The 72,089-nt window shown below is 32.2% G+C and overlaps 2 pseudogenes; one reads left to right on the top strand and one right to left on the bottom strand.

The window, feature by feature from the left end:
• Positions 1 to 9,450: 9,450 nt before the first annotated feature.
• Positions 9,451 to 10,186, bottom strand: LOC143411790 (ribosomal protein uL30-like pseudogene; annotated as a pseudogene).
• Positions 10,187 to 19,466: 9,280 nt separating this feature from the next.
• Positions 19,467 to 55,036, top strand: LOC143411397 (dihydrofolate reductase pseudogene; annotated as a pseudogene).
• Positions 55,037 to 72,089: the final 17,053 nt, after the last annotated feature.

Below are 72,089 nucleotides of genomic sequence, written 5' to 3'. Positions count from 1 at the left end.
ATATGGGTGGTGAGATCTAGCAAAGTATATCTTAACATGCCTTCTAGGCAATTTGGAGATTCAGGAAAGTTGGAGAATGAATGATCTTGACTCTTTGAGGAAGAATAGGAATTGATTAAATAAGAGACAGGAATGAAATGTTTTCAGGCATTTCACTTCAGGTATAGAGGGTAGGGGCCATGGGAGAGACACTTTGCTCAAAGCACCAGAAGAAAAGGGAAGACACATTGAAGGTAAAAGGGAGTGAAATAAGGTTAGGTATATGGTCAGGGACTCAAGTGCATAGAATTATACTTTATTGAAAAAAGAACTCAATTGTGCATTTAGTCTGTCATTTTGTATAAAGTCACTGTTGTGGCTCAGGTATGAGGTGTCCACCAAAAACTTATGTGTGAGATAGCAAGGAAGTGTACAGGTGAGATGATTCATCTCTGAGAGCCTTAACCTAACTAGTGCATTAACCCACTCAAATGGATTGATTGGGTGGTAACTCTGGGAAGGTAATTATGATGTTCTGCCTTACCTTAGGCCCTAAGCAACAGAGTTAGCCATCTTTGGACTAAATCCTCTAAAACTATAAGCCCCAAATAAGCTTTTTCTCCTCTAAAATCCTTCTTGTCAGATCTTTTGGTCTCAATAACTAAAAAACTGACTAAAACAGTCACAAATCTTTATTTCTTACAATATCAATAAAAACAAGGCACTTATTAAGAGATTTACATGTCATTCTCATTGTGGCACCAAGAAATGGTTGTTTTTCTCCTCTCTGTAGTTAAACTCTGGTATGTTCCTTCCTGACTTTCTATGTTGCTGATAAAAATGAATAAATTAATAGATAGGAGCTAAAAATCATTATTTTCAATTGTATTGTGTCACTGACTTTAAGGAAAATATATGAAGAGTAATAAACAAGAAAATAAAACAATTATTTCTATACTTAACTATATTTTATAGTATTAGGCACTTTAAATTTCAAAAGGCACTTTTGTATACATTATTGAATTAATTTCTATGTTCTTTATATAAACTATTTTGTAGCTATTGATTTAAAAAACCCAATCCAAGATTTCATACAAAGTTACATCTATACTAGAGTGTAAGCGCTACAAAAATCCATGTTTCTTTGCTATCTTCCATACTGATAACTCTGAAGTACTTGATGATTGCATGAATCATAGTAGGTATGCAATTAGTAGGTATGTAGTAAATGTATCTGTAGAATAAATATTTTAAAAATTGACTCACTATAGCTTTATCAATTGTCAATATTTATAAACTTTATATTTCCAAACATTTCTTTGTTCATATAATTTTTAAATCTTTAATTAGGCTACCTGAACATATGTGTAGAATGATTTATCATATATATAGTCTTTATTAAAATAGAAATAAGATACATGTCTATGTTTTCCATTTCTTTGCAACTGACCCTCATACAAGTTTTAGCTGGTAAAGGTAAAATAACACTCAATTTTCCCCTTAATAGCTACTGTATATATAAATCTAGTTTGTTTTGGGAAGTCATGCAGAGTGAAAGAATCATCTGTCTTATGCATAAAAATCAGGCAGTGAGTAGTCATTGTGACAATACATAGAAGAAGCTATTTGTTCATCCTTTCAGCCATGACAAAAGAGAAGGATTAAAAAGAGAAGAGTGAAGATGCACATTTTTCCATTATATGTTTTTATATAGCCCTGAAAAAGCTTGTTACAGCTAGAAGTTTTTTAAATGTAATTTTTCCAATATACTTCCCTTATATTAAAATGTATGACTGCCTTGCCAATCTTCTACATATTTATAACCAACTTACATTGCATTGACAAAATGCAGGTAAACAATAAAGTACAATAATACATTGGATGAAACCAGTCAACAGAAGTAATTTTCTAAGCTTGTACCATATTAGGTATATTTCTACACAGTTTATCTCTGGTTTTTGTCCTAAAATAAAATTTATACATTCCACTGGAAAGGAAAATATATAGCCAATATATAAAACAAATATACAGGGAAATTAGATAATTGTAAGACAAATTTATATTTGAAAATATCTTTCATAAATGCTAACAACCAAACCAACTTAACTCCTCACATTATGTAGACTTCACAAACACACACACACACAAAGATCTCTATATGAGACTCAAATATTTTTGTCATAGAATAAGTCTTGTGGGTGTGGATGTGTAAAAAAGAAATATGTATTGTTTGAGCTCTATTGTTAACATTATGATCATAAATGTGTGTGGAAAAGCAGATAGTTTCCATAAAAAGTAAATATGTGTTATGTGACCTATGCACCTCTACTTATCAGATTCTGATTAGCTCTTTAACAGTAGAAATACTTAAGTGTAATGTTTAAGTGTGGTTCGAAAGCACATTTATCTGAGTTCTATCCTGAACTTTTTCATGTCCCCAGTTGATTTGGAGAAGACAAATAACTTCTTTCAATTTTGAATGGATATTCTGAGTAGCAAATGAGATCTGACAGGATGCACTTTGTTCAGATTCTATGTTTAATCTATTTGTGTCATCTGAAAAATCTGTAAGGCATAACATAGTCTTATTTCATTTCTTTAGAAATAAAAATAAAGATTTTATTGTTTCTTTTGTCTTCTTATAAAGTAATTAAAATCATTGAATTATTTTTGATAATGTGTGGACATTTTATCCAAAGATAAAAATAAATATATGGGTCTCATATTGTGTTAGTGTAGAAAAAAAAAAAAAAAAAAAAAAAATATATATATATATATATATATATATATATATATATATATATATTATGTGTAGTCATAATCTATGATCTATTAACCAAGATAAATATGTAACCACAGTATTTTATTAAAAACAGCTTAAATATAGGTAACTGATTTATTTTTGTTTTTTTAACTTGATTCCTTTATCTTTTCCTGTTTTTCTAATCTCTAAAATCCCATATATTTTAATTATTTTTTTTAAAAAACAGATTCTTTATACTTTCCTAATTTTACAGTCCTGATCTTTGTAAGACTGTGACCATTGTTGTGCAAAATAAGAATATAAATTCTGCAAAAATATTTGCTACCATGATTCAAAAATTTACTCAAATGTTGGTTTTAAATATTTTTCTTACTATTCTTATTTATCTTCTCATTCTGCTATAATTCACAAATTATTTTTCACATTTGTATCTTTTTAATTATGCACTTATTTGTTCTCCAAAATTCTATTTTCTCATTTATATTCTTTTGTTTCCATTCACCTTGGAGCTCTGATTAATGGTGTGATCCTTGATAATTTGCTCTGTGACTCTGCACTTCTCTTTTTTGCTGCAGGATTTTGTGATGCTCTGTGTTTCTAACAGAAATGTCATTGCTTGAATGATTTTTAAAACATAAATTTCTGAGGATACAAAGTAAAAGTATTTATCAGAGGTAGAAATGTGTTTCTGTTGATCTTTATAATATTCTCTAAGAATAGAATAATTTTCTAAAGTTTATTGATTGGGTTCAAGTGAGATCAGCAAATAAGTTGTAAAACATGAATTTCATATTTTGTAATCTTTGAAATAAATGCACTGACCAATTTCAAGATTTAAAAGAAAAGAATCAGAAATGATGCTGCATTTGTTTAGCAATCTGCAGAATGTGTTAGATAAACCAATCAATACCTAATTACTAGTCTACAGCCTTCTGTATTTTAATGCTCAGGCTTTCACAGAGATAAACCACCTGCTGTGTGACCTGATGTATTTGTTCTGACAGCACTTTTAAGGGACTGCTCAAAACCTGGCAATAACTACATTATTCCAAGAGAAATAATTTTCCAAGAGACTTATTTCCACACATGTCCAAATAAATATAGAAAGCCAAAGAAGTGCATGAGCAAATAAATGTACACAGCTGAAAATCTCCTGTTCTATACAAAATAAGTGAAATACAATATTTAAAGCATGCCTTTCCTAACACAATTAAGCGACATAGCCCAAGGACATTAGTTACAATATTTTCTTTCTGTGACCAAACTTGAGCTGGTCAGTGTATTGAAAGACAATTCTATTACAATTGCTTAAATTTCAGTGCTCTCTGTGTACACAGCAGTCCAACATCTCAGTAGTTCTCACAAATGTTTCCCTGAAATATTATTTTTAAAAAATAAAAAATTCAGATAACTTATTTTATGTTAGTCACGCATTGTCCTCCATCCATCATGCACATCATTCATCCTAACCCCATGCCAATTTCCAAGTAGAATTTGTGTAGTCATAATCTATGATCTTTATGGTCTATTAAGCAAGACAAATATGTATCCACAGTATTTTATTAAAAATAGCATTGTCTTTTCCTTGAAATAAAAAAAAAAAAAAAAAAAAAACAGAGAGAGAATGTTTCAGCCAAAGAGGTCTTCAGAGGAAGAAAGAGAAGAATGCGTCACAGGAATATTTTCTTCTCTTAGAGTTGTTTAAAAACTTTTAAATTATTGTTTTGTTAATGCAATGAAGATGTATTATGTGAATACATTTGAAATCAGAATATACTCTATTCTAGATCTTGTATCCAAATCTTGAGACCTATACTAGTTTCTCTGAAAATCTAGATGCATTCTGAATAGTGGATGCTACACTGATGTTTAGTATTATTTTCTTTTTAACACAACATTTGTTATGGATTTGATTTTAAAGTAAATGTTAATTGAAATATTATATCTTCATAATATTATCTATTATTTCTTTTTCCTGCCTCTTCAGCCATTTTATTTATCTGTTCTTTACTTCTGGGGAGAAGTTTATATTCCTTATCATGGACTGTAATTTTCACAGTTTTTGTCATTAATTACTTTAAATATGGAATTTAATTCCATTATATCACCTTGAATTTCAGCAAACAATGCTTTGATTTTTAAATTCACAAGACTTTATTTTTAAGTATATCAATGTTAGCCTACTTTTGTACTTGTAGCACCCTCTCCTATCTCAGAAAGTTCACATAGTCTATTAATGTGAATGATCCCTGAAATTTCATCCTGCTTACTAGAATCAAACTGTTGAATTTTAATTTTTCTCTGAGTTACCTATTGTGATATAGAAATGTTTCATAACAGCATATTGCTTCCTTGTTTCATTTTACTTATATTTTAAGAGAGACTGAACCTAACCCAGTATTTAAATACTTACAGATGATGAAGTATGTTATGTCTTTGTTGCTGTTAGACTTTATTTCTCAGAAAGTAAACTGAAGTGGAGATAGAATTCTTCAGCTTCCACTTCTGGATGACTTCAAGACCTGAAGACTTGGTCTTATGTCATTCTGGAGGAGAGAAATAACTTTTTCAGCTACCAGCTTTGATTTTATTTTGAAAATTACATGAAATATTCGTAGGTATTTTACTGGAACAGAAATTACAAAAGTATGCCAGTTTGATAACAAATATGCCAAGGTGAACACTCCCTCTGAATTCTTTCTATCACCGTAAGTATTTGCATATATTTATAGGCAATAGAGTGCTTGTCTGTACAAAGTTGTGATAACCTTGAACTTACATGCCTCTATCTGTAATCTGCTTTCCAAGAGTCCAGCTGTAGTTCTATAGTTTCAGTATTTAGAAGAGAGACTCTGGTTGTATTAGGAAAATGTGTCTGAACACTATGACCAATATTTTAATTATACATGTGGAAATATATTTGTAGCATGTGTGTATGGGAGGTGTGCATGATAGAATAACCCAAACTTCTTTAATACAACATTCAACTTTATAATTTTTATATTACAAATATATGACTTATATATACATAGTTGTACATATGTATGTTATATATGTTGATGTGCATTTATTTGCATTCATAAGTGATATAATAATATCTGTACTATACAAATATACAAATAATCTGTATCATGTATATATGTACATTTTTGCACATTTCTGTGTGTGTGTATGTGTGTGAGTATATACATAAATATACACATTTATGCCCTGACAGAATGACACAGTGCATATTTTTGTATGTTTGTTTTGTGTTTTTATATATATTTAGCTTGTTGTAAGATGTATATATACATAAATATTGTGTTTTGTTATTATTGGTGATACACCAAATAAAATTTTCTCTCACCAAAAATCAAAATATATTTCTTTTTCTGGAGGAGATCTATTCCTCCGAATTATGAAAATGTTGTGTACTTCATGTTGGTTAAACATAAGAATCAAAGTTTCTTTAAATTATAGACTGTTTGTACATTCTTCCAGTTTCATGATCTGGTAATCACAATGAAAGATGTTCCTAAATATGCAGGTCTTACGCATATGCTGTATTACTCCACTTTTGCCTTCAGCTTGTCACCTTAACATTAAGCCAAGGTCATATTTTTAATGTGTTTTTATGCCAAAACCCCCACTTCTAAAAAAAGTTCTGTGTTAGAACCAAGTACTTACAACATAGAACACAGTTATGAAAGTGATACAAAACAACAGAAGTTTATTCCTGACTGTCATGACAATTCATTGTATGTTCTACAGACAGTCTTACACCTGTAATTTAGGTAGTAATTCTCCCCAAGCCTCAGGCTTCACTCTTTCAGATCTGCCATTTCTCTCTCTCCTTTCTTACTTTTTTTTTGTTTATTATTTATTTATTTTTGTTTTGTTTTGTTTTGTTTTTGTTGTTGTTGTTTGCCTCTACAGATGGGAAAAACGAATGGGAATATTTGTGAGTCATTTGTCTGGGAGAGACTGAAAGGAACATCTGTTACTCTGGCACACATTCCCATTGGCTGGAACTTAGTGAGGTGGCCGAGACTCCTAGCAAGGGAATCTTCAAAGTGTGGTCCAAGTGCATTGCAGGAAAGGAGAAAAACATAGATGGTGATAAATATAAGTGCTCTGAGATAAGAGGCCAAAGTACCACATTCTCTGTAAATTCTCTTACATGATAGCTCTTGAAAGGAGAGAATATCTTAAGGTGTCATGAGCATTATAGTGACTTAAAGTCTTTAATCATGATTGACAAGGTCTTATAAAACTTATATATTGTAAATCATTAAAAATTAAAAATTTTGTTTTTATCCTGTGTTTCAGGCTATATGAACATTTCATTGCTAGTTCTGTTTGTACATTTAGCTGAGTATCTAACCTTTCTCCTCAGTTTATTTTCATGTTTTGGCCCTTTCGTAAACAACATTATAAAATATCATTGCTTAGAGAGAAAAGTCTCAGTGAAGAGAGACCATAAAGAAGTTATTCACATCCTGTGTATATAATACACACAACTTGATTTGCATAAAATTATGTTAAATATAACTGAAAAATAATATATTATTATTACACGATACTGAAAATTATTATTTCAGAGTTATGCAAATGAAAATGCCTCAAGTAAGCCAAGCCTTTATAACAAAAACTCTTAAAATGCCACTGGTTCACTCAGAGTCCTACATATATGTAAGCTAACAGAGTTAAGCCTGAAAGTATTCATTCTTCCATTGTAAAGCAACCAACAGAACTCACCAATCCCAAGATCAATCCCTAATTGTTCTCTTCTTTTTTGTGTGATAATTGTTTATGTAGGATTATAAATTTAAAACTAGTATTTTAATTTTTTTAATAATCATGTGTGTCAAACAGAATGTTAGCTTCATTTTTGCAGTGCTGGGAACTGAACCCAGAGCCTGATGCATATTAGGTAAGCATTCTACCACTAAGCAACAGCCCAGCCTCATTCCCTTATTTAGTAAGAGACCTGAGGTATAAACCCAAGGTTTCCCTTCCTACAACTGTTTTTCAATGACTTTGTGATACATCATTTTTAAATAATCTGATTTCACCATGCTCTCCAATATAAAAGTAAAACATTTATAACATCTGTTTCTGACAGGTTAAACTCTGGAACCAAATCTACTTAGTTACCTCATCACCTGGCATATTTTAAGGCATTCTTATACCTCTAATTCAATTTTCACAGCTGTGTTTGAGGGTTTCCAGAGCCAAAACTGCAGCAGAGCTGATCCCAAAGGACCAAGAAACATAACAATTAAGTATTTTTTATCCAGGTTCTAACAATGTCTCACCAACTGCTTAGATGGTAAGCTGAAGCAACTGAGAGGGAATAGAGGGAAGTACCATTTTAGGGGTAGACACTGACAAAAACAAATAGTATCCACTTTTTTCAGGATTATCATCCTCAGAAGCCTTGTTTTTGATCTACCTCATTACCATAAAGATAAAGTACAATACTTCTGAAGTCCAGAATATAATTTAAAAAAAATTTCAACTGAGTTGCCTCCCTGGGTCCTAAAAAAGTCAAATAGTGCTAATTCCATTCATGCCAAAATAAGAAAATGGCTCCCTTCTTCATAATGTGGATTTTAAGGAGAAGGCTGATCAGGGAAATCTGGAAATTTTTTTCCTGAATTCCAGAGGGAGAAATGCTAAGCAATGCTCAGCAATGCAGTTACAGATGGTGCAGAAAATGAATCCATCACTATATTTTCTTTCTTGCACTCAGGATTTAACCCAAAGCTGCTTTCCTACTGAGCTACATACCAATATAGGCTTTTTTTTTTTTTTGAAATTTTGAGACAGGGTATTGCTAAATTGCTGAGGCTAGCCTTGAATATGCCATCCTCCTGCCTCAGCCTCTTGAGCTGTTGAGATTACAGACATGTGTCACCACACCTGGCCTGTCACTATGTTCTTAATAGAAGTACAGCTGGCCAGGTAAACTTTTGGTCTTCTACAGGGCATGGAACCAAAGACTAGTAGGATCATGGCCTGGTGACCAAATGCTGATAAGAATAAGACTTCCTCAGAGAATATGTATAGGTCCTAAAAGAGAAGGGTCTATGGGCACCCTGAAATTTCAAGCAAAATTTTAAGTATATTTCTGTGTTCAGGGAGAAGGGGTCTTCCTTTTTCAAATTCTGAGCTAGTAAAACGAACTTGAATCTGTTTCAGGATAGGATAGAGAAGCCCTCAGATACACGTAAAGCCAAAGCAAGTCTGAGAGTTCACAAAACTGTCACTCAAAAGGTGGAACACACACTCACAACAGACAAATGACAAATTGATTTTTGTGCTTTTCTTCCTAAGTATTTCAAGTCTTTTTAAAACAAGGCTGTCAGGAACTCTAGATTCAAGTATTCTCCTGGACTTGGTCCATTTCTTAGGGATATTATATATATGTGTATGTTATTCATTCACCAACATTAAACCTCAGGATAGAAGATGTGACAAAGCAGCACTCTTTCCTCCATGTTGATTTCAGAGGCAGAGGTGGTCAGTGTGGAAAACAATAGAATTTTCCTTGGAACTGGGCTGTCATGGGAGGTGCCTGCCATGATCTTAACCTACCATCTCTTCCCCAATCCCTTTCTTCCAGTTTCTTAAGGCAAAAAATTATCTCTGAAGATACTTGGTAACAATTCCATCAAACAAATACACATGCTTCCAACACACTGCTTTCAGATACTCTAGGTTCAGTTTAGCTGGCAGATGAGCTGATTGATACATTCACCTGGATAGCCAGGTGAGCTCATTTCCTTGAGGAAGCCCACTCTATTTTTGGTAGCATGACCGGCCACAGAGAAGTGGGAAGCGCACAAGAACCTAGTGATCTCCTGGAAATATTTTCCCTGGAAGGCAATTTCAAGAATGAGATCTTCCAGGCAAATGACAACAAACCTCCCCAGGTGTTCCTCAATCACTGTGTTGTCTGTCAGGGGAATGTCTTATTCTTGACCTTTGCTTGTCCGCATTTCAAGACAAGTTACTGGACCAACTTCAGATTTAAAAATCCCCAGGTCACATAAGATTCTACTATTCATAGCATTTTAGGCTTTGAGGGGAGATTTTTAACAAAAACACCACTAAATATTTTGTTCAGAGGAAGTCTTGCAATGGTCCAGTAAACTCACCCCATCAGTCTTTTGGATGCATACAACAAAGGCCAAGGAATGTTTATCAGGCATTTCCAGAGCACACAGTTTCACTTCTAGTCATCTGGGGCACACTTTGTTATGTTTCTGCTGCCAGGAATCATGTAGAAATGATTTCAGTCGCTTGTATCTGTACTCTTTCCCTTTACTCTCCTTTTTCGCCCAAAGTGCCTAGTTGGCCTATGTAGCTTTGAGAGCCTGATAAGCAGCCTTCTTTTTTTTTCAGGAGATTTGCTGGAAACAAATGGATCTTTTTTCTTTGCTCTTCCTTTGCCATCTGTGATTACTGACCTGTGCACTTCCACCAGGTGGGGAAGAGAGGACCAACTCTATGTTTACTTGATCATAGAAACCTCTGTTCTCCCTAATTGTCTTTTTCTGATTCATTGAAGTTTCAGAACATTTAGGGGAACATATATATGAGAACATTCTCTCTATAGATAAATTATGTACCATAATTTTCATACATAATTATCATTTAAGGGATCTTTCATCTATTTTTTGATTTGTTATTTATTTTTCTCACAAATAAAATAGAAAGCAGAAAGAAACAGGAAAGCTAGAGTTGAGAGGAGGAGTAATAAGTGGAAGTTTTAAGAGGTTTAATGGTCATCGCTACCCAGAGAAATCTTGATCCCAAACTATCAATCAGAACATCATTTTGACCACTACGAATAAAGTGCTATTTGAAATTGCTCCTATACTGTAGTCTACCAATTTGGAATTTTATTTTCTCCAGTCTCAGACTGCCTACTGTAGGCAAAAATGCCTTTCTGCAATAGGATCTCAAATCAGAAGTTGTTCAATTTCTTTACTGTGTTGTCTCTTTCATCTAAGATTTAGCAATGAAGCATGTCCTTCACATCACATCATCCTAACTTTGTGGTAGGACAATCCTAATGTTATGGTTCAAATATAAGCTTTAACTAAAAGTTCCTGTTAATACAAAAATATTCAGAGGTGAAAAACATTACATTATGAGAGTTATAACCTAGTCAGTCCATCCCAGTTTGAATGGACTGACTTGGTGGTGACTACACAGAGGTGGGGCATGTCTAGAGGAGACATGTCACTGGGGAAGGGTGTTCTTCCTGAGCTCTTTTCACCCATCTTTCTCTGCTTCTTGACCCCACCATCCATTAGTTATACCTTGAAAAAGAAAAAATATTCAATGCAAGAATTGTAAGAATGATATTTCATCATGTTCAGTAGTACTGTTAAAATTAAAGGGAAAGTGTTTAAATTCAGACATGAACATTAAGAGAAAGGGATGTTGGGATTCATCTGAATGCTTTTTACCACCATCCATCTTCTGGCTCCCAACGATTCACTTCTTTCTGAAATGCAAAATACCTTTTCCCAAATTCACTAAAAATGTCGGCTCATAAAATCACCATCAATAATTCCATTTAAGGTTGAGTTGTAGCTCAGTGGTAGACCACTTGCATAGCATGCATGAGGCCACATATAAATGAATTAAATAAAGCTTCATCAAGAACTAAACAAAAATTTTTTAACAAGTCCCATCTAAAGTTAAATTTCATCTTCTCATCTCATCTTTTCAACACCATGATCTTGTCAAATTCATCATCACAGGTACAAGGTACAGATAAGATTTTAGTAAATAAATTTTAATTCAGTTCATGGGCCACAGATTCTATCTTTGGACCTGAGAAATTAAGAAATAAGATATATTTGCCTAATACATGTCACATACAATGGTGAGATAGCTATGGGATAATAGCTGTATGTATTCTAGTTTAAAATGGATTAAAAACTTGAGAAGCCAAGTAATAACTGTCTTTTAAGTATATTTTTTAAATAATTTATTAATTATATGTGAAATATTTTGGCATGTTCTATTGAATAGTAAAAAATTTTTATCAGCATCAATTCTGGATAAAACTCAAATGTGAGACATAGACATTACTAGCATTTTTTCTGAACATTTTTCTTTTCTTATTTTTTGGGGGGAGGGGTACTGGGGATTGAACTCAGGGGCACTTGTCCACTGAGCCACATCCCCAGCCCTATTTTGTATTTTATTTGAAGACAGGGTCTCACAGAGTTGCTTAGGGCTTCACTTTTGCAGGCCTCTTCCTGCCTCAGTCTCTCAAGCCTCTGGGATTACAGGCATGGGCCACTGTGCCTGGCCTGAACATTTTTCTTTCTCCTGAACTTTTTTATTCCATTTTCTTCTTATTATTAATGTTTGTTGTTTTTGAAGAGGTTTTTGTTGTTGTTGTTTATATTTTTGGAGGATGCTTTGCAAATAAAATTAAGTTTCTAATAGATATAAGGCTATTTGACGTTTTGTTTCTTTTTATAATAGTTTTGGAAATTTATGTCTAAAATATTTGTCAATTTTTGTCATGTCAAGATCTATTTTTGTAAATAAGTCATATTATTTGCTTTTCATGTTGAGTCATTGCTCAGCAATCTGAACTTTCTTTGATTATGCATAGTTTTAAATTGTGTTTCTTTCTTATTTTTCTTCATTGTTCTATATATAACTATATTACTTTTATATTTTCAAAGAAACACTTATTTCTTTGATTTGTATCTGTTGTTTTTACCAGTAGATGTGTAAAATAAATTATTATAGCCTCAAAGTACTGAACTTTGGTGTGATTTGGTATCAGTTTGACTACACTATTTTTATGACTATGGCATGTTATATGCATTTCAAATTATGCAGTGAAAAACTCAGTATTTTGCAAGTAGAGCAGAGTAATATCACCTTGATTTTACTCCTCTAACTCCCTGTGTAGGAAAAGTATAATCTGACTTTGGAGTTGATCAATACTATAAATTTTAAAAACCTAATTTGCAATAAACATATATAGTACTTATATATGAGTTTTTGAGTTTCAAGTCATGCTTGATTTTCTTCTCTTTTTGGCTTCTGGCTTTTATTATTTGCATATAATTTTATTCAAATATGCAAACCCTTGCATGTATATTTCAATGAGATGATTTCAGGTGTTAACCAATTTCATAAAAATTATGTTTTTCATGAACTTTTATTATTATAATTGCTAATTGCTTTTATTTTTGTAGTGCTAACAATAAAGTCATGGTAGTTCACTAAACCATGTTTACATGTTCACAGACAATATCTGGATATGTAATGCCTTTCATTAAGAACATATTAGTTACTCCTGAATATAGTGCTTTATTTTTTTTAAACAAATGGATTTTTTGTTTGATTTTGACACCTAAATGAAAACATATTAGTAATTTATTATTTCTGCCTATATGTTTTTCCTCCAAAGCCTGTATTTGTACAACTCTAGGGGAAATGAACTCACTGAAAATTAAAAAATAACTTGCAAAAATTCTAAAGTAATATTAGAAAATTATTTATTTCAATTACATTTTATATAATGGATTTTTATTGTATTTTCTTGCCTTTTAATTATGTATTGTAACTCTATTTAGGTAGTTACTTTCTAGTATTGCCATTAATACCATTTTTCTCTTTCCAAAGCTAGCATTTGAAAGAAAAAAATTATAAAAAATAAAACAGAATATGGCTGTGTTATTGGGAAAGGAAATAATAAATGTTTAGTCCTAATTATAAAAGATGAATCATCTTGCATTACCTTAAAGTTAACAATGTGCATAAAAATTATATACTAGAGGAAGATATTTGTGATACGTTTTTCATGAATTATTATTATTAATATTATTATTAATGCAATATGTAAGCTCTGAAATTTTTAATTTTCTCTGTATTTTTATATTATGCTAGTTTTCTAAAGAATCAGCTTTCTTGGAAAAAATTAATTATTTGGTTTTCTAAAACTGCTAGCCTTGTTATTTCACAATCACATAACAATGCAGGATCACTTCCTGTTTCCTAATATAGAAATAAGTGGAAAACAGTTCTATTACTTTGAACACTTCTGGGACTAATTTAAGGGCACCCAGGTGCATGAATTTTACTCTTTTTTTCTGTTTAATAATAAATTCATTCTCAATTTGTTTCTTACTATTTTATGGCACTTTTAGATTATACTCATGAATTTTGGAATATAGCTACATAACTCTCGTAATACATTAAAATATTTATGTCTTTGTACAAGACATATCTCTTTCAAACTTCAAAACAACCTGAATTATGTTAGGTTCCCTTTAAAATGTGATGAAATACTTTGAATTGAAACAACAAAATTGCCATATACTTAATATTTTTAGATTACTTTTGATTTACCAAATAGTTGAAGATTATATTATAAAGCCCTAATGTTTATCTAAACACAGACTCCACTGTTATATGTGAGAGCCATGGATAAGTGAATAAAAACTGTATGTCTTCCCATAATTTCTGTTTCATTTTGATGCAAAACACAAATACACACACACACAAACACACACACACACACAAATGCATAAATTTTCCTTTCTTTTCATAACTTGGCACAAATATCACACTCCAAACTTAACTACTGATTCTTCAATGTCAAAATATAGAGATATAAGATTCTAAATCTGTGTTGAGCAGTGTGTCATAATCATCCTATTAAATTGATGTAATGAATTTGAGACAAATTCTTTTATCTATCTAGGTTAAATTCAAGATTTTATACAAAGTTGGAAATAAAAATTTTCCAATTATTATTGAAAGATCAGTTATTATTTGAGATCAGAATTGGGTATCCATTCTTAGTTTCAGGGTTTTTTGGCAGTGGAACATATTTTCAATTAAATCTATGAACTAACAATTTCAATTTTTAATAGCACAATTCACAGGAGTATCCATGAACTCCAAAGCAGACAACCTGTCTCTAACATTAGTAAGATACTATGTAGTATCAAATAACCATTGTAAAATTAATAAAATACTGCTAGAATCAAGAAAATAACTCATATCAAGTATCAAGAAGACATAATCCTAGGGACCCAAATGATGAGGTATATAAAACATAGGGGTTTAATTTCATTTTTCGCATATGGATTTCCAGTTTTCCCAGCAACATTTGTTGAAGAGGCTATCTTTTATCCAATGTATGTTTTTGGTGCCTTTGTCTAATATAACTGTAATTATGTGTATTAATAATAATAATGGGTTATTCTCTATGTCCTCTATTCTGTACCATTGGTCTACCAGTCTATTTTGGTGCCATTACCATGCTGTTTTTGCTATTATTGCTCTGTAGTATAGTTTAAGATCTGGTATAGTGATGCCACCTGCTTCACTCTTCTTGCTAAGGATTGCTTTAGCTCTTCTGGGTCTTTTATTTTTCCAGATGAATTTCAGATGCTTTTTCTATTTTTATGAGGAATGTCATTGGAATTTTGATTGGAATTGCATTAAATCTGTATAGTGTCTTTGGTAGTATGGTCATTTTGATAATATTAATTCTGTCTATCCAAGAAGAAGGGAGATCTTTCCATTTTCTAAGATCTTCTTTAATTTCTTTCTTTAGCATTCTGTAGTTTTCCTTTTAGAGGTCTTTCACCTGTTTTGTTAGGTTGATTCCCAAGGGTTTTTTTGTTTTGTTTTGTTTTGTTTTGTTTTTGGCTATTGAGAATCCTTCAGAGGATTTTTCACTGACATATAGAAATGCCTTTGATTTATGGGTGTTGATTTTGTATTATGCCACTTTGCTGAATTTATTTACTAGTTATAGAAGTTTTCTGGTGGAACTTTTTGGGTCTTCTAGGTATAGAATCATATCATTGGCAAATAGTGCCAATTTTAGTTCTTCTTTTCCTATTTGTATCCCTTTAATTTCTTTCATCTCTCTAATTTTTCTGGCCAGTGTTTCAAGAACTTATATTAAGTGTAAATGGTGAAAGAGGGCATCCCTGTTTTGTTCCAGTTTTTGGAGGGAATGCTTTCAATTTTTCTCCATTTAGAATGATGTTGTCCTGGGGTTTAGTATAGATAGCTTTTACAATGTTGAGATAAGTTCTTGTTATCCCTAATTTTTCTAGTTTTTTGAACATGAAGGGGTGTTGCACTTTTGAATGTTTTTTCTGCATCTATTGAGATGATCATATGATTCTTATCTTTAAGTCTATCGATGTGATGAATTACATTTATTAATTTCCATATTTTGAAACAACCTTGCATTCCTGGGATGAATCCCACTTGATCATGGTGCACGATCTTTTTGATTTGATTTGTTTGCCAGAATTGTATTGAAATTTTTTGCATCTATGTGTATTAGAGATATTGGTCTGTAGTTTTCTTTCTTTGATGTGTTTTTGCTTGGTTTTGGAATCAGGGTAATATTGGCCTCATAAAATTAGTTCAGAAATGCTGTCTCTTTTTCTATTTTCTGAAATAAATTGAAGAGTATTGGTATTAGTTTTTCTTTAAAGGTCTTGTAGAACTTGGCTGTGTATCCATCCAGTCCTGAGCTTGGTATCTTCAATTTCATTGCTTGAAATTGATCTGTTAAAATTGTGTATATCATCCTGATTCAATTTGGGCAGATCAAATAACTCTAGAAAATTTTAATGCCTTTGATATTTTCTATTTTGTTGTAGTGTAAGTTTTCAAATAATTTCTAATTATTTTCTGTACTTCTGTAGTTTCTATTGTGATATTTCCTTTTTCATATTGTATGTTAGTAATTTGAACTTTCTCTTTTCTTCTCTTTTTAGGATGGTTAAGGGTCAGTTAAGAGTATGTCAATTTTGTTTATTTTTTCAAAGAACCAACTTTTTGTATTGTCATTTTTAAAATGTTTCTTTCCTTTGTTTCAATTTCATTGATTTCAGCTCTGATTTTAATTATTTCCTGTCTTCTATTGCTTTTGGTGTCGATTTGTTGATCTTTTTCTAGGTTTTTGAGATGTAACGTTAAGTCATTTATTTGTTGACTTCTTCTTTTAAGGAATGAAATTTATGCAATGAACTTTCCTCTTAGTACTGCCTTCATACTTTCTAATATTATTTCATATCTATTCGATATGTTGTGTTCATGTTCTCATATACCTCTAAAATTTTTTAATCTCCTACTTGATGTCTTCTGCAACCCATTGTTCATTCAGTAGCATATTATTTAGTCACCAGGTGTCGAAGTAGCTTTATTTTTTATTTTATTCTTGATTTCTAATTTCATTCCATTATGATATGATAGAGTGCAGAATAGTATATCTACTATCTTATAATTGCTAAGAGTTGCTTTGTGGCATAATATATGGTCATTTAGGAGAAGGATCCATGAAATGGAAGTATATTTGTTCATTGAAGGATGAAATATTCTGTATATGTCTGTTAAGTCTAACTTATTGATTTTATTATTTAAGCTATAGGTGTTTTTGTTGTTATTGTTGTTGTTCAGCTTTTGTTTGGATGACTATCCAGTGATGAAAGAGGTATGCTAAAGTCACCCAGAATTATTGTGTTGTGGTCTATTTGACTCTTGAACTTGAGAAGGATTTGTTTGATGAACATAGATGCTCCATTGTTTGGGGCATATAAATTTATTATTGTTATGTCTTGCTGATGAAATTTTCCCTTAAGCAGTAAGAAATATCCTTCTTTATGCCTTTTTATTAACTTTGGCTTGAAGTCTACTTTATTTGATATGAGGATGGAACCCCCTGCTGCTTCCACCATCCATGTGAGTGGTATGATTTTTTCCAACCTTTCACCTTCAGTCTGAAGATGTCTTTTCTTATGAGATGAATCTGTTTGGTGCAGCATATGTTGTTGTTGTTGTTTTTTAGTCTAATACAATCTGCCACTCTATGTCTTCTGATTGGTGAGTTTAGGCCATTAACATTCAGGGTTATAACTGAGAAATGCTTTGTATTTCTAGTCATTTTGGTTTTGTTTGGTTAGTGTTTTTTGTTTGTTTGTTTGTTTTTGTATTTAACTTGACTTGGTTTTTCCTTTGATTAGTTTGTTCTTTAATGTAATACCTCCTTTGCTGATTTTCATTGTTGTTTTTCAATTCATGGAATATTTTGCCAAATATTTTCTTTAATACAGGCTTTCTAGTTGTAAACTCTTTTAACTTTTGTTTATCATGGAAGTTTTTTTAAATTTTATCATCAAATCTAAAGCTTAGTTTGGCTAGATATAAGATTCTTGTTTGGTATTCATTTTCTTTCAGAGCTTGATATATGTTGTTCCAGGATCTTCTAGCTTTTAGGATCTGGGTTGAAAATATGTAGTTATCCTAATTGGTTTCCCCTATATGTAATCTGAGTCCTTTCTCTCACAGCTTTAATATTCTCTACTTATTCTGAATGTTAGGCATTTTCATTATAATGTGACTTGGTGTGGATCTGTTTTGATTTTGTACATTTGGTGTCCTGTATGCCTCTTGAATTTGGTTTTCCAATTTATTTTTTATTCTTGAAAAATTTTCTAATATTATTTCATTGAGTAGATTGTTCATTACTTTGGTTTATCACTCTATTGCTTCCTCTATCCCAATAACTCTTAAATTATGTCTTTTTATGTTATCCCATATTTCTTGAATGTTCTGTTCATGGTTTCTTACTATTTTCACTGTGTTGTCTACATTCTTTTCAAAATTATATATTTTGTCTTCATTGAGGTTCTGTCTTCCAAGTGGTGTAATTTGTTGGCGATGCTTTCAATTAAGCTTTTTATTTGGTTTATATTTATTTGATTTCTTTCATTTTAAGGATTTCTGTTTTTGTTTGTTTTTTATACCTCTATTTCCTTATTGAAGTAATCTTTTACTTCCTTTATTTGTTTATGTAGATCCTTGTCAAAATAATCCTTTGCTGTCTATATTTGTTCTCTTATATCATCCTTTAATTCATAGAACATTTTAATCATGTACATCATGAACTTTTTCTCTATAATTTCTTCTGGTGTGCTTGCCATGGATTCTAATAATGTGGTATCTTGATATGTTTGGGTCACTTTCCTCTCTTGTCTTTTCATTTTGCATACATGTCTTCCCTTCTAGCACTGTGGATCCAAGGGGTTAACTTTTTACCCTATAGACTTATAGTGCCCCTGTAGGGATCCAATGCCTCTCCTTTGAGGTGAAGAACAATGTTAACAGGTCCCCATATAAACAGTACACACCCTAAAAGCAAATGTTTGCTATTAAGATGTTTATAGAAATGGTGAATTTGATTATTATCTACAGTATACTCAATAGGTTTATAAAAGGGTTGACAATTTCTGATAATGGGCAATAAACCAAAGAACCGGGGGTGAGGGGAAGGATTATATGCTGAGGAAGTAGGAGGTGAGGATATGGAGTTGTTATATTTTAGGAAGTTATATTTTAGGAGTTGTTATATTTTAGGAAGTATATATATATATATATATATATATATATATATATATATATATAACAGCTTTAATATACTATTTAGACGTTCTAGTCCTCAAAATCCTAATACTTGTAAAGCACTTGGTTTAGCATATGTTGGGGATGCGAGGGTGGGAGAACAAAGAGGGAGAGGATGTAAAAAATCTTGAAGGAAGAAACAGGATTGTTTTGTTTTGAAATCTGTGTCTTTCCTGCTTTCCTTCTCATCAAATAGGTGGGGGGTCCTCTCTTGTTAGCTGGTACCTCCACCCTCAGGGTAGTGAAGTTAATCAGGATGTCACTGTGCCAGGTAGTGGCTGCTGGGGAGAGGAGGAAGTTAGAAACTGGATACCTAACCAGCCATAGTTCCAAACTGGGTATTGCCCCCCTACTGAAGATGGTGATGAAGGTGGTCCAAGATGAAGATACCTGCTTTAGGTGGTGAGCTGTTGGGTCATGTAGGGGGAGCCAAGTAGTGATGGCATTGGAGAATGAGTTCAGAGATAAGGTTGTGCAGTGTGTGACTATTGGCTGACTTCAGAGCCTGTATGAAGTTCCCAGGTGCAGGCACTCTACTGTGCATAGAGGACTATGTCCACAGTGCATAGTCCCAAGATGGCAGTGGCCGGGGTAGCCCCTTTTTGGTAGATGGGGATCCACACGGAGTAGTGGCTGGAGATCCTGTGTGTGGGAAGCAGCCTGATGTCTTGCGCAGGTGTGACGGGGATGATTTGTGCTCAGGTGTGTGGTGGAAAGTTCTGCTGATGGTGCCCACTCGAGTACCCAGTAGTCCTGCATGAGCAAATAGTTCGGAGACCTACTCTGATGCTGAGGCCTGGAACCCTGGAGGGGCACAGTGGATGTGATTCCCATGCAGGAGCAGGAATTTCAAGTGCAGAGAAGCAGTATTCTCACAACTTGAGTCCCAGGTCATGCAGTGACACAGAATGCTGCCTCCCTCTGGCCTGCCATCTTGGATCCTCCTAAATCATTAAATTTTATATTTAATACATCATAACATATTTCAGCCTGCCACTTGGGGTAGTATGGTTTTTAATGAAAGTTCCAATACACCTATAAATGAGAAATAATATAAATATAAAAATTTCACTGACATTAAGAAATATTTTGACAGTTTGGAATCAATATTTGGCCATAATATTATTGAAGTATTTTCTTATATTTTGTCTTAACTTTTAAAAAAATAATTTTAAAATTTAATGAAACATTTTCTATTCATTTCTTTCTTGATATTGACAACAATTGTACCAATTATGCCAGGTTTGTAACAATTTATAACTACCAGTTTATCAGTTTTCATAAAGTAAAATATATCTTCAATGTGCTTTAGAGGCAAAGGTATTTGTATCACAAATAAATATCTCAGATTTCCAAATGCTTGCATGGAAACAATTATTTATCATAATGTGAACAAAATTAATCTTATTTTGTCCTATATACATTTGTATAATAAAAATTTTACATCTGACCTTGAGTGATGGGTCACAGTGAAAATATAAGTGTATTAAAAATATTGATATAACCACCTGAAGTAAATGGTTTAAAATGTATATAAAACAAATAATTTTCATGTTTAAACTTGAATCTCATCCCTAAAACATTTCCCAATGTAAATATTCCAAATAGATTCTCTGTTTAGAATGTATTATAAAAATATTCTAAAACATATATGTAAACATTTTAAAATCTAAAAAAAAAAATCCATAAACTGAATCACTTCTTTCTCAAGCGTTTCAGATAAAGAACATTCAACTTATAAAACATATTGATTCAAAAGTAAAAGAAAATAAAACGAAAAAAATAATAGTCTAAATAATCTCAAGTCATATTTTGGTTAGAAATATTCAGAGTAGATTATTCTGTAGTACTATATTCTGAATGTATGGGCCAGCCCCAAATTTATATGTTGAAATCCCAACTGCTAAAGTAATGGTGTTAGATGAGGCTTTTGAGAAATGAGTGGCCAAGAGGGCAAAACCCTCATAAATGGTTTCAGTGCCCTTATAAAAGAGGTCTGAGAGAGTTCTCTTGCTTCTACCTTGTGTGAGAACACAAGAGGAAGAAGCTGTATAGATTACGAGAAAGTTGCACCTCACACATTAAATCTGCAGCCCCCTTTATCTTAGATTTCCCAGATTTGTGAACTTTGAGAAATAAAGAAATTGTTATTCATAAATCCCCTAGTTTATTATAGATACTCAAATGGGCTCAAAAACAAAAAAACAAAACAAAACTATTTTCTTATAAACTTCTGCTGTGAAGATCAAGTTAAGAAAAAGGATCAAAGCATTTTTATCACAACTCATGGACATTACTACAAAATATTATAAATGAAAGTTTCATATAAAATGCATGCGAAATCTTTTCTCAAATTAACTATTAAACTAACTAGTGAATAAAAATACTAAAGTCTAGGAATTTTATCCTCTTTAGTCAGAGGACAAATTAAAATAATTAATACTTTTTTCCTTTTAAAATGTCTCTAATATAAAAATATTTCTTAAAAATCTTTATGATTAAGAGTTTTTCAATGTAAGAGTTTGTTTTGTTTTGTTTTTGTTTTATTTTGTTTGTGGTGCTTGGGATTGTGCATCCAAGGCAAGCACTCTACCAACAATCTGTATCTCCAGTCCAATTTAAGAGTTATTTTATGATTTATTTTAAAATGAAAATATTGCTTCAATAAACTACACCAGAATATTGCTTGTATTAGCTTCTACTTTGTACTTCAAAAAAAAAAAAAAAAAAAAAAAACCTTTAATACCTAAAGTGAATGTAGAGAAATTCTGGAAAGATTTTTGTGACTTTGTTTTTTATCTAAATTTTGCTAAAATATAATCACTGACACCATATTGCTAAAAATTATTCATATTTGTTCACTGGAATTATATTAATGCTTCATGTTCTTGGTTGACTTATATTTGAAAAATTAATTTCCGGACAAAAATATATATTAGCATACAGATAGAATTGAATATTATGTCAATAGTGATTGACTAAGTTGATATGTTGCCAGTTGCCTCATTTTAGATTAGTTTTGTATTTTTGTCTTGGAAGCAGAAAATGTAAAACAGCTTTTCAATTTTCCAATCCATTTAAACTGAGAAGAAAGTCATAATCTAGAGAAAAATAATAAAGGCTTTGAGGTTAGAATATGATTGACATATGGCTAAAGTATGTTTCAGGTGTAAAGACAGACCAATATCAATAAAACTGTGTTGACTCAGTTGGTATCTTTAGACTCCCTTTGTCCACATTTAATTGATTTTAAAGCTAGGACTACAAAAGAAAAGAATGTCACTCTCTATGTCTGTATGGATTTTCACTGACATGTCCCTATTCTATTTTCTGAAGTACAATTGAAGTGAAATAAAAATGTGACTTAAAGCAAGTATAGCTAATTTTTCTTACGTATTTCTAGTAGTGGAAAATAAATTCTGAAACTTTGCATTTTATTCCAATTTAGGAAAAGAATGTCTATATATGCATATGTATCATGAAATGATCAACAATACATGACAAAATGGAGTGTAACCCATTTTAGAATTAGAAAACAGATTAAAAATATTATAAAAAGGAGAAAAACAAGTAGAATTTAAAAAGGGAGAGGAATCTTTGCAACAGTAGAAAATGAAGATAATATGTACAGAGAGCTGTTAAACTAGAAAAGTTTTAGAAATTTAGAAAACTCATACACATGTGAGTTTCTATATGTCCAGGAAAAACATAGCTATGTAGAATGTATTAAATTTTGTTTAAAGCTTAAATGAATAGGTTATAAATTGTATGATTCTTTTATTTCTGAGCTATGAAAGAGAGTAGTGAATCCATATCAATTCAAAAAACTTCATAAAGTAGGTTAGATGATTATATTTTACATGAAATTGTAAATGTAATAAAATTAGTTATTTTATTATTCCTAGTGTACTCTATTTGAGCATTGAAATGCCATATCACCAAATAGAGACATAAAAGAAATACATGAATATCAGATTATACACCATTTTGGATACACTTCAATTAATTAAATTTCAATGATGATAAAACCACAGTTTTAAAAGTTATGATAATGACAAATTTCTGTATTTAGCCCTGACAGAATGTACTTCAGAGGTTGATTTAAAAATTATAAACTATTCTAATTAAAATCCTCTTGTGAGCCCCTCTTCCTCCTTGACAAATTACCTTGTTACTGAGATTTTTATCATCTGTCCTGAAGAACCACTTAGGAAATATAATTTTTCTTCTTTTCATTTCCTACCTCTGCTGGGCTTCCTCCACACTTGTAAGTCACTGCATAATTTGGCACTCAGGGAAGTGATGTATGATAGTGGCCCTTGTCCTTCACAGATTCTGTTAGCCACCAAAAATTAGGCATTGATCTCATGCCTGAAATATTCACTTAATTCTTGGTGATTTAATATACCATATATTACATATTTAATATATAATATATTCCAAAAATTGTATTGAGACAGAAAAATCTAAATGTATTTTAGAAATAATGCAGTGATTTACATTATTTTCAATATTAGCAAACTCAAAAGTAAACATACAATGCAAGTCACATGTGTCATGATTTTGCTAACTACAAAGATAATTGTGTGTTCTTTACTTTCCTGAAAAAATATTAACGGGTAGGCCAGATCAAATTTTAAGAAAAAAAATTTACCAATTCTACTTTGTACATCAAATTACAGTATGCATACTGTATGGAGTGCTGTGTACATCAAGTTCTAGCACAAATCAGAAGATAAAATGCATTTTTACTAATTTAATATGTTCCCATGCTATCTTTTGGCAACATGTAAGAATAACATTCTCCCAATACTTCAAGATGCCAAATGACTGTAATTAAGCATTTCACTATAATGTTGATTAGAAATTTAAATGTAAAGACTGACAAGAATGTAAAGCTTTTTAGGTAAAATATTTAAGAGAAAATTCAATGCAATGTGTAGAAAATAAATATGCTTATTTATTCTTGGACTTGCTTTTGCTTTTTTCAAAGTTTGATTTGATTTACATACAGAAAAAAATCTTTATGATATATCATCAGAAGTATGAGTTTGTTGGTTTGGTGAAAAGAGCAAATGTTTTTGTGTATAAGAAATGCCATTAAATAATTCAAAGGATAAAATTAAAAAAAAATATATAACTATTTTGCAAGACATTACTTTGAAAATAATCCTTATTTTATTTATTTTATAAACTCAATGTTAAATTCATGTCCTTTTACAGAGAGCTTTTCAAATATTAATGAGCATAATAAGAATTTGGATTACTTGTTAAAGCAGGTTAGTGAGATTAATCACAGGTATTTTGACTTTTGAGACCTAGAGGGCTTCTGTATCAAATTTACAAGTTTTGATGAATCTTCCAGACTATGGGCTACATTTACAATATTAAATTTGAAGCATCAAATTTAAATATTAAAAACACATAAACAACCATGTTGGTCTTCAGATGATTAGACTAGAAGTAAAGATACATGGCAGTCCGAAAGCTTTTGTCTGAATCATTGCTTGTCAATGAATAGTAGTGTGTGACTAAAAAATCAGGTCCACTGTTTCTTGCTACACTCTGAGCATGACTTAGTCCCTTTTTTTGTGGAACTTGTTTATCCTAGCGTCCAGAGAATTATTGATGTGCTCTTCATTAGTCTATTCTAACTCACCCATTTTCTAAGAGTGTCAGACCAAAAATCTCTAATAATAAAATCTTCTCCCTTTAGCATCCTGTCACCCCAAGGTCTTAATTTGTGTTTACTTAATAGACGTTCAGTTAAAATTTGTGGAATTATTAAAACCTATTTATTATTCACTGGGCAAGTTAATTTTTCCTTATCTAATCCCATCTTCAGTTTTATGCAGTATCTTATAAACATCAGTGACAGAAGAAATGAGTGTCAATAATGACACATAGTCCCACTGATTTTCTCTTTGGGGTTCCCCACTAAAATGTTTTTATACTTTCTTTTTTTTACCTATAGGTTCTTAGCATCTTTCAAGAGACTGGCATATTGTATATACATGCCTGATATATTGCTAGTGCATAGATTTAGTGTTTGCTAACATTTTTGTCTTGCAAGGCTCAAGCATGATTCCCTCTCATTAACTTTATTATTTTCTACTCAGCTTTCAATTCTCAGCCCATGTTCTCAGCTCAATGCCTGGTTCTTTTCAGGAATTCTTCTTTGAACTTCAAGTTATGTATTCTACAACTCTGTCTACTAATTCTGTTTGAGCACTTATCAAATGTCTTTACATATTTATTTTGTGATATTTTGATTAAAAAGCTCTCTTATGCTTATGGATGCGAAAAGGAAATTAAAAGAAAGTGTTGAGTATGATTTATTATTTATTCAATAATGTGATGTTTACAAAATAACTGAAGCAATAACTATTAAAGAAACTTAACAATGTCAGATTCAGTATTTAAGTAAGAATGCATTATTTAAACAACAATAATGCTTATTTTCTAATAATACTACATTCTGTTGGGATTTCCTTAATTTTGTCCCTATTTATTTCTTGGCATGCAATCATATCAATGTACTATTTAATGTAGAATTTCTAATAGTTTCTGATTTAAAAGTTTTTTAAATATAATAAATGGTTCCCATTGACATTTTCATACAAACTATAGAGAAACAGGCAATTGGGGGAATGCACAAACATAAACAAAAATGAGTATGAGCAATTAAATTTTACCACTGAAATTAGCAGAATATAATTATATCATAGATTATTCAGAAAACAAATGATATTAAGCATAGTTAGGAAAACATCATCAATAGAACTAGGCAACGCAGATATAAAAATAGGCATAAAATTTAGTGTTTTCCCAGGCTGCAGGTGTAACTCAGTGGAAGAGTGCTTGCCTAGCTGTGGGCCCTGGGTTTGGATCCAGAACTGAGAGAGGGGAAAAAAATAATAATAATGTTTTTCCCAGTGCAACTCACAGTTTTTTCAAAGGCTAAAACAAAATTAGATGTAAAATCTGATGACAAATTAAAGTGCAGAAATAATTTTAAATGGAGTCATAAAATAAAAATTTCTAGAAAATTTATGCTTTTAATAATTGTTGAACTAGGATTTATAATAATGATAATTAATTTAGGTCAGTAGAGAGAAAAGAAGAGAACCAAGATAATGACAGTGAGAATTACCAGTAGTTCACTTTCGTCTTAGATTGGGAAATGGAAAAGTACAAGGTGATAGGATAAAACAATAAGTAGGAATGAGTTATGAAGAGATGTTGAACAGTAGTCTGAGATTTTGGTATCTACTCTAGAAAATAATAGACTCTAGGTAAAAGTCAGTTATACCAAAGTCCCTTTAAGAAGTCCAATTTTTTTCAAAATTATACTTATAAAGTTCTAGGAATAATCATAGATATGAATCTAGATAACTAGGATCAAAAATACACTCTAACTTGTTATTGTAGAATTGTTAGGAAATATTGTGTTTATTTTTGAGTGTATTTATTATGTTTTATCCCAAGTAAACAAATGATATTTCATATTATTTAATAGTTGAATTAGTTTTCATTCTCTTCAGAGTACCCAAACCTATAAATCCTATTCTAATTCTACAGAGGACTTTATTTTTAACTTTTACTTGAAAGAAAAAGGGATTGAAGATATTACTTTAAAAAAAATTAAATAGGATGCATATTGATATTTGAAGTACACAAGTAGGATTACAGAGCTAGATGATAAAATAAATTTTAAATGTTTATGTACATAAAAAGTAATAATTTTTGACAGTCTCTTACATTAAATATGATATTAATTGGCATTTTGTTTAGCAGCAACTGTGTTTCAAAGAGCAGCAAGCTGTGTAACCTTGATAAGACTTATTTGGAAACAAATACATATGAATTAAATCATGGTTCCCTTGGGGCTCCTTCCATGATTACTCAAAAGAAGATATGAGAACAAAACACTTTTAATTTAAAAACTGATAAGTTCACTCTGTTGTAAGAAATTTTGTAAGAAATAGTGTGAATATGTTATCCTATGGCAAAAAATCACAATGCTGATGAAAATAAACTCCCTCTTATTATTGAAAAGAAACTTGTTATGAATTTAAAATGGTAGATTATACTTCGATGCAGGCAACATTACAATGAAATGTGTGAACAAAGAGAAATTACAAATAATTACAGATATTTTATGAGAAACAAAATATGAATACTAAATATTCAGCAAAACTTCATAAATGGAAAAGGAACATAAATTAGCCTTTCCTGTAGAAAATCAGTCAGTCTTCTCTATACCTCGAGGTAAGAAATTTTGGTAAGTACAGAATGACAGTACTTTAAAGGACCCTTTATTCCAAATTATCTGTTTAATACTCCTGTATGTGTATGTGTATCTGGTTGATAAGTTGTTATTTAGTCAGGTATTGTTGAAAATGTAAAATGATATAAAGAGCCGGATATTATTTCCACAGGGCAGAGAACATTGTCATGTACATACTACTAGAATCAAATATTTTAAATAAAATTAAGTATAACACACAGTCTCTCTCTCTCTCTTCTATTTATATATGAATATATATTAGTTTATATAAACCAATGTGTGATATGTAAATTATACATTAAAGAAATAAATATATAACAAAAGAAAACCAGAAGTTGGACATGCTCCAATAATTTAAAGATTATAGATTGGCACAAATAATCAGAATGTTGAAACAGGCTTCAGCTAAATTCATTGTTATTATCAATAAAATACTTCCTAAGAAGATCAGGATCCATGAGCATTATTATCTAGTTTGGAAATCTATGAGACTCAGAGGAATGGAAATAAGTTCAAAAATCTTGGCAGTATAATTAAAATGTCTATGCAGTAATTGATAGAACTTTATTTCATTCATCGTGGGGAATTATAATTAATTTACCCATAAGTCCCAATCCTAGAATCCAAAGACCTTGTCATGACCTATTATACTCTCTTTGGTCTCAAATTTTTTATTGTAGAATTTTCATTCTGTAGAATTTAGGAAATTCTTTTGTAAGATGGGAGAATTAGTTAGGTGATGTTTTAAGAGTACTAAATGGTCAAGATTATTTTAAACAACATAGAAAACTTTGCATAATAAATATTTACAGAGAATAACTTTGTAATGGTGTGTGTGTGTGTGTGTGTGTGTGTGTGTTGTGTGACACGCTGTGGCTGAGTAATACTCTAATTTGTATGTATACTATATTTTTTAATCCATTCTTTTGTTGAAGGACACCTAGATTGTTCCATAACTTGGCTATTGTGAATTGTGTTGCTATAAATATTGATATGACTGTATCACTATAGCATGATTATTTTAGATTTTTTAGATCCATTTCAAGGAGTGCTATAAATGGTTCATCTGGTAGTACCATTCCTAGTTCTTTGAGAAATCTCCATACTGTTTTCTGGAGTAGTTGCACTAATTTGCAGTCCCATCAATAATGAATAAGTGTACATTTTCCCCCACATCCTTACAAATGTTTATTATTTTTTTGTATTCTTTGTCATTGCTATTCTGACTGGCGATGAAATCTTAATGTAGTTTTATTTTGCTTTTCCCAAATTGGTAGAGATGTAGAACATTTTCTCATGTATTTGTTGACTTTATATTTCTTCTTTTAAGAAGTGTCTATTTAATTCTTCTGCCCATTTATTGATTGGGTTATTATTATTATAATTGTTTGGTGTTAAGTTTTTTTTAATTGTTTGCATATTCTAGTTATTAATATCTTATTTGAGGAGCAAGTGGCAAAGATTTTCTCCCATTATGTTGGATCTTCACATGTTTATTTGTTTCCTTTCCTATGCAGAAGATTTTTAATTTAATGCCCTCCCACTTATTGACTTTTTATTGTATTTATTGTGTTTTTGTGATCATGTTAAGGAAGTCAGTTCTTGTGCTGATATGTTGAAGTGTTGGGACTATATTTTCTTCTAGAAGTTGCAGCGTTTCTTGTCTAAATTCTAGATCTTTGATACACATTGAGTTGACTTTTGTGCAAGGTAAGAGATAGAAATTAATTAAATTTTTATTCATATGGATTTCCAATTTTCCCAGCACCTTTTGTTAAAACAGCTGTCTTTTCATCAACATAGGCTTTTGGCACTTTGTCTAGTATCAGATAATGTATTTATGTCAGTTTGTCTCTATGTCTTACAGTCTATTTCATTGATCTCATGACTGTTTTGTTGTCAATGCCATGCTGTTTTGTTACCATAGCTCTGTAGTATAATTTAAATTCCAATATTGTTATGACTCCTGCTTTACTTTTCTTCCTAAGTATTTCTTTGGTTCCTCTGTGTTGCCTATTTTTCTAAATGAATTTTACAGCTGCTTTTTCTAGTTCTGTGAAGAATATCATTGGAATTTTGATAGGAATTATATCAAATTTGTATAGTGCTTTCGATAGTATAGCCATTTTGACAATATTAATTCGGCCTTTTCAAGAACCTGGGAGGTCTTTCCATTTTTTAAGGTCTTTTTCAATTTTTTTCTTAATGTTTTATAGTTTTATTGTAAAGGTCCTTTACCTCTTTTGTTAGATTGATTCCAAAGTATTGTGTTGTATTATATTGTGTTTTTTGATGTCACATTGAATAGGATAATTTTCCTAATTTCTCTTTCAACAGACTCATCACTGAAGTATAGGAACATGATTGATTTATGAGTGTTGATTGTGCTTGGTGCTATTTTGCTGAATTCACTTAGGATCTGTGGAGCCTTTGAGTCTTCCAAATATAGAATGATGTCATTGGCAAACAAATACTTTGAGTTATTACTTTTCTATTTGTATCATTTTAATTTCTTTCTCTTGCCTGATTCTTTAGCTAGAGTTTCAAGGACTATATTGGACAGGAGTGATAAAATTGAGTATTCTTATCTTATTCCTATTTTTAGAGAAAATGCTCAGTTTTTCTCTATTCAACATAATGTTGGCCTTGGATTTGTCATATAAAGCCTTAACAATATAGAGATGAGTTCTTTATGTCCCTAAGTTTTCTAGTGTTTTAGACACAAATGGGAACTCTACTTTGTCAAATGCTTTTTCTGCAGTTATTGAGATAATCCTGTGACACTTGTCTTTATTTATGTGGTGAAATACATTTATTGATTTTCAAATGTTGAACCAACCTTCCATTCCTGGGATGAAATTCACTTAATCTTGGTGTACTATCTTTTTAATATTTTTTTGACATCTATATTCACCAAGGATATTGATCTGAAGTTTTCTTTTTTTGATGTATCTTTGGTTTTAGTATTTGAGTGTACTGGCTTTGTAGAATGAGTTGGACAATGTTCCCTCCTTTTCTATTTTATGAAATAATTTGAGGGGGACTGATATTAGTTCTTCTTTAAATGTCTCAGAACTCAGATGAAAATCTGGTCCTGGGATTTTCTTTTTTGGAAGGCTTTTAAGAGCTGCTTTAATTTCATTACTTGATATTTATCTGTTTAAGTTTTCTATACCTCATAATTGCATTTGGGTAGATCATATGTCCCTGGGAATTTGTCAATATCTTCAGGATTTGCTAGTTTGTTGGAGTATAAATTTTCAAACTAGTTTCTGATGATTCTCTATAGATTCAGTAGTGTCCATGGTGATATTTGCATTCTCATGTCTAATTTTATTTATTTTCATCTTCTCTCTATTTTGATTAACTTGGCTAGGGTTTATCAATATGGCTTATCCTTTAAAAAACAAACTGTTGTTTCATTGATCCTTTGTATCTTTTTTATTCTTCATTTCATTAATTTTGACTCTGATTTAATTATTTCCTGTCATACTGACTTTGGTATTTCCTGACATACTGACTTCTTTGTCTAGAGCCTTCAGGTGCAATGTTAAATTATTTATTTGTCTTTTTAACAATTTTTTTTTCTAGTAAAAATGCAACACTATAAATTTTCCTCTTAGACCTGCCTTTATATTATACCAGAAATTTTGATATGTTGTATCACTATTCTCACTGGTATGTAAGAATTGTTTTTTTTTCCTACCCTGATTTATTCTGCTATCCATTCATCTTTCAAAAATGTATTATGTAGTCTCCAGATCTTAGAGTTGCTTCTGTTTTTCATCTTATCATTAATTTCTAATTTTAGTTCATTATGACCTGATAGGATGCAAGGAATTGTCTTTATTTTTTTTTTGTATTGGCTATGATTAACTTTGTGATTTAAAATGATCTATTTTAGAATATGTTCCTTGTACTGATGAGAAGAAGATGAATTTAGTTGTTGATGGATGAAATATTTTATAAATATCTATTAGGTCTATTTGGTTAATAGTTTTTTTTTTTAATCTGAGGAATCTTTATTTAGTTTATTTCTGGATGATCTATTTAGTGTGAGAGAGGTGGTTGAAGTCACCCAGTCTTATTATTGTGGTTTATTTGACTCTTGATATTGAGAAGAGTTTGTTTTATGAACAGACATACCATTGTTTGTGACATAAATATTTATAAATTATACCAGCACAAAATGACCTCTCTTCTGATTAATATTGCCTTCATTCCACTGTGCCCAGTATGAGAACGGCTACCCTTGATTGGTTTTATGTTGCATCTTACATCTTTCCTATCCTTTCATCTTCAGTCTATGGATGTCTTTGCATGTATGGTGAGTCTCTTGCAACCAAGATATAGATGAGACTTGTTTTTTTAAACCAATCTCCCAAGCTGTATCTTTTGATGAAAGGGTTTAGACTGTTTACATTGAATATTATAGAAAGAAAGGGTTTTTTTGAACAAATAATTTTTATTTCTTTGCATATAAGCATAAATAACATAACTACTCTATGTAGACATGGTGTAGAAGCTAACTTTATGTACATCTTTCATCATCAAAAATATCTTTCAGATATTAACCATTTCACAGACAAAATTAGGCCAGAGAGAGATGAAGAGTTTTTCTAAGTTGCACAACTAACAAATAAAAGAAGCAAGAGTTGAAATCAGATTTTCTGACTTCAAATCTCCTATGCCTTCATCCATTCTGCAGCTGATCTGGGACAATGGATGAAGAGAAAGAAGGAAGAAAAATCTAGACCAAAATATGGACAAATTTACAACTCAGAATTAAGTTAGCATGAATTTTAGTCAGCATAATTCTTTTTTTAATTTTTTTAATTTGTTCTTTTTTAGTATAATGTATTGTGACATATTTTATATACATTCAGTATAACTTCCCATTCTTGCTGTGTAAATGATGTGGCATTACACTGGTCATGTATTCATACATGAACAGAGAAAACTTATTTCTAATTCATTCTAATGTCAAAAAAAATGATTTTTATTTATTGTCATTTTGATTTATGTCTGATTTAGACTTTGTTCTTCTTTAATTGACTATTCTTCTACTGTAATGCATCCTTATTTTGGTTTTTATTTTTATTTTTCATTTCTTCTTCATGAAAAATTTTATTTATGTTTTATAGTGCAGGCTTTGTGATGATGAATTCTATTAATTTCTATTTATCATGGAAGTTTTTTGTTTCATATTCAATTCTAAAGCTTAATTTTGTTGGGTATATTAGTCTTATTTAAAATCCATTTTCTTTCCAAACTTGGCATATATTACTCCAAGCACTCCTGGCAATTACAGACTGGGTTGAAAAATCAGTTGAAATCTAAATTGGTTTATCTCTAAATGTTACCAGCCACTTTTCTCTTGCAGCTTTTAGGATTCTATATTCATTTCATCTATATATTGGGTATTTTCATTATAATGTGTCTTGAAATAGCTCTATTGTGATTTTGTGTATTTGGAATCCTATATGCCTCTTGTATTTTAATTTCTATCTCATTATTAAAGTTTGGGAAATTTTCTAACATTATTTCACTGAAAAGCTTATACATCCCTTTAGTTTGTATTTTAAAGCCTTCAACCATCCCAAGAACATTCATCCCAAGTTTGTTTTCTTGATATTTTCTCAAAATTTTTGAATATTCGATTCATGATTTTTTAACATCTTTTTTATAGTCAACTTTATTTTCAAGATTATATAATCTGTCTTTGAGACTTGAAAATCTATCTTTAAAGTAGTCTAATCTATTGGTAATGCTTTACATTAAATTTTTGATTAGGTTATTGAGTCTTTCATTTCCAGGATTTTCATTTGTTTATTTTTCAGAAACTCTATCACTTTATTGAAGTGATCTTTTGGTTCTTGCCATTTTCTTTCTAATTTAATTCTTTCATCTTCTTTGAGCTCAGAGAGCATGTTAACTATGAACTCTCTAAATTCTTTGACAGTTCCCCTGCTGTGGTATCAATGGAATCAGTTGGTGAAGTGTTATGGGATGTCCAAGGTGGTTTGTTGCCTTCTTTTTTTTTCATATTGCTTGTATATCTGTTTATCTCTTGGGATGTTCATTGCTTCTTTTTTAAGCAAGGGACTACTTTCTGAACTTCTTTGTTTGCTACAACCCTGGATTGTATGAATTCCCAGGCATTAATAGTTTAACTCATTGATTGACCTCTGTTAATTTCAGTATCAAGTCCACTTTAGGAGATGCCAACAAACCCTGTTTACTAAAGTCACTTCAGAGCTAAGGCATGTACTGTTCAACTTATGAAAAGTGAAAAACCTGTTTATATTATTCTATACTGTTCTACTAACCCAGGTACAGACTTGTAGTAAGGTTTTGGAATAGGTTAAAGAAATAGTTTTTAATATAGTAAATTAGCTATAATAGTATGTGAGGGCTAAAAGGGGGATGAAGAAAAATTGGGCAAATTGTTGAAAAGAAGAAAGAAAAAGAATAGAATGATATTGACCAAGGTAAAAAGGAGAAAATGGTGGATTCAGGGTAATTTGAGGTAGTAACAAAAAATATGAGAGGGAGAATAGGGAGTAAGAGAAGATAGTATTAACAAGGCATGGAAAGACAAAGATAGGGAGAGAGATACCAATTAATGATTTAAAGTGTTAGAAGAAATACATTGAAACAGGTTATTAGAGTAACAACTAACAATTGAGATAAAGAGTGATATATAGGATCAAAATTGGTGTTAGAGTTATTTATAGTGCTATAGTGAAGACAATTCTTGTGGAATCTTGGTTGGAATTTCACTAGGATTTGGAACATTTAGAAGATGTACAACATCTTTGGCTTTGGTCCCTCCGGATGTGCTGGGGCCCAGGAGCCACTCACATAGTTACTATGGCTCTCCCATGGGCTTGTTCTAGTTTATCAACTCAGGAACTCATGACTACCAGCTTGGGGAATATGGTGTTGTGTCTATTGTTTGTTTCTATTATGTACAAATGTTCAGAATCCAGGGCTCTGGGTTGTGGTTGTGATTGTTGTGGGTTAATATATACCTGCTCCCCAATGCATGGTCCTTCTCTTGATGGTATAAAGTCTGGTGACTTTCCTGTGGTTGTGGATCCTCTGAGGGTGATCTCTGGTACAAAAATGTTTCTCCTGGTTGACATAGCTCAAATAAGTACTGTTGCTAGTACTGAATAAAAAGACTCAGCAGGTTCATCCAAGTTCTGCCTAAGGCTATAAACATCAAGGGCTATTTCCTTCTGCTGATTGTGAATAAGGCTGGGTCCAGCCAGTATTACTCCACAGTTGTGGTTGAGGGACTGGCTGGGAGAGAAGTCAGGCTCAGGTCATTCTTATTTATTTCCTTGAATTCAGGGGAATTTCCACCTTGACTGATCTGATGGCTGTAGTATTGGTCTGGGCACTTTTACTTTAAGCTTCCTGGAGACTTAAGCACCTTCTGTAATGGCTTTCCTCCAGTTCCAGCCATGATCTGGGGATCCATACTTCTATGTCACTGGATATTTAGGCAGCTTCTCTCCAGATGAACCCACAGAGGCCCATGATCAAGGGGACAATCTCACCAGGTCCTTAAAATTAGCATAACTTCAAGCTGTGTCTCCCCACCCCCAGTATCAGGATGCAATGGTAGGGTTTACAAGGTCTCCCTTTTTTCCTTCCTTCTGCTCAGTGCCTAAACTGCCTTGCTGTTGAGATCTGAGCTCTGACTTCATCACCCCAAGTTGTGGATATCTGCTGGTAACTTGGTGGCAGTTAAGAAGAGTGCTCAGTGGGTGAGCACTTCCCAGTCATGGCGCCTCCACCCTGTTTCTCTTGTTTGCAGTGAGGGAGAGGAGGTCTCAGTGACTTTCAGCTCATAGCAATTCCTCTATAACTTCTTTCTAGCCAGATTGTTTAGAGAGGGTACAGGGGTTCTCTGTTTTAATTTGCTGAAGTCTTGAAGTGGGAAGATACCCTGTTGATTTAAGTGGGTCATCGGTCAACTATGAGCTTCCCAAAATGGCCAAAGTGTCCAGCAGAGCTTTCTTCATAATTTGTTTTTATACTGCTTGATCTGCTTCAAGGCCACTGCTGTTCCTATCATGTTTTAATTATTCCTTGTTTTCATTTAAAATGTTGTTAAGCGGGTGAACTCATGTGCTTTTCTGCTCCCTCTTTCTCTATCTTTCTTTCTCTGTTGTCCCTCCAAACTCCCCAAATCCTGGTCTGGGTTTGGCTTTGGAGAGCTCTGGTTATTTCATACTCTAGTAATCTTCAAGTCTCTCCAGGTCTCAGACTTTGTATTATTTGATCTTAGCACATTTTTTTTTTTTTTGCCACTCACCTCTCAGATTTGTTTTTTCTTCTCTTTTTTTTTTCATCTGGGGTGATTGAGATTCACCACCTAATTCTTTTTGCCATCTTCTAATATTCTCCCCTTTGTTATTAATAACTATATTCCAAACACAAGTGAGGAAAGTCAGAGTCCATTATCTATGTCCATGTCCTGCTCCTGGATTGTGTGACTGAGGAGGATTGTTTTGAATTGCTTTATGATGGTGTCATAGTGCCATGGTGCCATGATGATATTGTTGAGATAAAGTAATTTGGTGATTCCTTAAGTCCGGCTTTTTAGAGAATATATTGCCAAACACAATTATACTAAATAATGGCAAAACATAAAAATAACTTTTTAAAAGTTTAATTAAAAATTTGATGGTATTCTAGAATGATGCTGAACTTTGACACTACTTGTATGATCTTGAGGTCTTAATTTCCTCATTCGTAAAATAGGGCTAATAATATCTAGATCATAGAATTTTGTGAAAATTAAAATAATTGATGCATTTAAAATATATTAATCTGTTGTTATTCCCTGATCAAGCATGTATGTTATTAACAAAGTTATTCATGACTCAGTAGATTTTTTTGAGCATTTACATGGAACCAGTACCATGTGGATAACACCAAGCTCTGCTGCCATTTGCACAAAACATGGGACTCCTGGAGTCAAGGTTGACATGGCCTCAGAGAGAATGCAAAGCTAAATATTGTGAACAATATTTTAGGTCCCTATGCCAGCAGATTTTCTGTGGTATCTTTCCAAGGAATAATCTTTTCTGTATCCTTGTTAGAAGAGAGGCAAGATGTTGATTCAGTGAATTTTATATCTTCGTGAGGAGAGCAGGGTGGGCTGCTGGTTCAATGAGTCTAGTGACTTTATGAGGAGAAAAGAGCAAACCTTTCAATCACTAAGGCTTTCATTCTTATCTTCCCTTGATGTATTCAAGGATTCCCACTCTCACCATAGCCCCCCAGCATGATCCTGAATCTCAGATGCCCAATCATTCTTCCAAACATACCTCCACAGGGAGGCCCAAGGTCTGGAAGTGAGTGGGTAGGAGGATTGCCACCTGCTTCCACCAGCTGTGTTGTTGCTTGCCCTGTGTCAGCAAAGAGGAGGCTCTAATGACTGGAGAGTAGAAATGTGGCAGATACAGAGTGAGAGTAGCTTCAGTGTGATGGAGAGCCAAGACAGACCCAGTCCACAGGCAGCCAGAGAATGCTGTGCTCTCTGAATCCTGACATCAGGGCACGGGCATGGTTCCTGTGGACTCAAAACAGATACAGGACCAAGGTGTGCAAACTTCCTCAAGCTTCTCTCCACCAGGCTCAGTCAGAAGCTCCTATGTGTTCTAAGGGACAACAGAAATCTCTTCTGCCCCCACCTGCAAGAGACACCAGAGACTGTTTTCCTTGGGACACTTCTCCCTACACCACTCTTCTCTGTCCTTGCTCCCATATTTCTGTCATGGTACAGATGTTTCTTGATAATTTATTTCTCATAAATTTTATGTTTCAAAGAAAAAAAAGTGTTCCTTTAAAAACAAACAAACAAACAACAACAAAAAAAAAACAGGAGGTGGGGGACTTAGGGCCTCAGGGTTTGGAAGGAAGCCCACCAGCACCTCTCTCCAAGGCCTGGACCTCTTTGCCTCTCTCTCCTGTTTAGTTAGAGACTTGATCACCAGCCAGGGTAGATGGGGTGTCATTAACCTTAGCCAGTGTACCCTGGAACTCACTTTCCTTTACCAGTGTCATCAGGGACTCACTTGCTTTATCTAGAGTTCAGAGACTCACCTCCTTGACCTTTTGAAGGACTCTCTCCCCTTGAGCCAATGTAAACATGGTTTACTTTTAGCTTTTTCCAAAAGGAATTCCTCTCTCTTTGTCAGGTTCCTCCCTGAAGTGTGTAGATAAGGTGGCTCAGAGCTGCTGGAGAAATCTGATAAACATAGGTTCCTTGCTGGGCTGGGCTGAAGCTCCTAGAAGCAGATGTTAGTGTTTCCCCTGTGAGCAGTGTAATTCCATCTCAGTAGGGAAGAAGGAAGAGCGGTTTTACTTAATTATTTAAATATGTGAATGCTTACCTCCTTCATGCTGAGTGAGCCCCTTCTATCAGATAGCACCTAAACCATGGGTTCCATCCTTATGGTCTATGCTGATTTTTCCATTTTGGTCCCCAAATGCTTACTCTTTTTCTTTTTTTAAATTTAATTTTATTTTTTTCATCTTTCATACATTTGATTCAATGAGTATTATGCAGCACTAAAAAAATGACAAAATCATTGAATTTGCAGGGAAATGGATGGCATTAGAGCAGATTACGCTAAGTGAAGCTAGCCAATCCTTAAAAAACAAATGCCAAATGTCCTCTTTGATTTAAGGAGAGCAACTAAGAACTGAGCAGGGGGAAAGAGCATGCTTGCTCTTCTTGTCCACAACTTCCTATGGCCTCCTCTTGCCTCCTTGTCACACGTGCAGTCAGGTGCGAAAGGATGTTTGGGTTCATGCAAGTTCACAACTCACAGGAGTACATTGGCAGTAGTTCAGCAACTCAGGACATTCATCTTCACACACCCTGAATAGGAGCAGGCCTCAGTTGCACAGTGAGTGCTAAATAAACCTGTTTTCTTTGTAAAGTATGAAGCCGCAAGTATTTTATGAGAGTAAGAGAAAATGGATCATACAACTGAACAGTTTTAAACACACATACTGTACAATTTGGTGAAGTAATCAATTTGTGGAGAAGTATGAACAGTCACAAGAACCTGGACATCAGACAGTCCAGTGACCACTAAGCAAATTAAGTTACTAACTTGAAAATCTCCAAAAGTGTCTTCAATTATAGATGGTATCACTGGAGAGTTCTACCACACATTTAAAGAAGTATTAATACCAACTCTATAGTCATTTCCAGAAACTAAAAGAACAGGGAACAATTCGCAATTTATTTTACGAAGCTAGTGTTATCCAATTGTTGTACTGGAAAATATGGTGCCTAAGTAAAACAATGAAAGCAATCCAGAATTGACAGGTCAAACTGCATCATAAATATAGTTGTGAAAATCCCTACAGAATACACTTGAGGACAGGCCCAGTAGGTCATATGATGTACAAATATCATATGACAAAATTCAATTTCTATGTATTAAAAAAACCTAGGAAAAATGGAAATAGTGAGTATTATGAGTTAAATTACATCCCCCAACACTTATGTTTAGGTTCTAATCCCACATGTAGGAATAAGTCCTTTTTCTGAGAAATATCATTAATATGGTAAAATTCCCTAAGGATTAGGTCATAAGGCAGTAGGGGGAATATTGCATCCTTATAAGGAGAGAGCAGGAGGAGCTATTGGGTCAGTGGGACTTTTGTCCTCATAAGAACAGCAGGGTGATCTACTGGTTCAGTGGGACTTTTTCTTAAAGGGAGAACAGCCTGTGTTGCTTCTTTGTATGAATTGGTCTTTTTTATGTTATAAGTTTCTCTCCTCTCTAGTTGCTTTTTTGTAAATGAAATATTTGAATTTACATTCCTTTCATTTAGGGTACACTCTGTGGTTCTCACAGGCATTCCATTTAATGTGAGAGAGAAACCACTCCTATGTGAAGCTATGGCAGTATAACTTAAGATAGAGAATGCTGTTCCTACACATTTTGGTTCCAATTCCCCTTACTTACCCATGTCACAATATACCATCTTTATGCACTTAGTGTTCAATGTCATAAACCATAATGAAGGCTGAAGTGGTCTCTGATTGTCTCTGTAACTCAGCTTGGTAAAATAATTGTTTGTATCCCCTGTGCCAGCACAGTGTCCCATGATCTCTCTTCACAGAAATATTCTCTTCTGACCTCAGAGACTTTAGAGGGTATGGGCTTATGTATTCCTGAGATGCCCTCATGACATCTTTCCTATTGTGTTTATGCAAAGTACTTAGCATTCCCTTAAAGGATGCAGTCTTATATGAAGTCTTAAGTGCCGCTTTTATTTGAATTGTCATCTCATTCTTCAGGTTTGGAAATTTTTCTAATATTATTTCATTGAAAAGAGTGTGTGTCCCTTATGTTTGTATTTCAGAGCCTTCATCTATCTCAATCATTCTTAAATTTGGCTACCTAATGTTAGCCCACATTTCTTGAGTATTCTGTTCTTGGTCTTTTAATATCTTTTCTTTATGGTCAACTTTATTTTCAAGATTATATACTTCAAGGGCTAAAAACAAATCTATCTTTAAAGTCGTTTAACCTATAGATTATGTTTTCCATTGAATTTTTTTATTTGGTTTATTGAGTCTTTCATTACCAGGATTTTTGTTTGATTATTTTTCAGAATCTCTGTCTCCTTATTGAAGCAATCTTTCAGTCCCTATGCTTCCTCTCTAATTTTACTCCTTTGTCTTCTTTTATCTCATAGAACATTTTAACTATAAACTTTCTAAATTCTTTCTTTCACATTACCGCCAATGTGGTGTTGATGGAGTCAGTTGTTGAAGCATTATGGGGTATTTCATATGGTTTGTTCCCTTGATTTTTTATATTTTTTGTATGTATACACATTTATTGGGAGAGTTCTTACTTCCTCTTTTAAGCAAGGGACTACTTTTTGAGCTTCTTTCTCCTAAAAGCCTTGGTTTGGGTGAATATCCGTATATTTATATTTTAAGTCAATGTGTGACCTCTGCTGATCCGAGTATCAGCACCGCTTTAAGAGAGATTCCATTAAACCATATTTATTATAATCATTTTAGAGCCAAACCATGTACTATTCAACCTTATAAAAAGTAAAAATCTTGCTAATAATGTTCTCCAGAGTTTTCAAATCCAGTTATAAACTTATAATAAAGTTCTGGAATAGGTAAAAAAATAGTTATTAGATTTAAGAAATTACTGTAAACTTGAATGAGGGATACAAGGGGGGGGTAAAATAGATTGGGCAAATGAAAGAGAGAGAGAGAGAGTGAGCGAAGAAAGATGTAAAAGAATAATTCACACAAAGGTAGAAAGGGAAATGGAATGATGGTGGATATTTGAGGTAGTAGTAGATAATACAAAAGAATGAATTGAGGGGAGCAAGTAATTAAGAGGAATATGGGGAGCAAATGAAAACTACAGCTAAGAAAACCAAGATAGGAAAGATTGATTTCAATTTTTTTAAGTTATTAGATGAAATATATTCAAATAGGCTGAAGGTACAATGTTGGCTACTGGAGTACTATCATTCAAGTTAAAGAGTTATTTATATGAGCAAAGTTGACATTAGAGTTATTTACAATAAACCATGTGAAGGTGAAGAAAATTATTTTTGAATCTTGATTGGGATCTCTTTGGGGTTTGAACATTTAGCAGATGTCCATCATTCTTTGGTTGCCTTCCAAAGTTGAAGGCAGACAGGAGCCAATTTCCTAGTTGCTATGAATTTTTCAGCAGCCAGTTTGGTTTTTCAGTTCAAGGGCTTGCAGCCAACTCCTCGGAAGGTGCAATGTTTTTTGTTTGATTATTTCTATTGTGTGAAGTTCAGGATGCAGGCTCTGGAGTGTCCCTGTGATTGCTGTGGATCACTGTGTACATGTCCCCTCTACAGCATCCTTTCCTTTCCGTATTGGTGAAAACCTGGTGGCTGTCTGTGAGCATAAGAACCCTGGTTTGGGGTTTTCCATAGGTGTTCTGTGGTGGGGAAGTATTTCCCTGGCTGACACCACTCTTTGGGGACTATAGTGAAGGGACTCTGGAGACTCACCTGGGTTCAAGTTTTCACTGTCCCAGGTTGTGAATGACAGGCATTGATTTCCCTCTGTTGATTATTTCTGATTCAAGGTCCCACCAGTATCCAAACTATGCCCTTTCTCTTAACAGTTGTGATCACACGTTAGGCTGAGTGGCAGTTAAGTTTACAGCAGCAATTTTGTCTGAAAACTTGCCACCGTCTGGGAACCAGATCATTTTGTCTCTGGATATTCAGGAAGCTTCCCTCAATTATGGCCCTGAAATCTCTGGGACATTCCTTCCGGCTTCCCCTGGTACCTAAACACAATGTCAGTGGTCAGGCTGGCACATTCCTGATGAGTCCATTTTCTTCTGCTTGTGACAAAAGCTTGCATCATTGCTGTATCTATTTAAATTGAGTAGATGCTTCACAGAGATTTCTGACTTTGCCTGGGTCCTGGAAGCCTGAGTTGGGCTAGGTCCTTACAACCCTCTTCCCCTTGTTTATGGAGGGGAAATGGGCTTCAGAGATTTTTGGCTAGTAGTGGTCCCTCTGGAAGTCCTTTTTGGCCAGATTATTAAGAGGCCCCAGTGCAGGGTATGTATCTCTAATTTAATGTGAATCTGTCTGGACATGGGAAAATGACGTGTTGATTTAAGTTAGTAACTGGTAGGCTGAGGGCTCCACAAGATGACTGTAGCCCACTGACTCAGGTTCCTATTCACAATTTTGTTTTAATATATTTGCTCTGTTTTAAGAACCTTGCTCTTCCTGTCACACTTTAAATTTTGCCTGCCTTTCCAAATGTTTCATGCTGGTAACCTATCTTCAAGTCTCTCCAAGTCTCTGACTTTGTAAAATTGAGTCTTTATAGCATTTATTTTGTCACCCACCTTTCAATTCTGCTTTTTCTTTTATGTCTCCTTTCTGTGTTGTGAGGAAATTGGGACTTACTGCCTAGCTTCCTTCAGTCATCTTCTGAATCATTACTAAAATTTCTTTTTAATGATAGTGCTGCTCCTTTCACCAATATATTCTTTAATAGTACATTATACAGACAATCTTTTGTACTTTCTTGTGGTACAGATCTAGGGTTGGTCAGAAATAATTGAATAAGATAATCTACTCCACATTGCTATAAACCAAAATTGTTTCCTTTTTATAGCAAGATATTCTAATTTCTATTTATTTTGTGTCTTTGAAATCCAGGTTTCAATTAATCAATGAAATATGCAATTGGTATGACTATTAATAATGCTGGCTAGAACAATACAGTACAAACCTCTAAAAGTTTTAATTTTACTAATAATTATCACCTACTCATTCAATGTAAAACCCAATTCAAGGATATAATATGTTGGTAACATTATTGGGTAAAGAAACTACATATCTAATAGTTTATAAAAAGGGGTTTAAATCTAAACTCTACAATTCTTTAAAGCAATCTATTATTAAATGAGGGTGAAAATAAACAAATAAAATTGTTTTAGTTCAATTCAAATTTTTGGTATGTCTACCAGGCAGCTATGCAGTGTATAACTAGAATGTACTTAAACTTTGCAAATTAGTATTTTTTTAATTATATGGTAGCAAAACTTTCCTGTTTAAATAATGTATGTGTTTTTATTGTTAGTTATAAGTAGTGGCTTAAGTAATTCTGAAATTGCATTCAAAAACAGATATACTGAAATAGTGCAGATATGCCAGCAATTGAAGCATTACTTTTTAACTTGAATTACTGCACACAAAACAGTTCTATGTTGACAGGTAACTATTATTTATGAGAAGATGATATATTACTTTAAGTTCTCCTGACAGTCTTTATGTGTATTTCTTTTACCCAAGATAGTTGCAATTTAATAGTGCATTAAAAGACCATGTGCTATGCCATTTGTCATATGCTATATTTATATAATCTCTGCTATTTCCTGCTTGGGTTCAAATTAATCTAGCAAACACTTCATTACATTTTTAAAATCCTGCATCTATTTTAAGGTCAATTATTAAAGTACCACAGCATTACTGATACATTAACTACATATGTATATTTTTATCCATATCTAGAAAATTCACAGGACATTGGGGAAACTATGGTACTACTTCAGCCATGTTTAATTATAGCTTTTCTTCATGAGGTTGGCTTCACCTTAAACTAGCATAGTACTAGATTTAAATATATATATATATATATATATATATATATATATATATATATATATAGTAATAGAAAAAATACTAAAAATACTAATGTGTTGTGTTTAAATGAAGGCAACCATGTAAAGAAAGGAACACATATAAGTTTTTCCTTCATCAGAATGACCCACACAGATCATGCTGACACCAGTTTCTCATTGAAAAATGTGCACCTCCGAGTGTCAGGACATCTTCCTGACCTTTTTGTCCCTTTCTGACATTTAAAAAATAAACTCTGTGTATGAGTTTTCTTGGTGAAAAAAAAATACACTTGGAATATTCCTAAGCATAAAACCAGGAATATTGAATTTCATTTGCCCTAATATGTTATCTCAAAATTTCACAGAGAAAACAATATTTTAAAAATGAACTGAGAAATAAATAAAATCAGTGATATGGCATAATGAACTATTCTAACCTTTTATTTAAGAATTGTTAACACATTATCTGGGTCTCAATTTAAGAAAAAGTGATGCTCATGAGGTAATGGAGATGAAGTCCAGAAATCTAAATTTTCAATACCTAAGGATGAATAGGTTCCTTGAATACATGATGAAAAAGTTATATCCTGTTGTGCTAATTGTTTTCTTTTTTTCCTTTTAGGTATTCATTGTAACAAATGATTGAAAATACCCTTAATTTTTATGTTTTTAAGACATACCTGATATTGGCTTAAGAATAAAATTTTAGATACTCACTATTTTGCTACTTTCTGTTAGTTTTCTTAATATTATTAGGAAGAAAATTAGTACTTACTTTTCCTTCAAAACAAGTAGCTATTTTAAAACAATAAACCAAGAATAGATCATTTATCAGTTCCATATGCACAAATGACACTTTGGAAAGTACACAGATGTACAGGAATAAATAGGGTTGAAAAGAAAGCCACAGAATAGTCAAAAGCTGAGTGATTGAATATGTGGTTTTTGACAATAAGAGTCTGAGAAATATGTTGTCATTTGGATAATAATTGGTTTCCTATGCATTAAGGACTAAAACCTGAAATGTCAGCAGCTCATGAATTACCATCTAGTGGTGTCCTGTGATGGGTTTTCTTATTAGACTTCAATTTTGAGCCATAATAGAATTTTATAAAAGCACTTCTACTTGTATTTAATTTAGACTTTCAATAAGGGCTGTATTTCAGGCAGAAAAGAATGTTTCTAAATGCAATATTTTAAGATCATATTAGTCTTACTTGAGACAAAGCTCTTTGCTTTTACAACTATATATGGTAGAGGAAAATATAAAGCTTGTCATTCTCAGCAAGGCAAAACTGAGACAAATAAAGCTGACTATGTCTTGCTATAAAGTCCTTTAAAAAAGTAAATCTGAGAGTCACTTTTAATGGAAATAATTCAATATAACAGATTGTTTCAGTTGAATCAGAGGTTAAAATGATGAATTATAAAGACTTCTTATATTTATATATTCAAAAATGAGAATAAATTCCTATTTTAAGTACTAAACAAATTAAATTTACATAGATTACATGTTTTCCACATGAGACTTAACATTAAATAAAAATAATAAATTAAGAACATAAATAAACATGTCAATGAAATATTTTACATTGAGTTGAGAAAAAGAAAAAAATGAGGCCAAGATCACATAGAAAAGCTGATTTATAAAAGGATTCATTGAGTTCAAAATAAAACATTAGATTTATAGTAGCAACAATAATTAAGTAATGAAAATATATCTTATTGCTTATCAATTATGCAAGGATCATGAAAAAATATCATCTCAAATATCACTTAAAGAAAGAGGTGAGGATGAAATAAAAATCCAGGTGAAAAGTGTATATCATAAGCAATCAACATAAATTGAGATGTGAAAAGAATTAACGGATCAAACTAAGTAAATATATAAAAATGATCATGAGAATAAGACAGGATAATTAATATCTTAATACTTGTTACTTTTTAATAAAATAGCCTGATGTTTTTCTTTTCATGTAAAGCAGTTAAGAGTAGCTTTTGATTCACTGGGAATGTGAAGAATAAAATTTAATTTTAAGTACAATTTTTAAATAATATAAAGTGAACTCTGAGAATGCAGTTATCAAATAGGAAAGAGAGAACTTGTAGTAACAATTCTAGAGATGGGTTAGTGACTTGTCTGTGGTAATTAAAACTTGCCAAACTCCTCCACTAGAATCTAGTCACTATTATATAAAGCTTCTGAATTTGTAGTAGATGAAAGTTAAAGAAAAAAAGTATTATCATTAAAGATTTGAAGGACTGGAAGACAGCCAATTATTTGGACAAGAACGGCAGAAGAAGCTGGTTCAAGTTGCTGGGTAACTGGGGTGGTTACAAAGAAAGGACTACCCCATGGTGAGAACTTTTTCTTGTGGCCTGAGATTCATTTTCTAAGAAAGTTGTGGGTTACATAGAATGCAGAAAACTACAAGGAGTGAGTGAAGTTGGTATAACAGGATGATAAGAATGAACCAGAAGAAGCAAAGCATACATCTAAAACCACTAAAGACAAGACTGAAAACTTTTCTTTCAAAATGTTAGTTTCTTCGGGCAGAGCGCAGGGTGGCACAGTCTTACCCCACCCAACCTCGAGCCTAGGGTGAGGACCTTGGCCCTACTGCCTGTGGCTAGGTGCCCCAGACCAGATAGGCCCCACAGCTGGGAGCGCCTCTCCAAGGCCCACTAGCTCACTCGCACCAAACGCGAGTTCCCCACCGGAGCCGGGCTTTGCTGGCTGTGCCCCAGCTTAGCGTGGGGAGGAGCCTGTGCCCTTCAGGCTCCCTTGCCCCCCAGCACTGCAGCAGGTACCCTGAGCGGCCAGGAGGACAAGTGTAGGCTCCATAATAAACTAGCAAACTAGTTGTTGGGAGAAAGGAAAAAAAAAAGTTAGCTTCTTGAGTGTTTAAGAGTAGATATCTATTTATTAGACTACATCAATGGTTAAGCACTGATATTCACACACATGAAGCATGAAGGAAAGAAAATATTGAAGGTGATATTGCCCCTGGAGACAGAATTTAAAGCTCACTTTAAAAAAGAAAATAATTGTGAGACTGGGGATCCAGAGAAGGAAGTGTAGCAGATAAAATTCTGATGCTACCAATGGTGGTTTAGAATGTGGCACTGGGCAACTGTAGACTGTGACCAGAGGAAACCTGTTTTGTTGATGGAACACAAGGACCGATGATGTAGAATCTTTGTCTTAGTATTTGGCATTCTAATAATTTATGAAACACTAAAAAGTTAATTAGAACCCTCACAAGATAATAAAAAAGAAGAAACTGTACAACATGTCCATTATGCCAGAGGATTTTTAAAAAATGTCTCTGATATAGAAAACTGACATTTGCACATTAAAATATACCCAATATCACATTTCTCTTATTTTTTATTCATTTTATAATTTCTTATCTGTCACATTGATATGAAATAGAAATATGAAATAATGTCATTTTAGTTAGACCATTTACACTCAAAATGCTGATGTGAAATTTGACTAACTGATATGAAATTTCTCCAATGCATTTTATAAGTATATTTCCTCTCAGTGACAACTATTCTTTCAGAGTTTCAATATGTTTTCAGACACTAAATTCTGGAAATTCTTTCCCAATGAGTTAAAAACAAAAAATTGGCCTAACTGGAAAATTAGTGTAGTATTAAATATAGTTTTCTAGCTTTTGAAATTGAAAGTAATACACTTAACCCTTTACTAGTGTTTGTATTAATGTTCTTTTGATATAAACCTTATTTTTATCAAGTGAAAAATATTGTTATAATTTTGATTATGTATTTATTAATAATTCAATTTCATATCTAGTTTCATGATTACATTTTAGATCATTCACTTTGGGCCAGAAAATATTTATTTGACCAATTCTGAAATAAGTTTCCATCCAATGGTGATGAATTTCATGAACTTACTTTCTGAGGGAAAGTCTAAAATTTCATTTTATAGTTTGTATTATTTCTCCTTTATCAATTAATCCTTTCTTGACTACAACTGCTGACTATTAAAGATTAGAAAATTCAATGGAACAAGAGTAAACCTAAAATTAACCTTTTCTTTATTACTGATTTTAGAAATAAAAATACATTGAAATTTAGTTATTCCATTACTTGTAAAGAATAAGACAGTGGGTTTGTTTTACTTACTTTCCAGTTGAAAAGTAACTAAAGCTTATTCCCCACTACTTGCCAGATATTGTATTTCACTGCTAACTACATGTTTAAAAAAAAATATGTAGCAGTATAGACACTGACATGTGAATTCTGAACTCACCATTATGGAGGATACTGGAAAGTGATATGGACAGCAGCATTAGAAGATTGAAATGTCTGTGAAGTGCAATGTCAGTGAAACCAATATTAAGAAAGATATACCACTTGCCAGAATCCCCAAATCATATTGCTTGGTGAAAAGTCATATAATAAATGCATTCTGTGGATTTTCAAAAATATTTTAGGAAAAATATTCTAGACAAGACAGAAAGTCCTACTTGTCAAACACATGAAAGCTAGAGGCAAGAATATTGGAAGATTTATATGAATAAATATTATACTCTGTTTTTGTCATTACTCATTGTTACAACTGGGAGCTATTACTAATAGATGTGATTGTTAGTAGTTTGCACTAAGTTTTGTTGAGTGAAGGTCTGTAATCAGGCTTTGTGTTTTCATTTCAGTGACCTATAATTTAGGGTTTTCTAAAAATATAGCTGTATGATAGTTGTCCTGGTTTCCTTTACCTTTTTGCCATTCACTAATCAATAATCAACCCCCACAACTTACATTTTCATGCCAAAAGTCATTCTTCACTCTATCAGTTATAGATCTTATCAGTTTGTGAACCTAGTTAATATACAAGTATGCCTTTCTATTCACTTTAGGATAAAATTCAAAATCCTTAGCAAAGTTCACCACTTAAGAAGTATTATTTGCCTGCTACTAGCAATGATTGGAAACATGGTAAGTTTATTAAGAAATTTGCTAAATTGTTTTCTTTAAAAATTATAAGCAAATGTAAATAATTCAAAATCCGTATTAAACCCTCTTGATGGCATCTTACACCCATGGTCTGTCTCTAGCTCTGTTCTACCAACATAAACTCTTGCCTTCCATTCTCAAGGTCATCGTATGTTCTAAGACCTTTTACAAGAAAATCTGCCTTTAGCTTCACAGAACTCAGATAGTTTTTGTGTCACTGTTCCTTAGTAACTAAGCACAGGAGGTCTAAAATCCATTGTGGTAAGGCACACACCCTCTTTGACATTGATGAGGACCCCATAGCCAGCACCTTCTCTGCTGCCTTTCTTTCCCATAGAAGCCCTTCACACTCAGAAAAAGAGTTTGGAGGACCTAACTACTCTATCATCCTCAGGGCCAGAGTCAAAGGAGCCTGATTCCTTCCTACCAATAGTGTGGTAACAAAGTCACTTTTAAAAAGGTATAATTGGTCCTATACTCTGGTTTTGTTTTAAATAAATTGAAGCTGTGTAATCTAAAATATTCATTTAAATTCTATAAGTATTTTAAACTTATTCAATGAAGATTAAAAATTGTTATTCTCAAAGACAAGAGGTATTTTTATTGGGATATTTTACAAAAACAAATTTTTAGTATTTAGTTAACCATGATTAATTTTTAAGAAACTAAAAGTTATTTGGAGGTAGAGCACTGTGGGAGCTGAATAATATCCTATAGAAGACAATTCCCCATAGAGATACAAATTTGAATCACTTCATGTACCAAACTACCTTCACAAATTTGAAGGAAGCCAGTAAAAGAACCATAGTGCCACTTTTAATATAATAATAAGAAAGACACATTGAAGAAGGCAGAAGTTTACCCTAACTGCAAAGAGTCTGAAGAGTGATTCCTTCTACTTTGAAATTCTTTGTTGTTGTTTTTGATTTTTATTGGTTGGTTGGTTTTTGGACTATTAAGGATCAAACCCAGGACCTCCCACATGTGGGACAAAAACTGTCAGCTGCTGAGCTGCAACCCCAACCAGGTACCTCAAACTTGAGGAAGGGAAAATGAAATAATTTCAGGTCATGGACTTAAAAACCAGGGATACCACGGTGAAACCCAGAGGTAGAAAGAGTGTTACAATCCATGTCCCCAGCCCAGTTCTGTTAGAATTACTTTAGCCTGCTGGCTAAATGAATACTCTACCCCTACTCACCCAAACAAAAGTGACAGAGGGAGGACCTTACAAAAACTAGCCCCCCCAGGACTTCCTGTTGGAGCTCAACATCAGGGTCAATAAATTGATACCCAACATGAGACAGGGAGCAAAGTCTATACTCAAAACAGAGTTCAGAAATGGAAACTCCAGATCTACCCAAGCATAAGAAAGAAACTTATTTATAGTGAGTTGTGCTTGAGTTTTGGCTCATATCATTGCCAGCCTTGTGTGGGATTGGATCATATTCCCCTTCCCAAGACTATACAGGGGCTTTAACTATGAGACTAAGGCATTATACTCTTAGCATCACCTGGCAGCCCATGAATGCACTGTTTCACCGTTTATCCCCTAACCTGGTGCAGGTAGCTATCCCAAAGCCAGTTCTTACAGATGAAGCTTCTAGATTAGCCCAGGTACCAAGTACAAATGTGATCCCTGAGATAGACATACATTTCAACCTCTATTGCCTCCAGTTGTGACATTTGCCTGGGTGCTCCCCAGAAACTGAGTAGGTCTTTGTGGCTTTGAAGCAGTGATAACCCAGGTTACATCAGCCTTCATAATTAAGATACTGCCTTCAACAGCTCTATCCTAACCTTGGATAACATAACATTTAGCAAGTCTGTTTGCTTCAGGTAGGACACAGCATAAACATAAGACTTACATGGAACAAAGTGCCAAGTGGTGAAACCTAACATGTGACAGATCCTAATGATTTTCATTCTTGGACTAATGCCAAGAATGAAAACCAGGTCTGAAACATTTCTGGGGCCAGGGAGATACACAGAAGAGACACATGGCTGTAGTCTAATGGTCCTCTATTCCAGCAAGCACCATCTGTACTGGATGCAGTGAACTTGAGCCATGAGTTCTCTTCAGCAGGAGGCAGACCATAGAAGTGTAGGTCTTTGTCTCACACAAGATATTGATCTTGGCAAACTGTGGGTTCAGAGTGTGACTCAGCATTGCAATAAATTGTGATACTATTTGTGGTCATAGGTGCAATATGGGAACTGGGGACTTCTTTCTCCATGATGATTCTGCAAAATCCAAGAAAGATCTCTCAGTACATTGACCGCATGTGCTAGACAAGTATATGGGCGTACACTGGGCCCAAGTAGAGGAATGTTGGGGGTGGGCTACTCTGAAGTTATTTCTTAGTTTATGCTGAATAACACATCAACTGTGGATTTGGGACAAATTGAACGTGAATCAGCTTTTAATGCTCAGAGAAAATACAACAGAGGACTCACAGTAAACATGCATTTTGGTCATCATGTAGTGCTGAAAGAGTAGAGGTTACTATGGTCTTAGAGAAAGCGCATATAGGGTCAGGGAAGCCTTTTGAGAATTTTATAGACAGTTGCAAACAAAGCCAGATTATGAACACTGGTCTAAAAACTCCAAAGCATGATGTTATCCCATCCCAATATGTAGCAAAACCTTTTGAGGAGCCATGATTTCACCTAACAATCACAACAAAGTGCCAGAAACCAACCATTGGATAATCAATATGGATAAACTATGAGAGAATTCAAAATAGATGTTTTCAGGAAACTCAAGATGCTTCAACAGAATGTGAATAAAAAATTTAAAACCCCAACGGGGAAAGAACAAAGATGGAAGCAATTGAAAAAAAAATCAAGCAGAAATGCTGAAGAACACACTAAGTGAAATTTTAAATATGAGAGAAAAAATCAATAACCAAAAAACATCCAACAGAAGAATGCATTATAACCTCAAAAAACAGATTTTTGAAGAGACACAGAAAAGATAAAAGTGAACAAAAATGAAATAGAATGAAGAAAGCTTACAGGAACTTCAAAACAGCATTCAAAGACCAAACATTTGGGTTATAGGATTAAAGAATTTGAGAATGTCAAAGATGTAGGAAAAGAAAAAAAAAAAAAAAAAAACAAGGAGAAAATAAGAGACAATTTTCTAATTTTCTAACCCTAGAGAAGTTTGTGAATAGCCAAGTATCAAAAGTCAAAGGCCACCTGTCAATTTATTTCAATGTATCTTTCCAAGATATGTGATGATCAAAGACACAAAAGTGAAAGAAAATGAAAAAATTCCCCAGGCACCAAGAAAAAATAAGCAAATACTTATTAAGATTGTCCCAGTTTACTTGTAGCAGACTTTGCAACAGAAACCTTATAGGTCATGAGAGTAGTTTGAGATTTTCATAGTACTGAAGGTGAAAATAAAATAAAATAGAATAAAAACCAATAGGGACAAGGGCTGTGACTCAGTGGTAGAGTTTGTGCCTAGCACATGCGAGGCCCTGAGTTAGATCCTCAGCACCACATAAAGTAAATAAAATAAAGGTAGTTTGTCCAACTACAACTGAAAAATAAAAATTAAAAAAGAATAAAAATCAATAACACTGTACCCAGCAAAGTTATCATTTAGAAATAAAGAAGAGAAAAAAAAATTCCTAGATAAACAAGAGCTGAGAGAATGTATATCCAGTAAACTTATACTATAAGAATGCTAATGAAAGTTCTTTAAACTCAAAGAAGACATTTATGAGAAATAAAAAAAAACATAAGGTATAAAATTAATTGATAATAGTAACTTCAGAGAAAAATTCAGAATACTCCAATATTAGAAATATTTTATGTAATGTTTGACCCAAGTATCTCTTTCCTTGGTCTATACCCGAAAGACTTAAAAACAGCATACTACAGTAACACAGCCACATCAATGTTTATAGCAGCACAATTCACAATAGCTAAATTGTGGAGCCAACCTAGATGCCCTTCAGTGGATGAATGAATGGATAAAAAAAAAAAAAAGTCGAATATGTACACAATGGAATATTACTCAGCAATAAAAGAGAATAAAATCATGGTATTTGCAGGTAAATGGGTGGAATTGGAGAAGATAATGCTAATGAAGTTAGCCAACCCCCCCCCAAAAAAAAACCAAATGCCAAATGTTTTCTCTGAAATAAGGAGGCTGATTTATGGTGGGGTAGGGAGGGGAAGCATGGGAGGAATACATGAATTCTAGATAGGGCAGAGGGGTAGGTGGGAAAGGGAGGGGGCAGGGATTAGCAAGTATGGTGGAATGTGATAGACATCATTGTCCAAAGTACATATATGAAGACACAAACTGGTGTCAACATACTTTATATACAACCAGAGATATGAAAAATTGTGCTGTATATTTATAATAAGAATTGTAATGCATTCCACTGTCATTTATTTTTTTTTAAATCAATACAAAAATAAAATAAAAATTTTAAAAATGAAAAATAATAAACTATGTTAAGAGATAGGCAATATGTAAAAATTCAAAAATGAGACATCAAAAAATAAAATATGGCAAGGAATGGAATACAAGTGTAGTTTTGTTTTGTTTTTTAAACATATTTTCCCTCTCTTTACGGTATCTTTTTTTGTCCTTATAGAAAGTTACATTACTATCATTTCAAAACAGCTTGTTATAATCAAAAGATGTTTTTTGTAAACCTTGGGTTAAGTACAAAGCTTGAATATATAATAGACAAGCAAAAATAATGAGGATGAAATCACAATACACTACTTGAGTAAATAAATTAATTACTAAGGAAGAGCGCAAAAGTAGAAACAGTTTAGAAAACGACTATAGTAAGACCTATTACCAACTTATAATTACATTAAAAGTGATGAATTAAACTAACCCTTAAAAATGTACAGTGACTGAATATGTTTTTTAAAAGACCCAAATATATGTTGCTTACTAAAATTTATTTCACCTCTAAGGATACCCATAAACTAAAAATGAAAGTGAAATAAAAGAGTTTAGTGGATGGAATTCATAAGAAGGCAGGAATAGCCATATTTATATTAGTTAAGATAAAATTTAAATCAAAAGTAATAAAAAAAGATAAATAACTCATTATACCTTACTACAGGGATCAATTCCCTAAGAGGAAATAACAATTCTAAAAATGTTATCCCAAATTAGAGCACCTAAATATGTAAAGCAAATATTAACAGACCTAAATAGACAGAGGCTCTGACGCAATGATTTTTGAGGACTTTAAAAACCCCCATTTATCAATGTTCAGATGATCCAATCAGAAAATACCAGCAGATGTAAATTTCAGCCTAGACCTTAAAGAACCTAGCAAACATCGGTAGAATTATCCACACAACAACTACAGAATAGATAATCTTCTCAATAGCACATAGATCATTCTCCAGGATAGATCATTGGATAGTTTTATTGTAGTTCCTTTATTTCTTTCTCTCTCAGTCTTTTGCAAAGGGTGGGTTGACCAGGAGTTGTAGCCATGTGAGCTGCAACTGACAAGACTTTTCAAGGAATGAAGGCTTAGGCAACTAGGGGCAGGGCAACTAGGCACTATTCCAAATAAAACCTGTGCCATTCTATGTCTGACCCCCAAAGCCTCCTGTCCATCCCACAAAGCAAAATGCATTCCATTCATTTCCAATTCTAACTGAAATCTTAACTGTTCTAGCACTGCTCAAGAATCCAAGTTCAACATCTCCTCAGAGATGAAAGGCAAACTGTGAACCCTTTTAAAAATAATAATTAGAAGTGGAATCCAGGTATAGCAGGTGATCTGGGAGCAATTGTCCCCTAAACTGCATTGTCACCATGTCGCAGAACATGGGCATTAGCAAGAGCTGGGACCTGCCCTGGCCCTGGCTCAGGAATGAATTCAAGTATTTCTGAAAAAATGACCACAAACTCTTCAGTAAAAGGTAAATAGAATCTACCTACCAAAAGACCTGGTTCTCTATTCCTGAGAAGAATCGACCTTTGAAGACAGAATTAATAAATTTCTCAATAGAGAACCCCAAGTATTTACTCAGGAGCTCATTTTCTTGCCAAAAGTCTGAACAATGCCTTAAAACTTACTGAGGAGCCAGAATTAGCAAGTAAAATAGACATAGTTTGGATAGTAGGAGGCAGTTCTGTTTAGAAGGAAGTCATGATTCAACCAGGCCATATTAAACAAGGATCATGCAAGAATTTGAAAGTGACACTTTTTTTTTTTTCCAGAAATTGATTTGGAGAAATATAAAATTCTTCCAGAATACCCAGGTGTTCTTTCTGGGGTACAGGAAGAGAAAGGCATTAAGTACAAATTTGAAGTTCATGAAAAGATTGATTAATGTGAAGATGTTTTCTGATTTATTTCAGGTTATCCCTCCCTCTAAAAAATTATATATTTTATATTAGAATAAAAATACTTAAAAATAATAATATATATACTATATATACTAATAATATTTGTACTAGAAAAATATTTTCACTATAAAGAAATGATTAATATTTCAGCAGATAGATAAGTTTAACTGATTTAAAGATAATATATATATATATATTTATATATCAATACATCATATAATGCCCCATAAATATGCACAATGTTTTTATGTATCAAAGAATAAACTTGACTTTTATTTTAAAAATATAATGTAGAAATATCAACTTTTAAAATGAAATGACAAGTAACAAATAAAAAATGTTTTGACTCTCAACATTTGCAAATGTTTCAAACAAATGCCAAAGTAAATTTATTAGAAAGACTGGAATATTTTACTTCTCATTCAGTAGTTCATTTTCTACATAATCTTGGAAAAGAAACTTAATTTCTCTTGTCAAATAAGTAATAACTTTCAATTAGTTGGAAGAAACAGAATTATTTGCTATATGCCAGCATAAATAATTGCATAATTTTCCATTTGAATTAGATATGGTTTTCATTTAATAAAATTTATCCATTTTAGCTTCATAAACATAGTCAGCGACCTTATATGAAGGTATAGTACATTTCCAACACTGAAAAACTCCCTTCATGTTTGTTCATTGACAATACCCACCATAGTGTGTTATCACTAATATATTGGTTTTCCCTATGATCAAAATAAATTTAGTTATACAGTTTGAAGCCTTCTGATTCTGGCTTCTTTCAATTTTAATTCAAACATATTGGTTCACATTTCATCAATCAATTCCTTTGTATTCCTAGATTATATTTCATTATATAGATGCAGTATAATTTATGTGTTTCACCATTCAAGTACAAATGAGCTGTTTTCCTTTTTTTTGTTCATTGAAAACAAAGCTTCTATAAATATTTAAATCTAGATCACTATATTATTTCAGTACATACATCAATATTCAGAAATGTCATCCACTGATCATGTGGCAACTTTATGCTTAAAGAAGGTGAAAAAAATATTTTTCAAGTGACTGTGACATTTTGCATTCATACAAAACTTCTATGACTTTCATTTACTTCATGTTTTGCAAGAGTGGTTATTTTTTTAACAGTTAACAAAATGTAACTATCTCATAGAAATTTAATTTTCTTTTTTCAAAGTCCATCAAAGTTAAATATCTCTTGAGATCCTCAACAAATTATCAGTGTTTTACAGAGTGCCTGTCCAAGTATTTTATTCATCAGTAGGAATATTCTTATTGATTTTAAGAGTACTTAATAATTTTGTATGCAAAATTAAGATTTTAATATATTTTCTCTCAATCTGAAACTTTTGCTCCCATTATTTTATTTTACCCAAACAGTACACAATCTTCATTATGATGAATCCAAATTATTATCATTTAATTTTACATGTTGTACATTTTGTTTGCTTGTATGCAAGAAATATTTGCCTGATGAAATATTTTGAGTTTTTTTGAAGATATGAATTCAGAATCATTTTTAGCATACCTATGACAAATAGTTTCAACACTAAATGAAACAGTACCCTTCTCCCAAAGTGCTACCCTTCAAGCCTTTATTGAAGACTTACTGAGCTTCTACCTGAGTAGCTTTTATTGGATACTGTATTTTATTTCATCATCTGTATATCTATATCTTCTCCAATTTCACACTACTTTGACTAGTGGAGCATTGTAATAGATGTAGAATGTAGGTAATGTGAGTGGGTAGTATTCTAAATTTTTTCTGTTTTGGTTTCTTTTATATAAATTTTATGACCTAAATTTACATAATTTTAAATTGATTAATTTCTGTTTTCTAACATTTTCTACATCTCCATGCCCTATTAGCCTCTGGTAACCATCTTTCTACTCTGTACTTTTATTATGAGTTCAACATTTTTAGATGCTATATATAAGTGAGAACATGCAATATTTATCTTTCTATGATTGGCTTATTTCTACCTGTTATGTTGAACCTATTGACCAATCTCTCCTCCATCCTCCTTCCTGCCCTTTCTCCCCAGTTTGTGGTAATAGCTATTCTAAATTTTTATGAAATTATCTTTTCAGATTCCACATAGAAGTGAGATCATGTAGTACCTGTTTTGGGGGACTTGGCTATTTCATTTAAATGCAATATCCTCAAGGGCTATGCCTGTTATTGCAAACCATAGGATTTTTCTCATTTTTGGCTGAATAGTACTCCATTATGGATGTATACCACATTTTAAAAATTGTGGCCATCGGTTGAACAAATGCTTGTGAAAATATAGAAAAAAAGGATAATTCATACACTGTTGATGGGAATGTAGATCAGTATAACAATAAGGAAAACAGTATGGAGCTTTAAAAAAATAGTGCTATCCTATCATCTGATCCACAAATACCACTATTGGATATATATTTATTCAAAGGAAATCTAATCCGATTATAGACACATCTTCAGTCTCTTTATTGCAGAAAATGGATTTTTAGATGTACTCCAATGTAATCTGTGTCCAGTATTTCTTATTAATAAGGTAGATACAGATTTTTATCTTGTACTACTTTTTCTGTCGAAAATATGTTTAAAACTGGTTTTAATATATCCTATAATACATGCCTGCTGTCATTACACACAATACACACTCTTGGTTTTTTTTTCTGAAAGTTTTATTAAATTCGACTTTGAAAGATTCTGTTTGGATAAACACACAATTATGATTGAACAGTTATTTAATTTTCAACATTTAAAAATGTCATTTCAGTTCTTCCTTGTCTTTATAGAATCTAATGAGAAGTATAATATAAGTCACATATGTTTCCCTTTGTATAATACAACATCTTATTCTGCTTGCTTTCAATATTTTCTTGATCTTCTGTGTTTCATCTGTGTATTATCTACATTGGAGTTTTTAATTGTTTTTATTTGGTCTGGTTTTTATACTGCTATATGTTTTATGAGCTTTTCAGATTTCAAGTTTAATGCAGTAATTTTAGAGAAAAAAACCTTTGGTCATTATTTTAAAATACATTCCTTTTAACCCATTCTTTCTCTCTTTCTTCTGGGATTCCAATTAACATATGTTAATCCATTTGATGATATCCTGAAGCTCTATGTGTTCTTTATTTTTTTTCACCCTTATTAATAACTTTACATTTCCCTGTGGGTGATTTAACTTTTAGGTTTCTCTGATTCATTTTTTGGCTCTCTGAAATCAATAAATGTGTCCTGTTATGTATTTTATTAGCCACATTTTCACTTTATTTCTAGTAATTATATATACCTCTCTGATACAATTATTTATCTTGCATGTCATTCACCTTTCTTATTAGATACTTTACCACATTAATGAGATTACTTTAAATTGTCTCTTCTGGTGTTTATAATACAACTGAGTTTCCTTCTACTTATTGTTTTGCTTATTGATAATAATTCTTAGGTTCTTTTGTCTGCCTCCTTATGGTTGTTATTGAAAAATATTTATAGAAGATAAAACATGTATAGGTATTTTTACATATATAAAAGTGGGCAAAAATTTCTTCTACTAGAATTTTAATGTAAATTATTAAAAAAATAAAGCCAGAATTTGTTTGCTTGTTTGCTTGCTTGCTTGCTTATTGGCACCAAGGATTGAATCCAGAGATGTTTATCTACTGAACCACATCTCCAGCCCCTTTTCTTTTCTTTTCTTAATTTTTTAAAAATTTGAGACAGGGTCTTACTAAGTTGCCTAGGGCTTTGATAAATTATAGAAGCTGGCTTTGAACTTATGATTCTCCTGCCTCAGCCTCCTAAAACACACTGTCTAGAATTTTTTATAAATTTTTGATTTGTAGTTGTTCCTGTTACCCTTCGAAACTACAGAGTTTAATACTTTCTAGTTTTCTTTTTGTTTAGAGTGAGAACCTGGTGGCTACAAATTTATTTCATTGATTCTCCACTTTTTGTAATTACTTGTTTTATTTAAAATTTTGCTGAATTTTTTGTAATATTGCCTGACATTATTAAACACAGGGAGGGAAGTTCTGTTTTATTTTACCTTATTTGAGGATCTCTGACTTTCTTTTATTTTCAGGTTAGTTGGCTTCTCTGTCATCTTAGTTCTCTGATGAATAAAAGAGAACTTTGCAGAACATCCAGATTTTACTTTTGTTGTAAGGATAAAAGTGATGCTTGATCTAGAGTTTCTATCCTAAGTGGACACCAGAAATCAATCCATATTATTTTAATAGGACTTAATTAACTGCTTTCCAATAGGAAATTTGTGAAAAGTATTACCTTTTTCTTTAGGTGAACAAGTTGAAAAAAAAATAGAAAGTTTCTACTATTATTTTTTACATCATCAGTTCAAACTAGAGAAATGGAACAGTTTGTTATCCTCTTTGTGTAATAATATTCCCTTCTAGGTTGCTTTTCTTTATAAATTACTTGGAACTTTCAGTAATTTAAAAAAATACAAAGTAATGATACTTATTACATAAAGGATATTTTTCCTAATCTTTCTTTTATTAATAATCAAAACTTAAATATTTGGTTCAGTACTAAGGATCAAGACATTAAATGTTTATATTTTCTTCAGAAAAAAATTAAACATAAAAATTATATAATGAAATAATAACTCACATAATGAAGATTTTTTTAAAATATATCATTATTTATCAGATACATGAATTTTTCACTAATCTGTGTGGATATTTTAAAATTGGAAAATATAATCTATCATATATCTATATAATTTGAAAAATATATGTTTGCCAAGCACAGGGAATTTGATATATTTAATTTTTCACCTAAATTTTCCCTGACTATATGTTGTTTTGTTGTTAGAGTAATTGTTAGCAGACTATATTTCCTAATGTTCCTTTCCCAGAGCTGGAGAGAAAAAAAAATGTTACAATTTATTGTTAATATAATATCTTTATAAACTTGTGTACTTTTTTCTGAACCTCATTATAGTATTGTTTGTTCAACCTAAATAGAGAATGATTTTTATTCTTTTAAGAACTGTGCTGAGTTCTATTGAAACTACATTCTGTATGACTTACAGTAAGTATCATTAGTCCACGACATTATAAGCATAGGGATACAATGTCTTGTCTTGAATTATTTAATACACTCTATTCATATAAGCAAGATAATCATAAGGGTTAGTTACATTTTTTTTATTATGTAAGCTTTCAGGTTTGCTCTTTTAAATTTTTATCAGACCATTAAGTATAAAGTTTAAACTTTTTCTTTAATAAAGCACTGAGGGAATAAATATCATGCATATTCTCCTTCTATCCTCTTAAATATATAGTAATCATATTTTTTATTTTAAATTCCAAAGGAAACATACACATTCATCTATCACAGACATACCATGAATTATGTAAAATCAATCATGTGAAATGAAACAAAAAAACATAGAAATATGTTGCTGGGACCTTTGGTGTTTAAAATTACATTGATAAAAACTGTCTATTATATAGAATTTTTGATTAGATATTAAAATGATTCTATTTCATAAAATTCTCTCGGTAATCATAGAGGCTTCATTCTTTAACTGTGTCTTATTGGACTCATCATACAGATTGTAGAGTTATAATTTGTATTATGTATGCTTTTTTAAATTTTATTTTTTGTTTATTTGTTTTGTACCAGAGATTTAACGCAGCGGTGCTTACACTGAGCCACATCTCCAGCCCTTTTTATATTTTATTCTAAGACAGGGTCTCACTAAGTTGCTCACACCCTTACTAAGTTGCTGAGGCTGACTTTGAAATCATGATTCTCCTGCCTCAGTCTCCTGAGCTGTTGGTTTTACAGGCCTGTGTCACCAAGCCCAGCCAATGTGTAATTTTATATTTATGCTTTGATATGCTTACAATCTTAAACATTGAGTTACAAAGGATATTCATGATTTGGGGATGCTAAAAAATAGTTTTAATTTTATGACATTAAATTCATATACTCATATCAACTTTCAAAAAGTCAAAACACTAAATCATTTGGTGTATATTTAGTCATCTATTCAAAATGTTGTAAGGAATTAGTTTGATCTGTTTAGTTAAAAATAATTCATGCAAACCCATAGCTAAAAAAATAATAAATTAATCAAAACTATTAAATAAAGAAAGAATAAGCATCACTTGAAAAATTATGTGAAAAAAATAGCTTCAAGTAAAGGGGTGAAAATAGACATAAAAATAAAAATGTTAGAAACATAAAAGTTTCATTCAGAAAACAAAATGGAAAAAGTTTATGAAGTTAATTAACATCAGGAACCAGAAGAAAATTCTTTGAGATAGGTAAAACCTTATTTTGATAGGTTGAAATACTTCAATAAATTACAGATTGGATTTATAAGAAAATTAATGTTTCCTGACATAAATTATAGAATTATTTATCTCAATTTGAAAATAGTCTCATTGGGTTCCGAGTAGAAAGTAAAAGTTGCCAACAAAGAGGAAAAAAATTATGCCAACATTGAGTTACTTCTTTCTTGTCTTACTAGTAAAAAAGCAGATTAAAAAAAGAGAAAACTATAAAAACACAATTTAGAAATGATGTAACCAACCAAAGAAATAATGTCATGGAGGAAATTTGTGATTTTTTAAAAAACATTGTCCATGAAGTATACCAGAGTCCAATTTTGGGAAAAAAATTACCCTTAAAAAAGTTTCAAATTTTTAAAATAAACTAAGAATTACCACAAGTTGGAAAAATATGACAAAGGTATAGTTATCAATAAAGCTTTATTACATAGTTAAATATGCATTCCATTGTTTATATATGCATTTCAATGGAATTGGAATTAATATACAAGTAATGAGTTACCAGAGTATTAAATGAAATACATATATAAATAATGGAAAAGAAATCCAAACATATGACATATCTATTAGTCTATTTTTAAAATAATAAAATGAGTAAGAATAAACTAGGAAACTTAGTTCTAAATAAGACTTCTAAAAACATGAAAACCATTCCCTAAAGCAAAGTCATATAACACTGAAGTATCTCAGCAAATCCCAATGGAGCTAAGAAAAGGGAAATGTTTCAAGAGTAACAATCTAACAAGTCGAATTATAACATTGATTTTGCTAAATACTACAGGGACACAGCCACAACAATGTTTATAGCAGCACAATTCACAATAGCTAAACTGTGGAGCCAACCTAGATGCCCTTCATTGGATGAATGGATAAAAAAAATGTGGCATATATACACAATAAAATTTTACTCCGCAATAAAAGAGGTAAATGAATTTGCAGGTAAATGAATGGTATTGGAGAAGATTATGCTACATGAAGTTAGCCAATTCCCAAAAGACAAATAAGTAGCATATTAGTAAATAAAAACACAAATCCCTGGCTACAATAAGCTTGTATTGTTGTTGGAGAAATAATAATTGACAATCAAAATTGATAAGAATATTATTTGATATATTTAATTTTGCATTATCTCTACAGAAACAAAATGTACACACTTATTAAACATATACATAATGCATTACATTATATTGTCATTACTGCTATGCATAAAGAGAAATAAAAGTACAATCAGGTAATAGTAACCAGAGTGCATAGAAGTGATTGGGAATTTCAGTTTCAAAAATAATGTTTCAGAATAGGCTTCATTCAGAAACTGACATCTGAGAAAGATTTGAAGGAAAGTGGAAATTAGCTATGAGAATAATATCTGTTGAAAAGAGCTTCCAAGGCAGATGGAACAGTCAGTGACAGTTTAAATGGAGCAAGTGGACCACAAAACAGTAAAGACATGAAAAGGGTAACTAGAGAAGAGAGTAACTAGAGAATACTTCACCCTTCACCGGGCTTTGGAAGGTGCTCAGTAATTCAGAGTAAATTGTAGAAGCCAATTGACAGCTATAGGAACTTTGGCTTTGACACCAAGTAAAATGGTGAAATCACTGCAGTTTTAAGCAAGAAGAGAGTTTTAAGAAATGTGGTATATACATACACAATGGAGTTTTATTTGGCCACAAAGAAAAATGAAATTATGCCACTTTCAGAAAAATGGATGGAATTTGAGAACATTATGCTAAGTGAAATAAGCCAAACTCAGAAGGTTAAAGGAAAAAGGAAAAGAAAGGTGTGTGTGGGGGGCGGAGGGGGGCGGGGGGGCAGGTTAAACAGGTATTAGAAGAGAGAAAAGGGACCAAGTGGTGGCAGAAGGGGAGGGAAAAGGAAAAGTCTAGAGAGTAATATTGGCCAAATTATATTATATTGTTTGCATATACAGAATATGTAACAAACAATTCCACCACTGTGTACAATTATAATGCATCATTTTTAAAAATGTGGGAAAAAAGAATAAGAGTTACAGAAAACTAATTTTTAAAAACTCTTCTAAATTAATTGTTTTAATTTTTAATTTTTGGATGAAATTTATAAACTTTATTGCAAATAAAAAAACATTTAAATATTTTGGCAATATAACATATATTATTAAGGGATAAAAGGCAAAGATGTGATTTCAATATAAATATTTTAAAACTTCAGATTTATTTTTGCCTTGACAGAGTCTTATTTTTCTTATCTAAGTAGACTGTTTTCCTAGCCAAATAAAAATTTCCTTTTGGAATTTTAAACCAAAAGATATATACTCTAAAATATTTAATTTTATGTACATTTTTAAAAACGAATCTCTTTTAAACAGTACATTTGCAGAATTAATAAATGTATTATATTGTAATTATACAAAAATATACATTTGCATAGCAGTTTTAATTAAAATATTTTCATAATTTATACTTATAATTTATGAAATTTATATTTCAAAATATTCTGTGCAATATTAGTGCTACAACATCTTGTATATGTGATTTCATAGATTAATTCATTCTAAATAAAAATATTATTTGTTTTACTCATTTGATACATATTTTAATTTGCAGATGTGAAAACTTGTATGACTCTGTAGCAAAACTGAGATTTGCAAGGTATTTTGTGCATTTTCTCTTCAACCACACAAGTACAGGTTACATTATTCATGCAATGATGAAACAGAAAATATGATTCCCCCCACACACAATGAAGAACTTCAGATGTTTTTCCTTTTAAAGTAAATGCCAATCATACACTGTTTCATCATGTACTCTTCAACTCTTTTTGAGGCATATGAGTTCACATAAAAACTTTTTAGAATTATACGAATTGTTAAACCAAAGTCAAATTAAGTTTGAGTCTGAAAGTTTCTATTTTCTTGATTGAATTAAATACAGAGTGCTCATGTATATGCACAAACACTGGCATTCAGCAGAGCCCTCATTACCATGCTGAGAAGTGTAGATTCAAATTAGAGCTGCATGTTAGACAACTGCTTGCATAAGCTAAGGCTTGTTAAAACAATGTTAATGAGCCCCCATTGTATTGAACAGCTTCACTTTTTAGATCTTTCATATTTGTTCACATGAGGCCAGGGAAGATGCTGAACTGATTAAGTCTGAAATTGGGCAGGAAACTCTCCACAGAGTCACTAGGGTGAAGGGAATTAGAACAAATCAGGAACAAAGAACCTTATACGGTTTACTTTAGGTTAAAAAGCATGGTAATACAACTTTCCCTGTGCCTCAGAATTTATTTAATGCATGCTTAAAAACTCTAGCCATACAAAGCATACATTACATATGTAACCTAACAGTTATCCTCAATTATATTTTCAAGTGTCATTTGAAAACATCTTTTTAAGGCTTTATGGCTTGTTTTTTTCCTGTATAATTATTGTCTTCACCAAGAAAACCTTTTTGTGGTATCAAGTAAAATCTGTTTCAGGGGGAAAAAAACTACTTTATAAGAAACAAAAATCAGCAACCCTTTCTCAATGGTTATCATTTGTATGTTAGAGATGTATGATAGTTTGAATATTTCTAGCAACTGCTAAATGATGCATGAGGAATCTCAGTTTAAAAAACATTTCATTAAATATCAAACATTGACACTTTACATGATCACCATGCCACATAAAAACATAGCATGCCCTTCAACAATATGCACTTTGAAGTACTTCTACATTGCTTATAACATGTACCTCAAATTACTTTCAATATTATAGATATCAGAAATTTAAAATTCATTAGAAATGTAATGATGATCCTATAGAATTGGCAGATCACAGAAAACATATTACTAATTGGCACTTAGAATTTTGAAAACCACTGTTTGAGGATTCCTGATTTGCTGCCTTTAAAATATATCAATGTTGAGCCAATCCTTAATGAACATCAGTTGTCAATCACACTGGAGTTCTTGAGAGGTTACAGTTTTTGAAAAATTTGGATGAAAAAATAACCAATGATAAAGGAACTGGAAATTTCCTAGCTATTCAAAGAACTTGGAAGAACTTATTTACAGAAATCACCTACCTCCCATGAGACATTATCCCTTTTATCTCTGTAATACTGTAGTGATAAATAAATTACAGATATCCAAATTTATGCTGAAAATCATTAAGTGCTGTAAAGTGTGAGCATGTTATACAGTCAAGGGCATGAATTAATAGAGAAGGAATGGATGAAACAATTCCTTGACAGTTGATCATAGAAAAATAATTAAATATTTCTTCATGAATGTTATTTGCAATTTGAGGTCTTTGTGGTCTTAACAATAAATAGTTACTAGATAACAATGAATTGCAGCCCAGCTGAGTGTCTACCCTTTTTTGTGAATGGAAAGCAATATTCTGTCTCTTGGAGAATGTATGTATTCTTTATAATATTGGCCTGGAGAGATACACACCTTTGTGTCTTTCTAAGACATAAATTTTCAGGACTTATAAATACTCAACATTAAAATTTGAGAAATTTAAGATGTCTGAATGTTCTTTTTAAACATTTAGCTATTAGATATACTCTAGATTATAAACTTCTAAAAATACCAAAGGTGAGGTTTTACTCAGAAACATCAATAGGAATACAATTTGATATTTGAACTAATCAAAATTTCTAAAATGTTAAAACATTTTGAGTTTAAGAAAGCACCCCATTTTAGTGGTTGCTTGTTCTATCCATCTACTCTGTATGGAAGGAGAGGCCTTTGGCCACTTGTCCATATCATAATGACTTTCCATCCATTAGGCCTTTCCTTCTCAGGTCAAGGCCTTATTTATTTTCCAGTTCAAAAGCAGCCCACTATTGCCATTATTCAGTCTCATTTCACCCCACAACTTTCTTCATGACACTTAAACAAAATTAATAAAATATTTGTATCTGTGTACATGGTCTAGTAACTCCACTAGGTGGCAATTTTGGAATGGAAATGGGTATGTCTATTCCATTTGTAATTTTAATACAGAGCCTAATATGTTCCCTGGCGCAAAACAGGAACTCAACAAATCCTTAAAGACTGAGAGAACCACAGGGGAAATAAAAGACTTGAATTATCCAATTTTGTTCAGCATGTTAAGGGTTAACCATGTGAAAACTATGTTGAATCAGGAAAGTCCAAAGCAAGACCCTGAAGACTCTACAACAGCACTTGTTACATGCAGCATCTAAAGGTCAGCAAATGCTTCATGAAAGCCTTTTGATGACAGCTGTCATTACAACTTCACTACAAAGTAAGCTATAGTTATAAAAGCACTCATGGGGAATGGTAGGCACTTTGAGACCAAAGGTTTACTGCTGGAGCTATTTTTACATGTCAGGTCCACTTACAGATAGAACACTAAGCAAGACAAATGAAAAGCATGTTCAAACTTGGTGGACAATGACTGTGTGGCTTTGGTTGAATATTTTACAATTTATCAATTCAATTCCTGAGCTTATTCACTTTAAGCCACTCAATATTAAGGAGAAGTAAGTCCAAAAATTTCGCTTGTTTCATTAATTATCTCTAAAATAAATATCAATTAAAAAATCTTAACCTCTAAATGGGGCAAAGGAATGGATTGCAAAATATATAATATTCAAACACTGGGACCTCTTTACTATGTTTTCTTTGGAAGACAGAAGAATAGTTGAGCATGATGGGAAGTAAGATCTTGCAGAGTCTACAGTTATTAGTCATTTTGGATTATTATAGTTTAAGAATTCCTGTAGTCAAGTAAAAGTAAGAATGGAATAGGAAAAAAAAACGCTAAAGCGTAGACACTCAGCTGGGCACAGTGGTGCATGCCTGTAATCTCAGTGGCTGGGGAGGCTGAGGCAGGAGAATCTCAAGTTCAAAGTCTACTTCAGCAAGAGTGAGGCACTAAGCAACTCAGTGAGACCCTGTCTCTAAATAAAATACAAAGTAAGGCTTGGGATGTGGCTCAGTGGTTGAGTGCCCCTGAGTTCAATCCCTGGTGCCAAAAAAAAAAAAAAAGAGTAGCACTCAGTCACAATATTGGTAAAAGATGGCCCTGGCATCAAAAGGTCCAGTGATTTTTCAAAGGCTTCATAATTGTATAGGAAAACTGGGGATTATTATTCCTGTTGTGAGGGGCAAATAATCCTCAGCAAAGCATGAAATACAGAGATACTGATCGGCTGGTAAAACTTACATAAAAATTTCTTATAATTTTGCAATAATTTTATTGTAATTGTTAGGGGAAAAATTCCATCCTACTGCCCATTGTTATAAAATACTACCAGACTCTCTGTTATAAATATTTGGAGTTGTAAATTTTATTTCTATGATTTTTAAATGTATTGGGGGAAGTTATGTAAACTTACACATCATACTACATGAGTTTACGAACAGAGTGGAGAGGAAAAATATTGCATATATAGCTGACATTATCATGTCCCTCTGGGCTGCAAACAGGGGTTCTGGCATTAGCTACTATTCTTTTCCTGGTCAGTGTTTCCAAATCGTTCCTAATTAAAGAGACAGGATGTTTCCTTAGCTCTAAAACTATACTTCCAAAAGAAATACCAGATCTCGCTCAGATCGATCACAATAAAATATATAATGTAATATACACATATGCCATATATCACAATATAAATATAATGTAATGTACATACATATAAATATGTCATGCATCATAATATAATCTATAGAAAGATAACCTAGAGTTCAAATTGTATAATGAAGTCACAGTTCACAAAGTGGGGCAAGTTGCAACCACAGACTATTTTTATGCCAATTCTGGTCAGCCTCCTGAGCAACTGTTGCTAGGCATTCTGCTCCTTGGAGTATGATCATTCATTATCTGGAAATTTTTCACATAACCCACACTCAGGGTTTTGCAGCAAGAAAATTCTTTATCATAAGAAATCACTGTAAATTTCCTTATCAAAAGGAACATGATTCTCAAACATGTTTGTAGCTATATGCTGAAAATCAGTGATGTGTATAAGGTTGCAAGTTCACCACAGAAAAATAACTTTAGGCAGTTAGTGGTGTTATTAAAAGTCATACAAACAATGGTGTTTTGAAATATCTTGGGATGTGTCAAGGACATCCCATGGTAAATTGCTACTCACAGTATGATTTTAGCCTAATTGCATATAACATTATTGTTATGAATACAATTTTTTTTTTAATGTACTAGGTGTCTTATCAATATTGAGGGCTGGGAAAATAGCTCAGTTGGTAGAGTGCTTGCCTCATGTGCACAAGGCCCTGGATTCAATCCCCAGTACCAAAAAAAAAAAAAAGATTGGACTAGGGTTATGGCTCAGTGATAAGAGTGCTTGCCTCACATGTGTGAGGAATTGGGTTCAATCCTCAGCACCACATTAAAAAAATAAAATAAAATAACGCTATAAAAGACGTGTTGGTACATGTGGTAAAGGTTAAAAAAATATTTAATGCACACACTTAAAGACAATAAAAAAGGGCTGGGATGTGGCTCAAGCGGTATTGTGCTCACCTGGCATGCGTTCAGCCCAGGTTCGATCCTCAGCACCACATACAAAGATGTTGTGTCCGCCGAAAACTAAAAAATAAATATTAAAAAATTCTTTCTCTCTCTCTTAAAAAAACAATAAAAAGTGAATGAAATAAGAATTTTACTTCAAGATTAGAGTTTCCGTTTTAGGCAGAGATAAAATGTTCCCCTAAAGCTGTGAAACATGAACAAGTAATTTTAAACAGGGTGTACTTTTTAAGTATTGTCGATGACTCATTTTTCCTAATAATATGTTAGAATAGCTCGTGTATTTCTACTTTCATCTTTTACAACTAGTATGTTTTTCAAATAATTGGTGAATATCCAATTCTGCAGAAATTAAAACTTCTTGAGATTTTGCTATAAGTTATTTTTGGATAACTAAAATATGAGTAACTGTGAATATAAGCACCATTATGAAACCAAACTTTGTAATCTTTCTATAGTAGAAAATCTTAATTTATCACAAAACCCTCATTAAAAAATACTGGTATTCCATAACACAATTTAAAAAATGGTAATCAATATAATATGTACTGTAGGTTAAACAGTTCTCAGATATCCAAAAAAGAGAAAGAGGAATTTGGGAGGAGAAGGAATTTCTGCAGCGCTGCTCACCAATAGAATTGTCTAAAAACACCAAGGAAAATGTTCAGATTTGTATTGGCTATAAATGCAGTAATTCTTGAGCAAAATAAGTGGCATATTTAGGCATTATTTGTGCTTATATAAATACAAACTATACAGTCATATTCCACAATCAATAGTAGATCAGATTTTATATAAATATGTTTTACATATTATATAACTTAATATACACACCAGTCGTATTTTAATTTTTAAATGTATATGGTATATTTATGTTATATATGTGTACATACTCAAAATTCTTCCTTTGCTACAGATATTCATCTCTCTTCTCTTCCTATAACATAAACAGGCCTATTTAGAAGCAAGATTGAAAGTCTCTAGTTTTTGAAAAATGCAATAAATATTTTAACAGATTAACTTAAATTTGGAATAAAGTCTCTGAAGATATTTTAAGAAGTCATTGCTCTTTCTATATTTAAACTTCTACTCTTATATGCTAGTATTGCATATAAGTAAGTAAACATTTGTTTAAAGAATTTGGTGAGGAGAAAAGGATATTCACAGTTTCCATGTTGAGAAGAATTATATGACTACATCAAGGAAAATTATCTAATTGGGTGGGTGCAAGGTAAGCTGCAACTTTCTTGTTACCTCATATTTTTTATGTGTTCCTTCCTCTGTTTACTTCTCTGTCCCAAGTCTCTATTTCCTCCTTCACACTATCTCTAACAGCTAAGATCTCTAGCAAATCAGCTACTGGAGCAATGAATAACTGAATTAAGAGCAATTGTGTGACTTTTAAAAATAACCATATTAGATAGGTACAGCTATTGACTTTATTTTACAAACAAGGAAACCAAGTCTCAAAGAAATAAAGTCGTTTGCTTAAAGATAGTTATTATATGTTAGAGATTGAATATGAACCCAGTTCTCACTAACTCTAAAGCTACACAATTAACCATTAAGCCATTTTTCCAATGGGTTAAATTTCTTCAGAGATACTTGTTGCTTCAGCAAGTTGTCAGGACTCTTTTAAACAATCTGTACACATCAAAGCATAGTTTTGCTGTCAGTCATTTCAATTCTATCTAAACAAGAGAATTCTCAATTCTGATATTTTTCATATTCTACATGTTAATGTAATAATTTTTCTCACCCAAAATAAATTTTGATATTTTCTCAGATATGAAGATGTAATGGAGAGTTTTATTTGCATCTGGAGCATATATTTACAAAGAGTTAGTTTCCTTATATGCAAAAGATAATTTCCTATTGATCTTTTCATCTAACTTAAATTCCAAAATCACAGTGTCTTAAAAACACATTATAAGTAGAATTTGGTTAATATGGGCAGGGATACAGTGGAAAAGAGAAGTTTTGTTTAATGAGTATAGATTTAAATTTGCCAAATTAAAAAAAGTGAATCTTAAAAATATTTCTTTATAAATTTGTACATTTCTGCATATACTTATCTTGCTCAATCCCTGACAAAAACATGATTCTCTCTCCCACTTATCCTCTGTTACTATTAAACAGATATTGTTATCTATATTTAACTACTGTATACTGCATTTGTTTATCATCCTTGTGACCCTGTGCAAAATATTTCCTTTTCATCACTTCAGTTTTCTCATTTACAAATGTAAATAACAATGTTATTTATTTCAAATGTCATTATACTTAAATAAGTTGTACCTTTAAATAACATTTCATAATTATTGGCACATAGGGACCACCAACTGAATAAAATATGAACTTTATTAATATTATTTTATAAATTATATGATTTTATATTCATATTATTCCTCTTTGACATAAAACCCATCTTTAATCTCCAAAGAAATTATATCAAAGAAAACAAATAAGATCAAATATACTATGGCAGATGTGTGTGAATTTTTATGAAACTAATATCCTCATCTTCTTGGACTAACTAGCTTGACTAAACTTCTTTGATTTTCATGCAGTTTTAAATTTGGTCAAATGATGAATTTCTAGTTCACTCCAAACTGAATACAATTAGTGTGATTCCTTTTAGACTAGAGATGATGAAATCTTCCATCCACCATTATCCATGCTTTTGATACTCTTCCATGCTTGATATCCACATAGAGAATCTGAAAGTCTCATGATAAAGATGATGAAACCATTAAACAGTGAAGTCTGTTGAAGGAGAACTACCCATCAATGGAAAAACAGGCTTTGGAATTTATGTAAGAAAGAATTAACTTCCTTGTATTTAAAACATTATGCATTTCTATAGTTTGCTTACTCTAGCAGCTGAAAAATGAAATTTGTACGTTCAAGTGGCAAAGTGGAAGAATCTCCAAACATTGGTCCAGTTTGATTTATTAATTATTTTGAAGAATGAGTGCTATGTATCTTAAAATGATTTCCTTTTATTTACCACTTTAAGTTAAATCCATCATAACTTATACATAGAAATGTAAGAATTATACCTATTAATGGGGAACCAAGTGATATTTTGATATATAAACATTGCACAATGTTTAATTCAGGTTAAACATATTTATGTCTTTAACTATTTATCATTTTTTTTGTATGGTTAAGACTTTCAAAATCCTTTTTTCTAACTTTTT

The sequence above is a fragment of the Callospermophilus lateralis genome, chromosome 12 (genome assembly GCF_048772815.1).
Source record: "Callospermophilus lateralis isolate mCalLat2 chromosome 12, mCalLat2.hap1, whole genome shotgun sequence".
Lineage (NCBI taxonomy): Eukaryota > Metazoa > Chordata > Mammalia > Rodentia > Sciuridae > Callospermophilus > Callospermophilus lateralis.
Note: the sequence above shows the minus strand (reverse complement) of the source record. Positions and strands in the feature narration are given on the sequence as shown.